Below are 61,172 nucleotides of genomic sequence, written 5' to 3' on the forward strand. Positions count from 1 at the left end.
CCCCCTTGCATGTTGGGGAAGAAGACATAATAAGGATTTTGAAAGTTTCTGATCTTGATCATCTTCTATTTGAGGTTCGTCACATGAGTAGATACACTGAGGAAGAGTTCTTGTTCAAGGTTGGACTGTCGTTCCATACTAGAAGGTCTGATGCGAGGATGTTGAAGCCGAAATCCAGGGTTCCTGAGCCTCCTGCCCTTACTTCAAAAGCGGCTCCCAAACGTTCGGCAAGAGGTGAAGATCCTCAGGTTTCAAAAAAGAAAAGGGTGGAAGGACTGCAACAAATACTGACAAAACTCTATCTGACTCTTCCCCAGTCAAGTTGCGTATCCCTGAGGATGTTTTGAGCCACCAGTGTATTGGACACAATAAAACTAGCAATTTGGTGAGTAGCATGTCGCAATGCTTTTATCTCCTTTTTTTTGGATGACTTCTAATAAACTTTTCTTTTTTATTTCAGCTGTCACGCCTTGGGATCGAGATTAATGATTGGAACAGTGAATTTGTTAAGATCAAGTATCTTCAGGGAGAGTTCAAGAGAAAGTATGATCAGAAGGTCAAGGAGATAAAGGTGCTTGAAGAAGAGTTGAGTGAGTGTAGGATTGAGTTGGCCAATACAATGCACTCCGTATCTCTCCAAAATTGGCAGGCAGATCAGCATCAAATAGATCTGGAGGAGGCTCAAGCGATAATAACCAGGCTTTTAAAGGATCAGAAGGCTTCTGAAGAGAAGATAGCATCACTTGAGGTAAAGGATAAGAAGTCCCAGGTTCTTATAGCTGAGAAGGAGGCCGCTTTTTCTAGCTTAGAACCTTCAAGAGTTATTGAAGATTTCAAGAAGTCCATAGCATTCAAGACTATCATTCAGGATCACATTGAGGAGGCTCGAGATCATATCTATGATATAGAAGTGAAGGGTTTGGAGCAACAGTGTACTGAAGATGGATTCATTCGAGGCTTCTTTAAGGGGGTTCGCCTGATGCAGCGAAAGACCGGAGTTCCAGTCGAAGGGGTGACCCCTAGCCAGGCTTCAGATGACTTTCTTTCAGGTTATGATGGTGATGAGGTAGAGTGTGATCTTCGGAAAGTCCTGGATCTCGATGTGGATGATGAGATTGTAGATGTTGAGTAGGATTTCTAGTTTCTGCTGTTTGTATTACTTTTTCTTTTTTAGTGATTGCGATGTACCTGATATTTGTGTTGATGTGTGATGTCTACTTTGATTTAGTAGTGAATTATTGATGTACCTGATTATTGATGTATTTTTATGTGGTTTAAACATTTTAGTGCATTTATTCAGCTTGAGTGAATTTCGTTTATGTTTGCTTAAGGTACTCGCATTCCAATTTGTATGGAGGAGTTTAGGAGGATCCACCAAGGATGAGTGACCTCCTCGAGGTTGCATGCTAGAGCCCTGCTCGATGATGCCAACCTGTGTGAAAGAGGTTAGAAGAATCCACTAAGGATGTAGGACCTATCCGAGGTTGTATGTCAGAGCCATGCTCGATGACATTAACCTATATAGAAGAGGTCGAGAGAATCCACCAAGGATGTAGGACCTATCTGAGGTTGTATGTCAGAGCCATACTTGATGACGTTAACCTGTGTGGAAGAGGTCGAGAGAATCCACCAAGGATGTAAGACCTATCCTAGGTTGTGTGTCAGAGCCCTGCTCGATGACGTTAACCTGTGTGGAAGATGTCGAGAGAATCCACCAAGGATGTAAGACCTATCCGAGGTTGTGTGCTAGAGCCCTGCTCGATGACGTTAACTTATGTGGAAGAGGTCGAGAGAATCCACCAATGATGTAAGACCTATCCGATGTAAGACCTTAGGGCATCTCATAGGATACATTCTTCACCATAAATACCAATTGACCTATCCTGGTGAACCTGATATGTCCCTATTTTCTATATAGCTGCCTCTTTCTGTATCTTATTTCATTAGGGGGGAAAGAGCATGCTAAGCCAAATTTGTTTGAAGCTCGATGACGTTAACCTGTGTGGGAGAGGTCGGACCGAATCCCCCAGGGATTGATCATCTAATGACTGAGCTATAATAATAATTATGTGCTGCTCGAATCAAAGATATTGAAGTTCATAACTTAAAACAATTTTTCTCGAGGAAGACAAAGAAATAAAGTCTTTACTGCTTTTAAACAAAGAACATAGCTCCCAAAGATAGCTTAAGGGAGGGAGAAACTACAAACATCACAAACAACGTTCAAAATTAGAGACACACACAGTATTGAAAGTACATAATACTAAAGGCATACAACACTAAGCGACACCATTACACTCTACTGATAGTATCTGCGGAGATTTTCAATATTCCAAGTCCGAGGAAGCATCTTCCCTTTAGCATCCTTTAATTTGAAAGTCGCAGGCTTTACCATAGCTGCTACTAGGTATGGACCTTCCCAGAGGGGGGAAAGTTTATTTTGTTGAGGGCCTTTGCCTGCCGCCTCAACGCTGCGTAGGACCAGATCTCCTACCGATATATATCGCAGCTTCATCCTTCTGTTATAGTGACGGGAAACTCTCTGGTGGTAGGCAGCAACCTTAAGCATCCTCTCGTCTCTTACTTATAAAAAAGAGGTCTATGTTGTACCTGAGTTTTTCGTCGTTGGTATTAGAGTCAAAAGTTTGTACTCTATGACTTGGGACTCAAATGTTGACGGGAATGATAGCCTCTGTGCCAAAGCAGAGGTTATACGGCGTCTCTCCTGTTGGAGTCCTTGCTGTAGTACGATAGGTCCACAGGACATTTGGGAGCTCGTTAGCCCATTGCCCCCCAGCCTTATCCAGCAGTGTCTTCAATCCTCTAAGAATGGTTCGATTAGTGACCTCTGTCTGTCCATTAGTATGAGGATGGGCCATAGCCGTGTGTACTAGTTGAATGTGGAGATCTTTACAAAATGTGGTGATCTTGGCCAGAGGTTCTGCTTCTACCCACTTTGTGAAATAGTCCACAGCCAAGATGATGAACTTCTGCTATCCCGTGGCTATAGGAAAGGGTCCTATTATGTCGATCCCCCATTGGGCGAAAGGCCAGGGACTCTGTAATGTTGAGATCTCTATAGCAGGTAGATGAGTGAGGTTGGCATGTAACTGGCAACTGTTACATTTTTGTACGAGCTCTAATGAATCCTATTTTATGGTTGGCCAGTAAAATCCCTGTCTCAGGACCTTTTGGGCTAGCGCCCTTCCGCCTAGATGTTCCCCACAAATGTCTGAATGTACTTCTCGGAGTGCATAGTTTGCCCATGAAGGAGGAAGACATTTGAGGTATGGCCCTATGAAAGATTGTTTGTATAATTCTCCATTGATAATGGTAAAGTTTGTTGCCTACTTCCGGAGTCGTACCGCCACTGTTGGGTCTTCAGGGAGAATGCCCTCTTGTAGGAAAGTGAGAATGGGGTCGATCCAAGAAGCTTCTTTTGATTTATCTATTGATTGAATCACCCATGGGCCTTGCACACTCGGGAAATGGATCTACTCAATGTGTTTTCTTTTGAAAATGTCTCCTGTCGTAGAAGTGGCCAGTTTAGAGAGAGAGTCTGCCCTTGCGTTATGTTCTCGAAGGATGGATGATCTAATGCTTCGTTATTTGGACCAATAAGAATTTAACTATCTGGAAATACTGGGTCAACAATGGATGGTTAGCATCAAACTCCCCTTCTACCTGAAAGGCGACTAGTTGGGAATCAGTGTAAATCACTAAGTCCTGTACTTCGCAACTGATTGCCAATCTCAATCAGGCGATTAGAGCTTCATATTCAGTGATGTTGTTTGTTGCTGAGAACTTCAATCTAAGCCCGTATTCGAGTGTGGCTTTCTGTGGGGAGATCAATAAGATTCCAGCGCCAGCACCAGAACTCCCAGAAGCCCCGTCGACATATAATATCCAGGTGGAAGAGGAAGGAGACACATCAAGTGATTCAATAGAGGTGTGGCTAGTGCATTCGATCACAAAATCAGCAAGCACTTGTGACTTGATGTCGGGTCTAGGTAGGAACTGTATATCGAACTCCCCGAGCTCCACTGACCATTTGATCAATCTTCCAGATGCCTCGGGTTTTTGGAGAATGCTTTTCAACGGTAGGTTTGTATAAACCTTGATCGCGTGTGTTTGAAAATAAGGTCGTAACTTTCTTGCTGAGAAGACTAATGCTAAGACTGTTTTATCTGCCAATGGATAACATGTCTCATTCTCTGAAAGTACCTTGCTAATGTAATAGACTGGGCGTTGAATTATCCTCCACCCAAACCAAGACCGAACTTATAGCCTGGGACGAGACGGCCATATACATATATAAAATTTCTCCTGAAACCAGCTTCGAGAGTAGCGATGGTGAGGCTAGATAAGTTTGGAGTTGCTCGAAAGCCTCTTGGCATTTATCGATCCACTGAAATCCTGAGCTATGAGCACCTCTGAGAATCTTGAAGAAAGGCAAGTATTTGTCTCATAAACGAGCCAGGAATCGAGAGAGTGTTGCAATCCTTCCGTTCAATCTCTGGACTTCTTTGATATTTCTTGGGGGTAGCATGTCCCTTAGGGCCTTGATATTTTCCGGGTTGACCTCAATCCCTCGATGGGTAACCATGAACCCCAAAAATTTTCTTAAGGCAACTCCAAATGCACATTTGGAGGGGTTGAGGCGCATGTTGTAAGATCGAAGGAGGCATAAACATTCTTCCAAATCTGAGATATGTTGGGATTTCTCGAGACTCTTTACTAGCATGTCGTCTACATAGACTTCCATGGTACGTCCGATAAGGTTATTAAAAACTTTATTCATCAGTCGTTGGTATGTTGCCCCTGCATTTTTTAGCCCGAACGGCATTACTAGGTAGCAATACAATCCTTTATCTATTTGAAAAGCTATTGCCTCCTCACCAGCAGGATCCATTTGTATTTGATTGTATCCAGAATAAGCATCTATGAAGCTTAGTATCTGATGTTCGGAGGTGGCATCAACTAGCTGGTCAATAAGGGGAAGCGGGAAATTGTCCTTGGGGCAGGCCTTATTGAGATCAATGTAGTCTACACACATTCTCCAAGTTCCACTTGCCTTTCGAACCATCATGACGTTGGGCAACCAAGCGGGATAGTGTACTTCCCTTATAAATCTTGCATTTAAAAGCTTATCAACCTCCTGCTCGATTTCCATCTGACGTTCTAGCGCAAAGTTTCGTTTCTTTTGGATCACTAGTTTACATGCTGGGTTGATCTTGAGGGAGTGCATGATTACTTCAGGATTGATGCCGGGCATATCAGCCGAACTCCATGCAAATACATCTTGGTTTGTACGTAGAAAGTTTACGTACTCTTTTTTCTCTGCATCTGAGAGGAGCGATCCGATCTGTACTGTTCTCGATGGATGCTCTTCTGATAGAGAGACACAAGTAAGATCTTCAACAGGGGAGGCCCTTTGAGGGGTATCTTCATTCCGAAGATCGAAGTCCTCGATGCTTAGAGTAACTGATGAGTGTGGTTGAGCTTGCCTAAGATAGCATGATTGTGCTACTTGTTGATCTCCTCGTACGGTTCTGATTCCCGATGGGGTAGGAAACTTGAGCTTTAAGTGGGGAATTGAAGCAATAGCCCCAAAGATTGTTTGGAGTGGCCTTCCAAAGATCGCATTGTAGGCTGATTCGAATTTCACTACAATGAACAGAATGGGGTGCTCAACTTGGCGGGGGAATTCTCCAAGTATGATCGGGAGATTAATGGTTCCTTCAACTCTTACAGGTCGGTTGTCAAATCTGTATAGTGGACCGACAGCAGGCTGGAGTTTCTCTCTGGATAGGCCCATGCTAAGAAAAGTGGAATAGAACATCTACTGAGCTTCCATTGTCAACCAAGATCCTTTTAACATTGTATCATGGGTCGCTGATTCCTGCGCTAATCACCAGTGGATCTTGATGAGGGGTCTTTACGCCTTCTAGATCGGACTCCTCGAAGGTGATGGAGTGATCGACATGAAGCTTTTTTGTTGGTGGCTCCTTGTTCTCTGCGATTAGAACTTGACAAGGCGTTGATGGGCTTCCATCGATGATTTTGATCTCCCCCACTATTTGGTGATTGTTTATCGACTGCCTTTGTTGTTGACTCTGCCCCCCAGTCGGGCTAACCTCATCTCGGGCTTGTGGATTCTTGACGAACTGTCGGAGATATCCTTGTCGGATCAGTCTCTCAATTTCCTCCTTGAGCTGCCTGCATGCTTCAGTAGTGTGTCCACGACTGCGGTGGAAATGACAATATTGCTCTTGGTTCCATACATTCAGCTTTAAAGGGTACGGTCACTTCACACTCTCTTGATCTCGGATGACCATCAATACATTCGCTCGGGATGCATTGAGTGGTGTGTACTCCTTTTATTGTCGAGGCTCTCGTCGTGGATGTAATGGTCGAGGAGGAAGATTGTAGTTTCATTGCTTCTTCCTTTGTGAGGATGTATTTTTTAGCCCTGGGGGATTTTTGCGCTTCCCGGTTGTCTGCTCAAATTGTTTCCTATGAGCATTAATGGCTTTGTCGGTGGAGATTTGAGCCTCTACTCGATGGATTAGATCCGCATATAAACGGAACGTTTCACGCATGAGTGCCGAGGAGAAAGGACCCAGGCGAAGCCCTCTGAGAAATACACCTCTAAGCAACTCGAGATCTACCCCTGGAAGAGAAGGTTTATTATCTGTTCAACTTGTCGTTTTGTTTTACATTGTTTACTACATATCCCCAAATCTTATCTAATACCCCATTTGGTTGCTTGAAGGTAGAAAACTCAATTTGATAAACAGTGTGCTTAAAAATGAGTAAATGATCAAAATAATCCCTACGCTTTTTAGATGTTTGTTTTAATCTCAGAAGTTAGGACTATAGAGGGAGTTGAAGGTAAACTTGAATTATGGAGGTCAACTGTAGAGTCTAAAGGTTTTCACTTGAGTAGATAGATCTAGAATTGAATATATGGAGTGTAATTTTAAAATTAATAGACCTAGTGAAGGGATTGTGACTTTGGGCGATCAAGTCATTAATAAGAATACACGGTTTAGATATCTTGGATTTATTGTTCAGAGTAACGGTGAAATAGATGGGGATATTATCAGTAGAATTTAAGTTGGATGGTTGAAGTGGAGGAATGCATCATGCTTGTTGTGTGATAGAAAAGTTCCCTTCAAACTTAATGGAAAATTCTATAAAATGGTGGTGAGACCTACAATGCTTTATGGTGCCGAATGTTGGCCATTAAAAGAGAAGCATATTACTAAGTTAAGTGTTGTAGAGATGAGGATGCTCAGGCGGATGAGTGGCTTTACCATTTTTTATGACCAATTTGAGAGAAGGGGCCAACTTTTTATTCATGAACAACAAGCACCAGCTCCATTGATGAACGTTCCACATAAAACCACCTTAAGCTCACCTTCAGCATAATCAAAACAAGCAAAATCAAAAACTAATATGTGCTTATTTTCTCGGATTTTCCTTGTAATAACACGTATGCTTCCATTGCTCTCATGCAGGTTTCTTCTCCTCTCCACCATTCCAATCCTCATTTGTTCACTCCTTGTACTGATCATAGCAAATTTAGTCGAGCTCGGAACGGTGGCTCATGCCGTGCTCTCCACGGTCAGTGTCATCGCCTATTTCTGCTGCTTCGTCATGGGATTTGGCCCAATCCCCAATATTCTCTGCGCAGAGATCTTCCCCACCAGGGTTCGCGGCATCTGCATAGCCATTTGCGCCCTCGTCTTTTGGATCGGCGACATCATAGTCACATACTCCCTCCCTGTCATGCTCAACAGCATTGGCCTTGCTGGTGTCTTTGGGATTTATGCCATTGTCTGTGTCATTGCATTTTTCTTCGTCTTCCTCAAGGTACCTGAGACCAAGGGAATGCCTCTTGAGGTCATTACAGAATTCTTCGCAGTTGGTGCAAAGCAAAAGCAGCAGGCAAAACAGAATTGATGCGAGGTGTGGAAAGTTAGAATGTTTGATGAAGGAGGAGAAGAAGATTATGAAATACATAAGAAGAGAAGAAAGAGAAGCTGCAAGAGGTAATAATATACTAATGTTGATGACATTTTAAGGGTGATGAAGGTTGCTTGAATGCTTAGCTTTTTTCTATTCATTTTACATTGTGAGATTAGTTCTGTAGCCTTTTGTTACTATGCTGATGAATTTTATTCCTTAATTTTGTTTTATCTTTTGATGCTTTGATGTGGAGATGCTATTGCTTTTAAGGTACAGCCAGCTTTGTTGTAATAAAGAGTCCACTGAAAATTTCCTTGGTCGTGTGGGTTTCTTGTTCACTTTGCAAGCAGTAAAATTTATTTTTTTGAGTGAATATTGCTCATCAAAATTATTTGTAAAATTATTAGGTAAATGTGATGTATGAATAATATTCAATATTTATTTATATGATTTAAATCAAATTAAATAATTAAAAAAATAATTTTAATTAAATATTTTGTACATTATTAATGGGTGCAGGATTAGATGTCCTATTTGAATGCATTTGTTGGGTGAAATAGCTCTAGAATGTTAAGTTGTTAGCATGGGGGGTGTGGCTTGTTGACAAGAAACTGGAAGGATTTGAATCAAGAAGACATCTTTGGTGTGCTAAGTTTTCATTAAGGCAGGCGTCGAGCTGAATGCGAGGCACGTTTAATTTGAGATTGAGCTTGATTAATTACTCGAGTTAGTGCTCGAGCTTGAGTTTTAATCTATAAGTCTGAGCTGACTTATGAGTCAGCTCGGATGTAAGATGGATAAAAATATGATTTAAGCAACTATTATAATAAAATGATAAAAAAAAGAAAGTTTTAAGAAAAGTAATAAAGATTTACTTGATATTTTTAAATATTTTAAACATTTTTGCACTTAAAATTTTAGATCCTAATATATTTTATAAATGAGTTCATTTGTAAGCTAACGAGTTGAGTCGAGCTGACTCAAGTTTAACTCATTAGCTCATCGAGTTAGGCTTATATATGAGCTAGCTTGATTTGACTTACGAGCCGGCTTGACTCACACCCTTGGCGAGTATTATCTACTGGTCAATGTGAGAAGGAAGAGAGCCTTGAGGTGAAAAAGGATTCATTGACTTGTTGAGGGTAGAAGATTAAGTTGATATTATTAGAGCATTCACAAGGAAATTCAACATTTGTTGAGAGGGAACTAGACACTCGAGCACAAAGAAAATTAATCTAAGTTGAGAAGGAAGATGATGGCATGGAAATATATTGTTATCGTACTAGGTGTGTTGTTGTTGCCCTCTATTGACTTAAATAGTGGTGAGAATTTGTCACATCATTTTAAGATTTTAGCGAGTAATTGTCCTGCGATTTCGATTGATATTTCTACATTGGTGGGGCTCTTATCACTATTTGATGTCTTCTAACATTAGAGGCTATATCATTATTAGCATCCATTAACATTTAACACATTAGATAGTGCAATGGGGTGCCACTTTGCCATAGAGGTTAGGACTAGCTAGCATGATAGGCAAAGAGGCAATTTAGCCTTAGATGATGCATTCATGTTAAGTCTGTGTTGGTTATGGTCATTAGATCATAGGCTTCATGATGCATCAACTCTCCTAATATGAACCCTATGGCTAATTGTTTTTAAGTAATTAAGCATTACTAAGGCTATCAAAAAGGTCAAGGGCTAAGTTTTTATGTGTGGAATCTCCTTGTGTTGATCAATCAGGTTGTTCTGTTGCCTTGGACCTCAAGTTTCTCATGCTCGTTGGGGGTTGCGGGGGGTTTACAAATTTTTTTTTTTTTTTTGTACAATGCCCTGGTGCTGCATATCCAAGTGCCCCAGCATTGAACGACAAAGAGTGGAGCATCGTAGCAATCTAGATACGATGCCGCAACATATCAAGATAGAGTTTCAAACTTTGGAGTGCTCATAATTGGCGCCACATCGAACGATTTTCTTTTTAATTTTTCTGAGGGGTTGCGTCCTTTGAAGTTATTTTACTTGACTTTCTCTTATATTTTGAGTAACACATGGAGAGAATAATGCATTTTAGAAGAGAAGCAAGGGGAGAGTGATAAAGAAGAGAGATATGCACTTATTTCTCCCAATTTTTATAGTGGATTTCTTGATATGGTGTGGCTCCATAGTGTTTTGCTTGTTTCGTCATTGTAGTGTTTACTCTTCCTCATCCCCAACATAAGTTAATTAATCAAATACAAGTATGTGAATTTTTATGAGATAAATATTATGCAAAAAGAAAAAAAAAGATGTGGGAAATACTATTGAACCTTGGATTAAAGGAAGCCCTCTAAATTAGAGTTGGCATTTCTTTAGCTTGAATTTTTGCATATTTATAATATTTTCCTCTTTTACTATCCCTTAGTTGATTCATTTTCAACTTAATAGATTTAGGCTTCTTTTGTGATAGTTTTCTTTTTGCTTTCAAAAGCAACTTTTAAGTATAAAAAATTTTCAAACTAATTTTTTTTTTACTAAAAAACTGCTTTATAAAGAAGTACGAAACATGTCCGAAACAAAACCTTAATTTAAGCTTTATGATAACACCCTGGAGTTAACATGCATTGATTTAAAATGTTCTTCCTAATTATTAACATACAACTATATTCAATTAGAAATGGTCACGATAATGGTAGGTTTGACTTAGTTTGTTATCCTACGATAGGTCTACATTAGTACCCTAACGAGTGATAAAAAATAAAAGTTTCATTGGCAATTGTCATGAGTGATTTTTGTTATGCTTGGCTGGGAAGGATGGGAAGTAAAGGAAAGAGGAGAGGAAGAGAAGGGAGAGAGGAGAGGAGAGAGAGAAGAGAGAGGAAGCTCGATCTCTAGGAATTTTTTGCCTGATGTTTCTGTTATTTATTTTATTCTATTTGAAATAAGTGACTATACTCTTACTCTTGTTTTCAATGTTTTTTATTTCTACTATTTTAATCTTCTGAAAATTGATAAAATATATTTTCTCCTTAATTATCAAGCTTTCATCATGTAATTTTTTGCATATGATAGATATAATCTTCACGAGCATTTTGACTATAATATATTAAATTTCGTATAGTAAATTGGAAGGTATGATTTTCAGAAGTAAATGCATATATATATTATACAGATTTTGTAAATTTCATTGCACTTTATGGACTATTATATTTCATAGTTGATATGACTACATTGCATAGAAAAATGACATAACTAATATGAGATAAAAATGACATTTGCATATAAGAAAGAAAGGATAGCTGCTAACACTATAATTAATATGAGTTTGATATGAAAAAGTAATATCATATACAAGAGGGTGGGTTGACTGACTTTTATCAAAATAAAAGGATGGTGGTGTACTCCTGGCTATAGCCTATAATCAATTGATTGATTATGCCGACAGATAAAGAGTGACGACTCTTCATTAATTATTAAAAGTTACTTATGAATTGATTTAAGATAATGAATAATGATGGTAAGATAAAGATCAATGACCAACTAGTCGAAGGTAGATATTAAATTAAAAAGTGATGGCCAACTGGATGATGGTTGGGTTGGAAGGATGAAAATATTACATTAAAGTTAGATCTATTACCTTGCTCATAATAATTGTATTCAAGATTGTATATACATAATAATATATTGAACTAACTAATGGATGGAACTAAAGTCATATTAATAGAACTTGCATAGATACTAATATAATATTACACGACATACTGACATGACTCATTGATTGATAGTCATTTTTCTTATGATTTAATAAATCTCTTTTGGTTTTACTAAGCATATTGGTTTTACTATTGATTGATACAAAATTTATAGATTATTTATTACTTATATTGATAGACTATTGATTATTGATTAATATGGATCGTGCTGGAACAGTCATATTGATTCTTTTGTATTATATTGAGTGCACTTATGAGTTTTGATTTCTTGATGGACTTTTATGCTCGTTACATGATTTTTATATGATTTTAAGTAAAGGTAAAGATTATTCAGCTTAGGGCTAGACATTGATGATGATTTAGTTTTATTTTCAATTCTCTGGTTTTATGTATTCTTTTATAGCATGTCGTGGCTAGTGTACATATTATTTTGAGACTTTGAACCTTATAGTGGAATGCCAATATTGGATGTAGTAATATATTTTTATGCTTCATTGTATATATTTGTTTATATTTTATTAAATATAATTAGTCAGCTCTGGTTGTGAATGATCTGATTGTAAATGAACATTGGTTGTTAATTGAATTGTAAGAATAACGATAAACGAATAAAGAGAAAAGAGATGAAATTCTTTCACTTTAGATCTCAGGGCATGACATGTCATTGGCCAACGCCCCATCAACCTACCTTGTGTTTGCTGCCAAGTGCCAACCAGCCCTAAACACATTGCTGACGCTTCTATATTTGGCCCACCATCATCACATTAGTAATGACAACACCACCCTTTTTTAAACTACAAATAAATTGAGTTATGTGGTAATAAAAAAGCAATTTTGAGTTATCAAGTATATTTTAATTTTTAAGATTCATTAGTTCCCTAATATATAAGTAGAATAATTCTATCATGATTAATTTATTATTTATTTATTTTATTTTATTGAAATGGGCTTGTTTTTTGATTAAACTCAAACTAGGTAGCATGAACTTGATACTTGTAACGGGCTAAATGATTCGCGGTGGTAGAGTGAGTAAGCTTTTCGTCTTAGTGATGAACAAATTTCTAGCATACAAACGGAAAGAGAGAAGTAAAACATCTAATCTCTTTTATGTGGAAAGTCTGAGGAGGGAAAAATCACGAGACCTCACTTAGGTGAAAAGATTTCACTAAATTTGAGTGAATTATAAGAGTTGACCTGTTCCTCGACTTAGATGCGGTCAAATTATAGTGGTTTGGAGAGTTAGACAAAGTTTTGGTGACGGTAGGGTAGAAGTACAACGGCGTCAGTGCAGAAGTTCGGCTGGCGGGGAATGATTTGACAAATGTTGGGCAGAAGTCCGGCGGAGGTCGGCGCCGGACTGAAGTCAAACGGTCTGGTGGAAGTCAGACGACGGTTAGCGGCTGGGTGGAAGTCTAGCGGCGGTCAAGGGCCAAGCGATGGTCTAACGATGGTCGAGTTGAAGTCCAGCGGCGGTCTGTAGCCAGGTGGAAGTCCAACAGAAGTTAGCGGCCGGATGGAAGTCAGGCAGTGGCTGGGTGGTCCGATAAAGGTCGGGATGAAGTCTGGCGACAACCGGGTGGAAGTCTGGCGGCAGTTAGTGGCCAGGCAGTGGCCCGAACAAATGTCGAGCTGAATTTTGGCGACACTCTGTGACCATGTGGAAGTTTGACAGCGGTCAGCAGCAGGGCGAAAGTCAGGCGTCCGGGTGGAAGTTTGATGGCAGTCAACGCCTGAGTGGTTCGACAAAGGTTGGGTAGAAGTCTGTTGACTGTATGTGGCCGGGTGGAAGTTCGGCGGCATTCGGCGGCCGGGCGGTTGTCCGACGAACGTCAAGCTGAAGCCCAGCAGCGATTTGCGGCCAGGGGGAAGTCCGACAGCGTTCGACGGCTGGGTGGAAGTCAGGTGGTGGTCGGGTGGAAGTCAGGCAGTTGTCAGGTGGAAGCCTGGCGGTGTTTAGAGGCCAGGTGGTCCGACGAATGTATGGCTGAAGTCTGGCGACGGTCGGCGGTCGAGTGGAAGTCCAACGGTGGCTGGCGACCGGGCGGTGGTTCGACGAAGGTTGAGCTGAAGTCCGACGACAGTCTGGGGCCAGGTGGAAGTTTAATGGTGGTATGCGGCGGGGCTGAAGTCCAGCAGGTGTGTGGAAGTCAAGCGGCGGCCAAGTGGAAGTCTGGCGGCGGTCGGCGGCCGGGTGGTCCGACGAAGCTTCAGAGTTCTATCCAATCTCTAGCCAAAGGACCTCCTCATGTAGAGAGTTGGAGTCTATTTATATATTTTAATGAGTGGCACACATCCCGTAAATATATAGAAGATTCGAGGCAGGTTCAAAGTGTTTCATTGGATGGCTTGTATTGATTCCCCGATCATAAAAAGTTTTTAAGTGCCTTAACGATGTCGGAATTCGACGATCTTGGGCTTGTTGGATTTGTCTCGCCGAGCCGCTCAATTTGACTATAAGCATGACATATTTGGATATCATTTTGTCATCCAAATAATGCTTTGATCCTTCAAAATAAGGTTTGGGCCCCCAATTTGGACCCATTTAATTTGGACTCGGGTTGGACCGAATTTGGTGTCATTAGGTTCTTCTCTTTGAGACGTTCAGTTGACTGTAAGTTTGCTAAATTTTGAATTCAGATGATCCCGAATTTAATTTTGAAAGTTTTCAACTTGAATATGCCTCGAGATTCGTTCTCGATCAAAGAAATTTTAGATGACGTATCATAACTCACGAACAATTTTATATGCAAGCCAATTTTTAACAAATAAATAATTAAACAAGCTAACTTTAATACAGAATAAACTCGCTTAAGCTCAATGTGTTTTTCGAAGAAAAATTGATAAAAAAATATTTAATTTACATTCATAACATTCAAGAAAATCTAAGTAATTCTTTAGATAAATTTTTACATATTACTTTGAATTAAAAAAAAATCATTTATTATATTAACTTCTTTCATTTCATTTTATTCTGTGGAATATATTATTTTATAAAATCAGAGCATTTTATTCTATTTTCTTGAAATTAAAAACAAACAAAAATTTAATTTATCATTAATTTAGATTATATAAATGCATTGCAAGTCAAATCTTGAACAAATTTATAATTCCTCTTTAAAAAGAATTTAATGAATTGCCTTATAAAATCAACTTCATTAATGATATATTTTTTAAATTTATAAAAATTAAAGAAAATATCATTCAAATACAATTCATTCAAGAAGTTTAATTCTATTTAATGTTTTTTGTTTTGTAAAAAATCTTCCATGTTGATTAATTTATGTAATTGTATTTTTATCATAATTCAAAAAGTTTCATAAATTAAATAAAATTTAACTTTTAAAAAAAGCCTATTCAATACATTGAGTTAATGTCATGTGTACTCAAGAAAACCACCCTTGAAAGGCAATGTGGATGAAACCCTTCAAAATGACTCATAATTAGCAAACTCTATATCTTGTGTATTTAGGAACCCTAGGTCCATGTGATATATATTATTGTGGTGTGATATATTATGATGATTGGTTCCTTTTTGTGTGTTGAGATCATATTATTTTGTGATGTGATGAATTATGTCATGATTGAAGTTGTTTTGCTATGTTGAAAGATGTGTGAGACCCCCTTGAAGTTAAGAAGGCATGAGGCCCTTAGGGGAGTTTTTATTGCGAATTCTGTTGGACACTTGATAACTTTTGATATTTTTTTTGTTTCAAATTAATGTGATTTTTCAAGAACTTTTCGATAAGCAAAGACCCTATCTATCATCTATCATCTTGAGGAATTTTTATTGCCTCAAGTTACCTGACGTAAAGATACATCAGGTAGCCTATAATATATCGCCACGTGCTCTTACTCATTACCGCGCGGCCCGACGACCCAACCCGGAACGAATCCGGGATTACTATGTTCACGTATTGCTCAGTATTTGCTAGGTACTACTTGTTATTTGCTCAGTATTGCTCAGTATTTGCTCGGTACTTGCTCGGTACTTGCTCGGTAATGCTCGGTATTTGCTCGGTACTTGCTCGGTAATGCTCGGTATTTGCTCAGTATTTGCTCGCCTAGACGCTCGGTATTGCTCGGTACTTGCTCGATAATGCTCCGTATTTGCTCGGTACTTGCTTGGTAATGCTCGGTATTTGCCCGCCTGGACGCTCGGTAGGAGGAGGTTCGTCCCGACACAGAGAGTGAGAGAGAGAGAGCAACGGAGAGGAAGTGGTTCCGTGCGGTCTTTCCAGCCGAAGGAGAGAGCGGAGTTCTTCCTGCTTGCATGTGCTCGTCCGAACGAGAGTAAGGGAGAGCAGAGCCGGTCGGAGCGAGGGAAAGAAACCGGGACCTTTCTCACGTGAAACCAGGGAAAGAAAGAGCCGCAGCTGCGGCTCTACCGCTGTCGCGCGACCCAGGTGGAGCGAGGGACCCCTCCAGCGCCCTCTTGCTTGCGTTTCTAACGTCCGTCCGACCATACCAGAGGGAGGAAGAAGCTCTCCTGTGTGCAACCGAACTCAACCAGCACACAGGGATCTTTTCTCGTGCAGCTCTCCCTACCTTCATCTTTGTTTCTCTCTGAAATTTAAGGGGGCAGCCATTTCTTCCTTTTCCGAGCAAGTACCGAGCAAATACCGAGTAGTACCTAGCAATACCGAGCAAATACCGCGCATATTCGTTTCGGGTTGGGTCGTTGGGCTGCGCGGTAAAGAGTAAGAGCACGTGGCGATATATTATAGGCTACCTGATGTATCTCTACGTTAGGTAACCTGAGGCAATAAAAATTATGCTTATGTTTTAATGTCCAACATTCTGCGCCATAAGTATTGCAAGTCTCATCACAATCTTATAGATTTATCCCTTAAGTTTGAAGGGTAATTTTCTATGATGCAACAAGTAGGATGCATTCCTCCACTTCAACCACCAATTTGAATTCTACTAATAATATCATCATCTATTTATTTCGCTATCATTCTGAATAATAGATCTAAAATATCTAACACATGTACTCTTATTAATAACTTGATTGTCCAAAGTTACAATCCCCCCATTAGAACTATTACTACTAAAATTATATTCTATGAATTCAATTTTAAATCTACTCAAACAAAAACTTTTAGATTCTAAAGTTGATCTCCATAATTCAAGTTGGATCAAATTCTTAAGTATGACGAGCTATAAAACTCCCGGATTTGCTTACATAAATTATTTTACACTTATCTCAAACAAATTTAAGGCTATAAAGCCCCATCTAAACATTTTTTTACGAGTATATCCTTACACAATTTTTTTTTTCAATAATTCTATTTACACATTTTTCTTAGGCTTCACTTTCTCAAAAAAAAAAAAAAAAAAAAAAAAAAAAAAAATCTCTAGAAGATAAACAACTCGCCTGACCTAATCAATGTTATTTGATCGACATCAACCATATACTATTTTTTAGGTTGAATGTAACAAAATATTCCTTATTTTTGTAATTAGATGTGTGCGTTAAGTTAACCTAACTTAAAAAATATGAAAAATTTTACACATAACAGTTAAAATTCAAATATTTACAAAACTAACAACTATGCCATTTTTTTGTGAATTAGTCAATTAATGTATTTACATGTGTCATTATTAAATTGTCAGAAATTTGACTAAAGAAAAATATGTAAGTAAACACTTTGTTGTGAATTTTAATATTGGGGAAAAAAATGAAAGATAGTGTTAGTTTTGTAAATGATAGGTTTTTGTGTGTGTAATTAAAAAAAGTTTAACCCATCCGGGCCCAATTTTCGGGCCAGGGTCAATTTGGGCAGGCAAGGGGCTTCTTCTACACAATCAACCAGTTCGTTGATCTCTTACGAACAGAAATACATAAGAGGAGGAGGAGAGATCGGGATCAGGGTTAAAGTCTCTAGCTTTTGTATCCGTGTCGATGGGGAGGGAGATGGACGCAGAGGAAGAAGGTACTATGAGCTCTCACCAGAGCAAGCCGGGCGTCCTCATCGTTGGCTGCCCTAACATCGGCAAGAGAACACTCCTCTCTAGTAAATCTTTAACTTTCTCCCATTTTCTCAGTCTCAGCAAGCTTAGATTTGGATCTTTATTATTCTGATAATTTTGACATTTGGCTACATAAGCAGATAGCAACCGATCAAAATAAACTTTTTGTACCTTTTCATTTTTATCAATATTCTGTGTCATATTTTCTTTACGGGTCTTTGTTCAGTAAAGGAGCTGCATATAGGCAATGAAAACTAGAACTTAATCCAAAATTGTCGGAGAAACAACGAATATGCCGAGGCAGTAAGATGAGTCAGGAAGGATAAGTGTTAGGATCATTTAGTTACAGCTAGTTGGTCTTTGATGAGCATGATGGAGGAGCCGAGCATGATGAAGAAGCTAGAAGGGCGTTTTAACTGTGAGTAATCCAGCACAGCAGCGAAGAGAATATGAAGGGCAGAGGAGTTCAAGGGTAAGGAGCAATAGACAAAGGAAGGGATGTCAATATCCGAACACCTCTCCCGTAGGATTTATGAAATCCCATGAAACCCAAATTGGGGAAGCAAAAAAATGAGATTTAACCAAGAAGTAGGATTTTCATACCCTAGAAACTGTTTGGTAAGATTTACCCTAAGGTGTTTTTTGGCGACAAATAGGATTTGATTCAAGTAAGATTTAATAAATTTTATAAATCTAGATTTAGTAAACCCTAGATGAGTTAAATAATGAATTATGCATGGTATGATAGATGTTAAATATGGACAAGTCATAGTAATTTATTGATAAATACTTATAAGATGTGGGAATTAAATTTAGGGAAGAAGCATAATGAGGAGAATTGGTGTAAATATTTGAAATCCTACTTCCCTCCAATATTTACTAAATCCTAGATTTAGCGTAAAGTTGGATTAAAATGGGATTTAAGTAGTCATAGCATTTAGATTTGCTACATGGTATTTATGGCCTTTGAATTGATAGATGGTAATTGATTACACAATGATTATATAAAGATCAACTATTGATTTTTGCAAGAATTATATGCAAAAGGAAAATAATCTAAGAATATTAAGGAAGATTATAAATCATTTAATGTTGGAAAGATTAATAATAGAAATGTGATTCATTAATAGTGAATAGAAAATTGATCTAGGGTTCAATTCAAGAGGTTAATTGATGGGATCATTCATGATTTTGATATGGACATTACATCATTAAGAGGTAACATATCATGAGCATTAAAATTTTAACGATTCAATCTCTTGATGGAGATTGCTAGGATTGTTAATTTTTAGATCATACCATTGAGATTGATGATCTATTCATTAAGATTTCATAGACGCATATGGATTGCTGCTCACATGCATGGCGATGAAGATTGAGAGGCCAAAAAATTGGACCATTGGAGAGTGATCCACTGGACAATATGATTTGAGTGAATTTTAAACATGTTTTAATAAATTTGTATTTTTAATTTAAATTTAAACATTCTTATTTTATTGATTAGTTTACGAAATGATAATATTTCTCTTGAATTGTGTAGTTATTTAGTTAGGATAATTTTTTCGGCCAACCTCACGTAGTGGGATAAAAGCTTATTGTTGTTGTTGTATTGAGTTAGTAAGAGGGATAACCTTGAATTTAATTAAATTCTTGTTATAATTTCTCATAAACATGCTTGATTCCTGTAATAGAAATCAAATCCGTTCTCTTTAATCCTCTTTATTGTTCTCCTCTTATCTCCTTGTAGTTGCTGGCCCACCTTAGCTATCAAAGTCATTGGCTATATTTCAATTCTCTGTTAGCACAACTTTGTCGCCTTCCTTCAGAAACTAGGAAACTATTGTAGATCCTCTCCGCCATCTCCTGTAGATCTTCCAGCCATTGGCCACCCACTGTTGCCTTTTACAATTGCTAGAATCCCTAGCTGCTACTATTGGAATTATAGAAACAGCAAGAAACAATTTTGAATTGCAATTCCAACAGTCTGGAATCAGAGATCAACACAATGATCTTGCTGTCTAGATGTAAATTCTTAATTATGATGGGACAATCGATTTATATACATTGGATGTATGGATTGACCAATAAGAGACTTGTTTTACATTATTCAGGCACGACACTCATGATATGGTCTCCTTTTGACCAATCGAACTTAGCTAACCTGCTTTGGCATGGTGGATTGCTCACCTGAAAGGGTATGATCATCAGGAAATAACCTAGGGATAATTTATATGATTGATTAAGGTATGTTAAGAGCAAGTGTAGCAAAATTATATGATGGAATTTAGATGTAAAGTAGTTAGTTTGGGTTTAAATTTTTGGGATGTACAAATGTTAATGAACACTATGTCGTTACTCTTACTTTTAAATGAACTCTCCTTATTCACAACCATAGATCTTAGTTAGGTCAATATGATGGTGATGGATATAGAATGAAAGAACCATTGTAGTAGGAAGAAGACACAAAAGCTTGCCAGAGGGGTCTTACAAAAATCAAAGAACAAAACTTGTCATCCATAGCAAGTAGAAGCCAAAATTAGATGGAAAAATTTTCTACAGCTAGAAAACAAAACTTGAAATTTTACTAGAGTCTAGAAATAGACTATACATGTATAAGGACATTTGGTGGAATAAGGATGCAATTAAAAAAAATAAATGTTCTTTTGCAGAGTAGCAAATTACAAATGCTACCATGGTTTATAATAATTATAAAAAAGCTTTTTCTTTTTTTTGTAAAGAGAGTAGTGATTAAATTTACATAATAGGAAGGAGAAATTGAAATAGATAAAATGGCCAAGGAAATATAAGATATCTATAGACTTAAAATATACTTAGATTAATCCAAAATAATGAAGTAGAGTTAGCTTTGAAGAAAATTTAGATAGGTAAAATATTAGATGCATATTTATTACTTGATTGAGATTTAGAGAATTATGGGGAATGTTATAATAGCTTGGTTAATAATTCATTTATATAGAATTTTGCTGACTTAGAAGATGTTAAATGATTGGAGAAGAAATTTTTTATTATCAATATTTAAGAACAAAAGAGTTATTCAAAATTATGTTAATTCTAAAAAAAAAAATAAACTTTTGATTCATATAATGAAGTTATGATATAAAGTAATAAAACATGGACTGATAAATTATTTTTGTTATGAGGAATAAATTTAATGTCATGCTTGAAAGGTTTACAGAAGTGATTTTTCCCCTAAGATAATTATTTAACAAGCATATAAAGCATAGAAATAATCTTCATATGATTTTTATTGATATCAAGAAGACATGATCATGTGCCAGATGAATTGAATTTGTATGCATCAATGAAGAAAAGTGCGCCTAAAGTATGTTGGAAGTTATTAAAGATATTTATGGTAAAACATTGTTTTGTATTAAAAGTAATCATGGAGTGATTAATGAGTTCCTAATATTGTAGAATTAAATCAAGGATTAACATTGACTCTATATTTTTTTCATTAGATGTGGAGAAAAAGGTATGCCAAGTGATATTCTTTGGTTTGTGCTTTTCATAGATGGTTTTAATTGTCAAGACATCCCTTGAAATAATTTAAAAGTTATAATCATGAAAAATCTTATAGAGGATAGAGAGCTTATAATAGAATAATTGAGCTTGTGATATGCACTTTTAGTAAACGTAATATTAATGCTTATCAATCAATATTATTTGAAGATAAAGGAATACCTAAGTGATAAGTTTAGGTATCTTAGATATATTATATAAAAGAATGATGATATTCAGAAGAATATAATTTCCTGAGTTCAGGTTGAATGGTTAAAAGGGAAAGTACCTTAGGATTATATTATATGATAAGGGAATAATTATGTAGACTTAAAGATAATTTTTATAAAACTGTAAGTTTATAATTATATTCCTTATGACAAGTGAATAAATCTAGTTTTGAAGGATTGAGAAGGAAAAAAGTAGACAAGCTAACATGAACATAAGTTAAAAAAGATTTGCAAAAAATAAATTTAGCACTCATGCAAATTTTAGGAGTAAATGAAAATGAAAATTCATAACCCAAAATAGTAGGGTTAAAGCTAATGATTAGATTTATTTAATCTTCATCATGAAGGGTAGTTAGAATAAAATTTCATACATTCTGTGAAGATTTAGTCTTTCATAAGCTTATAAACTTATCAATTCAATGCACACTCCATGTAGTGATTTAAAAATTTGATGCTTTTTGTGATATACATGTGCTCAAATCATTAAGAAATTTATGATCTTATATCGCACATTGTTTAAAACTAATTTAGCAATTAGTTTTAAATTGGATAAATTTTTAGTAGCAATGAAAAACATTACACGCTGTATTTCTTATTATGTTTGAACAATGTTCATACCATTATCAAAGGTGATTTGTTTGATCTCTTACTTGTTCATATCTTATAAATCAATATCCTAAATCTTTTTTTTTTTTTTTTTCTGAATATTTCACCATCCAGAATCAAACTTGTGGGGAATTTGGCTTTTGCAGTCAATAGGATGGTTATTCATATATTCTGAATTTTTTTTATTTGGCAAAGGGCCATACATGAAAACTATCTCTGGTATTCAGGCATCGGTACACGCACTATATGTGCATGGTGTATTTTGATAGGCCAAGTATTGTGTCGTTAATTTTCGTGCTTTAATTGTTATTTATGAGACAAGAAATCTCACCTTTGATGCTTCTTTTAATATCATAACTGTAATTTTCAGATGCGGTGTTTGAATGGCCGCATTGGAGACTGGTGCTTGTTCTGATCCTTGAAGCTTACCATAAATATTATTCTGTTTGCAGGGTTGCTTTCAATAGATATTCCAGAGATACCTAATTTATCTTCTGGAATACTTTGCCAGGGGTGAGCAATTTTGGGTGATAGAAGTGCTAGTCTTATATTCCTAATTGGCAACATTTGATGCCTACCCATGAGTTATCCTTTGGTATTTTATGATTTGTCTAATCAGGTGGAATCTTGAGACTATTTATTTTGATAGATTTCTGGAACTTTAATATTTTTAATAAATATTAGACATTATTATAAGTTGAATGCAAGTGAGTTTGACTGTTTTGGATTTTTCTTTAATTAGTTATGAATTTTAGATATTTTAGGTACTTAATGAATTTTTTTGAAATTGTTTAATTAAAGGCCTTTTATGGTTTTCCTCCAAATAAGTTCCCAATCTCTTGAAAATAGCTCCAAAGGTCTGGAATGACCCAACCAAGTGTTTGGAAAAATTTTGGAATTTTTAATTATTATTAATTAATATTGTAATTAAATATTATATTTGAATTAAAATTAAATTAAGCTTTAATTATCTGTCAAATTAAATTGGTTTTAATTTTCATTGATTAAAGATTTAATTTTGGTCTGTTAGAGTGGTTATACATAATTTTTGGGTTTAAATTTGATTTATTACAATTTCCGAAACATTTAAGGGTTTAATTAAGGTTTGAACTTATGAAAATTAATTAAGGGTCTTAATGATCTCTAAAACCAATGAAAATTTTTCCTAAGGTTGAGAGTGTCACTAAGTTTAAGTGGTTCAAATTTCAAGTCAGAAGGAGATGTACCATAATTATTAGAATTTTTCTAAGTTCCCTACACATATCCTTAATTTTTGTCCTTAACGATGTTACTAGATTAATTAGGTTCGAATCAAGGTTCCAACTAACCCTCAAACTTTAACATATAAATAAACACATACAATCAAACAAGTCCTTAGATCTAAGAGAACCTAGACTAAGTGGTGTGTGCTCCCTAAACATGCAAGGACTAAATTAACTTAAATAATTAATAACTTGATTAGTGAATAATTAGGATAATTATCCACTAATCATCCCCATCAAAACACTTCAAAATGTCAATCTCTGTTTAGAATTTCAAATTAGAATCAATTGCATGCAATAGGGTTTGAAAATGGCATTCAAAGTATATATATATACACTTTTTATTAAAGTATTGATTTAAGATTTTATAAATTCAAAATAGTGTCAAAATAAAATTCAAATAATTTTGAAAAAATTTCTGGATGTTGGAAACATCTCAAAAATAATTACACTCAAAGTTTGGAAATGTTTGAATTTATATCTAACAAAATATTAATTAAAATCAAAATATTCAATACTTGAAATTATTTAAAATATATCAAATATTTTAATTTAAAATATTTTTTGAATTAAAGTACTTAAAATTCTGAAGAGATTGATACAAAATACTTAAATTTTTGATAAAAAAATGAAATTTCTATGATTTTTCAAAAATCCTGATGATTAAATGGTTTTAAGATTAATTAAACCCATTTTTTCATCTCTAGCGGCGAAAAGGCCACATGGCGCCCTCTAATTCGGCCAGCCAGAAATGGCGGCCAATCATTGGCATTAAATACGCGGCGGCAGCTGGGGTCCATGCACTTTCCACTTGAATGAGTCAGCATTCCTCAGCAACCGTTCGATCCTCCGCTGTTTGGCATGGATGGCTATGATCCCGTCAAATCGAGATCCGAATGACAGCTTAGATCGCGCAGACATGGAAATCCGTGGAATGGATCGATCCGATCCGTCGATCAAAAGATCAACGGACCAGATAGCGCTCAGTTTTAGCAGCAGCAAACCGAGCCCCAAAATCCATTTTTGAGCTCGTTCTCGAGATCGGTTCAACCATTAGACTTGGAATTTTAAACAAAGAATCAATTTATGAAGAGTATCAACGGGGTTATACTATTATGGTTCGAAAAGCGCTTATTAAAAAGCTAATTTGAGCTAAGTGAATCTACAAAGGGTTTAAGTTTTTTACCATGATAATGGACGGTTTTACCCATTTAAAGGCATGTTGCATTTTTAGACTGTCCACGCTCCATTTTGTAGAAGATCTCTTGAGCTTTTAACATTTGGATTGATAGGAAATCAACTTGGATGGGATTCGTCTTCGGTTCGCAGGGAAACTCGTAGCCGGTGACTTTTTATTGGTGAAGTTTGAGTGGGGAAGAGTATATGAGGTTCAAGAAAGCTCAAACGAAATAAGAGTTCGGCTGTAGGAGCTTTAGATAGGTGAGAGAGTGTTAGGTTAAGAATGACAGCTCCCTTGAGGGTTTTACCCTATTCAAACATCCCTGGAATGAATGGACGACTAGGATCGAGTTGTGGGAGCTCCTAGATGATTGCCACATGTCCCTTGAACAGTTGGAAAGCTGCCCCAAAGGCTGGACATGCCTTGCTCCCATTGGGTGGACTTGGGATTGCCACTTAAGGCTAAACCAAGGGCTGAGCTTGGTTAGGGAGACTATTAGAGAGCTTTAGCTCTCATTTAGGACTAACCTATCTGCCTAGATTAGTGGGAAGGAGGCTTACATGTGAGTTTAACCATGGGGCTCCTCCACAATCCCTTTGTTAACCAAATTGACCAGTCAAAAGGTCAAGGGGGGGGGGGGGGCTGAGGTGGCAGTGGGAGGTCATGGATGCAGGTTGGATTTAACTTGGAGAGTTTTGATTACTAGGATTTAAGGTTTGAAAACAAGCAAGGGAGCTTGAGCTAGTTTGACCAAGTTTACAAATGTTGACTTGGTCAAAATGACCATGACTTGGTTCATGATGTATTTGGCAAGAGTCAAGGAATTAAAAGAAATGATTTGAAAGCTTGATAGGGATTTGATCAAATGCTAGTGGTGGTTTTGATCTAAACACACAAGTTTGACCAAAATCAAAATTTTGACTTAGCCAAATTGATTTGGGTTTGATTTACCAATGGTTAAGAGGTGATCAAGCCATAAATAGGAGTTGATTTGAAGGTTTAAAGGGGTCAAATGGGTTAAAATGACACATTTAAAGTCTTAAGGGGGACTTGGGTCAACCTATGTTGACTGGGTAAACCAGGTTGACTCAAGGGGTGAGTCTAGGCTGGAGAGGTTTGATTTGATATTTGGAGACCATTGGAGGTGGTCGCCAAGTCTGGGGAGGTCAATTCAGTCAAAATGCTTGTTTTGACCCATAAGGGTCTGTTTAGTCAACCTAGGTTGACTTGGTCAACCAGGTTGACCCAGGGTCTGGGTTTGGGTCCAATAGGTTTGATTTGATATTTGAAACTTACTGGAAGTGGTTCCAAGTAATTTGGAGTCCATTTGGGTTGAAATGGGTATTTGAGCCCCATAGGGGTATTTTGGTCATTTTGACCCCCCTAGTCAACTAGGGGTCAAAATGGGTCTAGCAAAATGAAGTTTACTGCTCAATGGGTCAGGATCAAAGGTTTGAAAGTTATTGGAGGCTTTTTAGAAAGCTTCAAGGTCAAAATCCACTGGGCAAAAGGTCCAGTGGTATAGACTGTAAATATTTGAAGGTTTTACAGCCTTTGGATTTTAATCAAGTTTCCGGGGTTAGAGACCTCAAAATGGACTCAAATTTGGAGGGTTGCCTCTAGAGACATGTCTTATCAGTGTGCAACTAATAGACCCTGAATCAGAGGTCTTTTCACTAGGTTTTAAAGTGTTTGAAAAATCCTCGGAAAAGGCTTTTATGACAAAGCCTTAGACCTTAGATTTATGGGTTTGAATTGGGTTTTGAGCTTGAATGGATAGGTTTGAGTTATCCAAATCATTTATGATCATTCAGATGATCATAATTGCTTGGATAAAGTTAAAGTTTGATCAAAAATAGGATCAAGGTTTGAACTTAAAATTAAGATCTGGATGGGTTTAAAGTCTTGATAGATTTGAAATCTAGATTTGATTTGAACATTGAATTGATTGAAGTCTAGATTGATTTATGATTTGAATTGATCAGAGGTCTGGAATGATTTGAATCTAGAATGTTCCTGGAGTCTGGAGGGATTCTATGATTTAGAATCTAGAAAGGGATCTGGATAGATCTTAGGTTTGGAATCTGGAAGGATCTTAGGGTCTAGGGTCTGGAAGAATCCTAGGATCTAGAGTAGATCCTAAGGTCTTGAGTCTAAAAGGATTCTAAGTACTAGAATAGATTCTAAGGTCTGGATCTAGGAGAATCCTAGAGTTTAGGTTGATTTGTAAGAATCCTATGGTCTAGATTAGATCCTAGGGTCTAGATTAATTTGGAGTCTATAAGGGTCTTAGTGACATCATACAAAAATGAGGTCAATATGCTATATCACTATCCTCGGGGTCCTCACTTGATTAAAGCCAGTATGTCAACCATCTATGAATACATCTGAAAGAGCAATGAAAAAAGAAGACTAGTGTGACATCCAAGTAAATTTTTGGAGATCCACTAAATGAAACCTCTATATGACATCTAGAGATCTATAGAGTCAATCAACATACAACAAATATGGTTTACTCTAGACGTGTACCATATTTGTTAGAGGACATTTGTTGACCGTTTTCCCCAAAAAAAATATCATGTACCTGCTCTAGCATCCCACGTCGCACGTCATCAACACCCCTCGCACGTTGCTCGCACATCGATGCCGCTTCTCCCCATGACTCGCTCGCATCATTAAAAGGGCAAAGAGATGAGGCCTTCATCCTCTTCTCGCGCCCACTCTTCCATCGCCCACTCTCTTGCTCTCTCTTGTTTCTTCTCCAAATCTTTTATTGCTATTCGACTCACCTCTGACGACAATATTCCCTCTAGGTTGGATTGGAAGCTATGATATCCTAATCAGAATCAATAATCGGAACTCCACTCGCTATGAAGGTGTAGAGAATGCAAGTGTTGCTACTTCAGCTCCTTTGTTGGCATTCTACTTCGGCTCCCTCGATTACTTCCCTTTTGACCTGATCGGAAGTTGCAACATTTTGATCGAACAGAACGATAGGAGCTTGCTTCTCCGCCTCCCCTCATGGCCGGACGACCTCACTCCCCCGACACCGTTCCTTTATGTCAGCAAAAAGTTATGACATTTTGATCGTAAGCAACAGCGGGAGCTCTGCTCGCTGTGAACAAAACTTCCTCCCAATCGCGAGCTTCTTCTATCCCGTCGTTACTGTTCGACTTTGTTTCCGCATATTCAATTAAAGTTATTTATAATTAATTATTTATAATTAATTAAAATGACTTATAATAAATAAATTAGTAAGAAAAAAAAATTCTCTCGTACCTCGATGTTTGTGTCGGGCCGGCAAACCGCCCATACACGCTTTTCTCTAGCATGGTGGGAAGGGAACCCGGTGCAACACCTACGACGAGGTACTTGAACAAATTAGAACTAAACTTCTTAGTGTTCCAAAATTTATTCTTGGCCATATCCTTAAGAAGGGAACAACTTTGATGTTCACAAACACTAGAAGTAACAAATCTACTACACTAATGATCCTAAAAAGAGTTCATTTCAAAGCAGTGGTTACAAAATCTAAAGAAGAGCCTCCTAGTGAATGAGAAAAGGGAGTGTCCATCAGACATAAGGCAGAAGATTCGTTATTGCCTTACAATCTACCTGCATAAATCATGTAAGTAGTGCACGACAGTCTACCTATACAAAGCAGTGAATAACTCTATTCAGAAGCTGCAACGCCATTCCACTAGATCTGCAACATCCATGCAAGCGAACAGAAGGCATCTACAATCTATAATGACCGCCACCGGATCCACAACACTTGTACTAGCAGACAGAAGGGGTGTATAAGCTCTTAAATGAAATGTTGTGTGTACTCAAATGGAAATTACCTGCACAACTACAATTATTTCAAAATACCCCTACACGTGTACTATAATTTGTATACAAATAGGTACACTAAAGGGAAAAATATAATCCCAACCCATATGGGCCCCGACGAGTGTGTTGTTGGTATACACGTGACGTCTAGGGAGGCTGTACAGGTCGATAAGTGAATTCAAATTTGAACCCGATCCTTCTATACGGATCAATAGGAATCGACAATGTTTGAACCAACAATAAGTATATGATCACGACAACCAGTATATTTGTTTTATTGTATTCATATTAGGATGTCAAGGCATATAATCAAGAGAATTCACTAACAAAGGTACAAAGCTTATGAAACTCGATCCTCCTGAGCAGGTAAATATGAGTAAACAGGGTTCGAATTATTGAATAAATATGGTCATGAAGTTGACCAAAATATTTATTTTATACATCATATCAGGCCTTCAAGGCCTCTAATAAAAAAAAAATTCACAAACAAGGGCACAAAGCCTATGAAACCTGATCCCTTATCAACAAGTTGATAAGGTCAACAATGTTCAATCAAATGGAAATGACCTCCTTCACCCCGATGATGGCCGTGTTGAACAAAGATCCCAACCGGAGGGGTTCACAAATATTTTTTCAAATGCTAAAGTTTCCCCGATGATGGCCGTGTTCAATTTCTATATCAACCGGAGGGGAATATACACCTTTAAATGCTTCTAAATATTTTGAAATGCAAATATTTCTTAATGTTTATAATAAATCCCCAATGATGGTCGTGTGAATATTTATATCAACCGAAGCAGATCAACTATTTCAAATGCCCTCAAATTTCTACAAAATATAAATCCCCGATGATGGCCGTGTTGAATGTTTATATCAACCGGAGGGGATTCTACACCTTCAAATATTTCCAAATGCTTATGAAATACATATATTTGTAAATGCCAAAGTTGCCTCTATGATGGCCGTGTTGAACATTTATGTCAACTGGAATGGATCAAATATTCAAAATTCCCTCAAAATTCTATAAAATATAAAAATTTATAAATGACTTCAAATTCACCCCGATGATGACCGTGTTGAAAGCTAATCTCAACCGGAGGGGACCTCAAACATATAAAATACTTCTAAATTTCAAAATTAAATCATATTTGGAATAAAATCTCAATGAATTTTATAATATTTAAATAAAATTTTATAATGATTATATGCCTTGACATCCTAATAGAATTTTATAATATTTAAATGAGGGCGAAATCTTTGGGTAGTGTCTTATCTACAAACCCATCTACCTTCCAAAATTTGACTCGGAACATCGTTAAATCTCTCCTATGCAGGGGAGGTCGGGGCATGAATTTTCATTGCCCACATATATATGTTTTTTTATTTATAAAATAAGCAATAAAATTTGGGATAGACAATACAGTACCCATTAAGGATACAAATGAGGTTAAGCAATCCTCTAAATTTTATATTACATAATTATGAACTTTTTCATATACAGTTGAATGAAAATATTTCTAAATAATAATAAAATTGCTTCTGATATTATTTATTTTGAGTCTAGAAAGTGGTCATAGCAAATGGGAGTGTCGAACTCTCAAGAGCCTAAACAAAAGAACAAGGATGAGGAGAAGGGAGAAAGAAAAAAAAAACAAACAGAAAAAGCATAGTGTGCCTTATAGATTAGTTTCATTTCAGACTCCTTAGAGATTGAACTAAAGAAGGACAGACAGAAAAAGCAAAGTGTGCCTTATAGATTTGTTTCGTTTCAGACTCCTTAGAGATTGAACTGAAGAAAGAAATAATAAATTTATGCTTAAGGACTAATGAAGCATCAGGTGATTCAAAAAGTGAGCAGGTATATGATTTTTTTTATATTAATTATTTTCATTTTTTGAAAAGTTGTATGCTAGCTATAGAAGTTAAAAAAATTGTAAATTGAGTGTGACCTTTAGGGTTTATCATAGAATGTGAGGTTAAACATACATGCATACACTACACTAAAATGTCGCAACCTTTAGGTCAAGATTAGAGTTACAAAAAAGTGTAAATGAAGACATAAGAAAGGAAATTATAGAACTAAGAAAGCTGCACCTAGCTCTACACATAGGTATGTATCACTTAGAGTGGTTCAGCATACATAATCTTCTTCAAGAGAAAAAAAAAGCTTAGATCAAACTCCTTGAAGTTGCTTATTATTCATATAGCATGATAAGACATATTGCATGAATGTGCACTCATATATTCCACTTTAACTCTTTTTGATAAAAGGAAACTAATAGCCCATTAGGATCTATCATAATATGCATACATCACATATATAACTTTGGGGAACCAAGCTAATTTGGGTTATTAAAGTCAAATCTTAAATGCGATTGTGTAAGTGTGATTTCTCAATAGGATTAGTGAAGGCATTTGATACCTGGAAAGCTAGTTTAACATTACATGATGGGATAAAAGAGTAAATTTATTGCACTAAGTTTAAGAATAGTGGAAAGATGATCCTTGGTGAAAATATCACATAAAAGATAAGAAGATCATGTACTATCATTAAGACATATTATTTTATCCATAAAATGGACCTATTAAAAGTGGCATGATCTGACTCGATAAGGCTAAATTTCTAAAATAATTTTTTTCTATATCGTCCAAAAATACATGTACAATATGAGGCTTATCTACAACTGCGCTTGGTAATAACAAGAATAATAAAATAAAGCCAAGCCTGCAAAAAATAAAATTAGTCAATTGTTGTAGATACAGTAATTAATTTATTTTAAATTCAAAATATGAATTTAAAATGTTAAAGTGTTTAAAATTAAAAGATTACATATAAAAAATAAAAGCCTCTTAAAACTCAAACAAAATAAAAAATAATTTAATAAACAAGAAAAATCTAAGAATTAATTAAATTAAATACTTTAAAATATAAATAAAATGACAAATAAATTTTAAACACTTGAAATCATCCCGAAGAGTCATTTTTTACATTTTGGAAATATTTGAAAAGGTTTGGAGCTAATTTGGTACAAATATAAGAAAATCACCCTAATTAAATAATTAAATAAATCCATTAAATCACTAAACTTCAAAAATGCATAACTTGTTACAGAAAACTCAAAATTCAGCAAACTCAAAGGCATTAGACTTACCTCTATGTTAAGTATTTATGAAAAATATAAAAACTCCAAAATTTAGCATAAATTAAAAAAGTAAATATTTGGTTCAAACTTAATAGAAAAAATATATTAAATCACCAAACTTGTAAAATCCTTGACTAATTTTAAAAAATCCAAATCTAGCAAACTCAATAGCACTTTACTCATCTATGGGTCTAGTATTTATGACAAATATAAAAACTCCAAAATTCACTATAAATATAAAATTTAATTATTTGGTCAAATTTAATTCACATAAATAAACATTAAACTTATTAAATCTATAACTAATTACAAAACATTTAAATCAAGTAAACTCAAACACATTGAACTCATAATTAAATCTAGTATATATGAAAAATTTAGAAAATATAACAAATTAAAAAATCAAGAAATGGACCCCATATTAAATGCATTTAAATATTTATTAAAATATGAAAAAATCAATAAATCATCAAATTTCAATAAATCATCAACCAAATGAATTGGATCAAAAATAGTAGTAAAATAAATAACAAACACTCTATCAATGAAGTTTTTATGCTTTACTACCTTGGACTGCGGGCTACATGTTCTGAAGAGGCCTTGATCCTCTTGCCCATTATGACAATGCCATGAATGAATTGAATAGAATGTAAATATTAAAATTATAAATTTAATAAATCAGTAATCAATGAAACTAAATTTAATTAAAATTCAATAATAAAATACTTGAACCTTATAGCTTTTATACCCTTGTGCTTGATTCCTTTCAGGAGGGTAAAAGAGTAATTGATTGTAAGCTTTATGGACTAAAACACTTAATTAAAGTAAAGGACTCTATAATTTTAATATACCCTAAATTTGGAAGACTAGTAGATAGAAATATGAGCTTAGAACTTGCAAATCAATATCTTCTAAACAAATAAAATTTAGAACCTATCCAAGTCACGCAGCCTTTGTACAAACACTTACATGATTTGTATGGACAACTAACTCTAGCCTAAGTTAGGCCGGTGATTTGATTTGGTTTACTTTGAGTGCCTTGCCTAGAGAGTACTCATGTTTGCGTATTTACTTTCTTTAATGTGGATGTCATATTTAGATTTTTGTTGGTTCACTAGAGATCATAGTAAAAATTTAAAGTTGTGTAATTTTCTTTTAATTTATATATCTATATATAACTGCTCGCACTTCACTATTTCATACATATGTGCATTTTTATATAACTGCTCCTTATATTCCTGCAAAAATAAAATGTACTTAGGAATAATATATAGACAAATGTAAAAGCAATGATGTAAATATTTTTTAACTTTGTCTATCTAGATTGAGTTGTACAATGTCAAGAGTTAGAAAATTTTGAAAATAATGATTTATATACATATATAGGTTCTAGAAGAAATTGATTCTTCTTCTTTTGAAGATCATTATCTTTTGGAATAATATAAAAGATCCATCATTTAGAAGATTGAAGGTAAAAAATAAAAAATCATATTCTATTCTATATTTATAAAATTAAAAAAATTTAAAATCTAAATCTAAATTCCAAGTACAATTATAGAATTTATAATATGAAGTATATGCACTGAAATTTTATTAGCCTAACCATTTCCTTAAATTTATATGCATTATAAAACTTTAGTATTCACTTTAATTGAGAGTATTCTCTTAGGAGATGTAATTAACTGTAGGGGCTTATTCTTATAGGGAGTTTAAAGCCTAGAATTAAAATAAACCATACCTTAGTTTCTTTTTTAAGATAGGGGAAAATTTTATGGACGCAGACCTAAGCTTTAAACCTTAGTTTAGTTTCATAATAAAAATATAAGTGAATATTCTTTTTATCCTTAATATTAAGTTAAATATTCATTATATATTTGATTATGAAAATAAATATATGAATTTATTTTCATGATTAAATGTTAATTGAAGATTCCTTTTATCCTTATGGATAAATTTAATATTCATTATATATTTTGATTATGAAAATAAATTCATTAATATACTTTCATAATTTTGATGATAAGTAAATATTCCTTTCTATCCTTAGGGATGAACTAAATATTTCTTATGTAGTTTTGATTATAAAAATATATTCATTGATTTAGTTTCATGATTAAAATGATAGGTGAATATTCCTTATATCCTCCAGAATGAATTGAATATTCCTTATGTTGTGTTTAATCATGATAATAAATTGAAGGTTTCTTTTCTCAAATTTATAATGAGACATTAGTAACTCCTTCGGGATGGTATAATGTCAATTTATACATATTTGACTAAAGAAACTTAAAACTAAAATTTCATAGCAAATCTTGTACGTTAGAAGGAAAATTTGTCCACAATTGGAACTTTTGAGGTTATTGAGAGGACCAGTGATTCTGTCTACATGTTTTTATTACATGATCATATGTAACTCCCTAAGATCTAACAAAGGAATATGAACCAACCTTCCTATACTTATAAATTTATCACCCTCGATAAATTCATATACACTAAACATTAAGAATCTACAAAATAAATATTCAGGGTATACAAACCACATATTCACTTCCCAAAATAATCATTTAGAAATTTCTAGATTCCAATACTTCCAATAAAAATATAAAAACATTCTCAGTTACACAGTCATAAAAAATTGTTAAACCCGACCTTCGTCTTTGTAACAAAATTAACCTACTCAACAGAACATTTACCTTTGCTTGAAATGATATAACAATTTAGTGAGTATATAACTCATTAGGTCAATTCCATTTACCATAAAAGAATTCGATGCATAATATTGAAAGCATTTAAAATAAAATCATAAGAATATTGTTTAACTTAAAGTTTTATGTATACAAATGCAGAATGCATGTGTTGATTATCATAACATGATAATACATAATTCTTACCATTTTTTATTATGGCAAAAAACAAACCCCATGAACTAGTTGGAGAAGTACTGGAATAAAATTTTTAATTTATATAGTATGCATAGCCATTATTGAATACAATATAAAGTGAAACACTATATAATCTCAAAATGTTTTAATATTATCATCCAAACAATTTTGTATAGTCTGAGGTATTTGTAATAGTTCTTGACAACATACAATAAAACCAAATTAAAGTAAAGCCTACAAAAATGAGACAGAGTAAAAGGGCATACCTATTTCACATATTCGAGCCTGATATCTAAAGCTACTCTACTCGCTCTTTATTTTCGTTCTAGCCAAAAAAATAGAAATAAAATTAGGACTGAGCTAACATGGCTCAGTATTGTAGCCTAAAATAGGATTAATAACCCAAACCAAAAAATTAGGAATGTTAAAATAATAACTGAAGTGTTGTATGGTAAGTTGAAGCTAAAACAAAAGCAAACGTTGAAATCAAACTTCATATAAGCATTTAAAAGAATTTAAATTATTAGAAAATATTTCATTGTGAATATAAGAATGGCTTTCAAGCCCAAATTTTATATATCTTCATATACATAATCCCATCTCTGTAGTCCACTAGCTTCGGCATGATAGAATCTCACCTTAGTCATTGATTGGCACTGACATAATAGAACCCACCTTGATCGCCCACTATCACTGATATAATAGAATCCCACTTCGGTTGCCCACTAACATCGACATAACCCCACATGACATCATCTCACATTTCTTTCACTATTATATACATTTTTCATCACATTTCATTAATTAAAGCATTATTGAACAAAATTTAAAAAATTCTTAAAGGACCTAATGGTAGGCAACAGTGCAAGATATAATAAAATTATTATAGATTATTTAAAACATCATTTTACAGCATTACTCATATTACGATACTATTTTTTAGAGTCCAAATTGTTTTTATTCAATAAAAGTTACATTCCAAAATAATTGGTGGAAAATTTATAGAAATTATTCAAAATATTTATAATCTCAAACATATAGAAAGTTACATAGTGAAAGTTATATCAATACAAAACTATTCTCATTTTTTTATAATGAAAATATAATTTTTTTTAATAATATCAAAAACATTTAATTATTGAACATTGAAATAGGCAAAACGTAACATTCCTCGAGACGAACAACTTTTTCCACTAGGCTGATGGCTAAAAATAGCCCGAAGAGGCTTAAAATCCCTATTCCTCCTCTCAAAATTGTTCTATCTCTTTCTCTCTCCTCTCGACCACGTGCATGCAATTGAATGAATGTAATAATGATTTAGTTTTAAATTTAAAGTGCAATTAGTAGCTTAGCACTACGACACTTGTTTAAAAATCCAAATTTTAGAGCTTAGAGTGTTGTAATGTCACTATTTAGCATCTGACACTTTAACAACATGACAACGCTCAAATATTATGGAACTCTAATTGTAAAAAATTAAAATTTTGTTTAAATACATGCCAAGCCTATGGGATTCATTTTAGAATACATGCAACCTTTTTATACACCAAAATACTTTGAAACTCATGTAATTGGGTTCAAAATGCAAAATTTTAAATATATAACTTTTTCAAATCAGGTCAACTAGTCCAAATTATACTCAGATCCTAGAGGTGTCACACAAAAGCTTACTGGACATCCAAAATCTATCACCTCCCACCTATTCAAGATATGTTCAGAGCAAAGCAAAGCAAAAAAGGAATAGAATTCTAATCTAAAGAAAACTTAGAGCCAAAGTAGAGTATTCCAATATAAATCATTTCCACCTTGGGCCCAAGCAGAGATTTTTTAGAGTATTTTACTTTCCATTTCATAAACTCCATATAAAACAAAATACAAGATAAAGCAAATATAGAGTGCAATTGAACTTCCTAAGCAAATATCATTATATGTCAACTTATATAAAAACTTCCATATTTTAGTTTCAAATACGAAGTGCTTAGAACTTTACCAATTTCATGGAGGATATGTATAATACTAAAATAAAATACTTTATAACTGTACTGCAGTTCAAAAATGCTTTCATCTTCCTAAATAATAAAATATTCATATGGAATAAATCGATCAATGAAATTTTATAGTCTTAAAATAAAATTATCTTGAACAAATAATATTATAATATACTAAATGTTACATGATAAAATCATTTTAAAATTTAAGAAAAACACTTTTAAAAGCATATCTTTTGTTATACACAACAGAATTGAAAATAGAAATGGGGTATGAGTTGCCTACCTTGAGCCCAATAATTCACTTAATTGATTAGACAAACAAAAAATAAATTTTGGACCTTGTTCTTTTTCCTTCTCTTTCCTTCCTCTCCTCTCATTTCTTCCTTGACCAACTGTTATGCATTTGGGTTGGCCTTAGTGATTATATATATTTGTATTTAAAAAAAGCATTAATTCAGCCTAATGTCGTTGTGCTAAAATGTAAAACACCGCGACGTTACCAATTAAACTCCCAAACTCTCCCAGATTCTCACAAAATTTTCTAGGTTCCACTCTTAGTACCATAATGAAACTACCCTGTAATAACACTCCCTCAAAACCTCATTTTCTCAATTTTCTCAAAAGCACAACACGGAGCGCCAAATACGATGCCATAGTGCTCGGAGGAAAAAAAAATCAAACTTTTGAATTTCACTTTCTTAACTCAAATCTTTAAGCATTCTAAACTCCAAACAATAAAACAACACTTACAATTATTAAATTAATTAAACATTAAACTTTTAAGCACATATATTACATTCTCTCCTCCTTCAAAAAAATATCACCCTCGACATTCCAATCAAAATAGTTCTAGATATAAATGCCTCATCTAAACTTCTTTCTCCCACATTGCTTCCTTTTTTGGTCTGGTTCTTTTATAAAACTTTAACCATTGGGATTTCGTTACTCCTTAGCTGCTTAATATCAAATACTAACATATGCTCAGGTTCTTCTTTATAAGTCAAATTGGGTTGCACTTCCATTCCAAGTCAGGAACTTTTTATTCTATATTAGATACCCATTTTCTCAGTACTTACATGAAATATATTATGAATATCAAACATTTAATCTGATATAAATAGTATATAAGAAGAATTGATAATTTCTTCAATTACTTCAAATGATCTAATGTACTAAGGGATTACCTTACTATATTTCCCAAATATGTTTATTTCTTTCATAGGGCTGACCTTCAGATAAACAAAATCCCAAATTTGAAATTCAACAGACTTATGCTTAGGGTCAAAATACTTCCTATACCTATCTTAAGATGCTTCCAATCTTTTCTTAATTAGTCTAATATTTTCAATGACACTGTCTACTAGGTCAAAACTTATTAAAGTCCTTTCTCCAAGCTCCTCTCAAGATAACGGTGTCCTGCACCATTTTCTATGTAGGGCTTCATGTGGAGTCATGCTAATGCATGCTTGGAAACTATTATTATAGGCTAATTCAATCAAATGAATGTGATCTTCCTAGTTTCCACAAAAATCTAAATCACAAAATCTTAATGTAATTATTAGAATTTAAATTGCTCTTTTAAATTGCCCATCTATCTAGGGATGAAAGGCAATACTAAATTTTAACTAAGTTCCCAAACCTTCATGAATACTCTTTCATAACCATAACATGAACCTAGCGCAATAGTTAGACATAATAACATTAGATATTACATGCAACCTCATAATCTCATTGACATAAAGTTGAGCCAACTTATCTGTATAATTACTCAGCCTCATTGGCATGAAAGGAGCAGACTTCATCAATCTATCCATAACCACCCACATTAAATCATGACCTTGCTTAGATCTCAAAAAATCCATTGCAAAATCCATGGTAATTTTCTCTATTTTTAACTCAGCGATATATAATGACTACAATAAATCATAGGGCATCTAATGCTTAGCTTTTGCCCTCTAAAAAGTCTTATAGTTAGAGACAAATTTGGTACCTTTAACTTCAATCATGGAAACCTAACATGTACATCAAATCATGGTACATTCTTTACTACCTCCTTAAATTACCACCATGAGGAACCCATAATCTCTTCTTAAAGAAAATGACACCTTGCTCATTTTTCCTCAACTCAGGCTGCTTCTCAGATTGAATATGATCTACTAGTTTTAATCATCCTTCATTTGCTTTCTTGGCTTCCTTAATTCATTGTTATAATAAAGGCTAGACAAATATCTAGGAAATAAACCCCTTAGACAAATCTATAGGAAACACCACTTCAAGTTCTACCTTTTTTTATTTCCCAAAGCAAATCCTACTAAGAAGTTAGTAAGCTAACTACAGCCCCTACTAACTTCCTAAACAGTGCATCTACAACAACATTTGATTTCCTAAGTTGATAGATAATATCTAGATCTTGTTAATTCTTGTTAAATCTTAATTAGGTTGTAAAACCTTATGTCCCAAGGCTAATCAAGAGGGGGGTGAATTTATTATTTTAAGAAAATTCTCTTGCATTTTTTATTTAAAACTATTTTTATTAAAAAGGCAAGTTAATTAAAGTTCCAAATATAAAACTTTTCAACCATGGAATTAAAATAACTTGCAGTAAGTAAGTAAGCAGCAAAAATAAAAATGACATAAAGATTTATAGTGATTCGTGTCAAATATGACCTATATTCACTCCTTGAAGCCTCCCACTTCAGGTATTGCACTATTTACCAATGTGAATCTCATTTTTCCTCCACAGTAAGGTAGAGAAGCCTTTACAAAACTCTCTTCCACCAATCCCCAGTTAGGTAGAGAAATGTCGTCCTTTCACACCCTCCAAGTGTAGGCAGAGTACCTTCATCCTTTCACACCCTTCAAGTGTAGGTAAAGTACCTTATGCTGTTCACACTCTCTAAGTGTAGGTAGAGTATCTTTGGTTGTTCACACTCTCCAAGTGTCGGCAGAGAACCGTCATCCTTTCACACCCTTCAAGTGTAAGTAGAGTACCTTCATGCTTTCACACCCTCCAAGTGTAGGCAGAGAACCTTCAGCTCTTCACACTCTCCAAGTGTCACAGAGAATCGGATTTTCTTCAAAGTTTTTCACACGAGCAATCTAGAAAGATAAGAGGATGAGTGAAAAACTCAAATCACACACATAGATCCTTACCTATGAGCAATCTTGTGAACCTTTCACACTCCACTAGCAAGAAATCTCTTTCAAACACTCTCTCACACTCTCTCCTTCAATTTCCCTTGAAAAATCATAAAGATGACTCTTTAAAAAAAAGATACACATAAATTCTTAATGGATATTTGATACAAAAGACACGAAAAACCATCCAGAAAACTAAAATTTTCAAACTTGAGCATACACGATTGTACAGTACGATAGTATGTTTGTACATACAAATAATTCAAATATTATTGCATATGAACCTATTATGAATCGGTGCAAGATTATTTCATACGCGATCATCATTCGGTATGAACTAAGTTCGTCCGGGATGAACAGTTAAAAATTTCAAATTTCATATGTACAAAATGTCAAGACAAAATGAGCGAGAATAGACCCAAGGCGTTCATCCTGGTATGAAATGGGGATCGTCCTGTACGATTCGTTAGTAGAAAAAAAAAATTCATGCGAGAAAAAATTAAGGCATTTGTCCCTATATGAAAATTAGATTGTCCCATACGATCTTCGTGTGAGAACAAAGCAGAGGCATTCATCCCTGTACGAAAAATTGGATAGTCCCATATGATCTTCATGTGAGAAAAAAATATAGGTGTTCGTCCTTGTATGAAAATTGGATCGTCCCATACGATCTTCATGTGAGAACAAAACAGAGGCGTTCGTCCCTGTACAAAGACTGAGATTGTCCTGTATGAACCATACTTAGAAAAAATATTTTCATTCCTATTCGTTTGATTGCTTGTTAGAGAAAATAACTGACCAAATCATCCTGTACAAAGTGATATCATATAGTACGATTAGTTTAAAAAAATGAATTTGAAATTCTCCCTCTGTGTGTGTGCTCAGTTACTCAATTACAATCACACTCTCTCAGACTCAATAAAATGAAAAATATATACTTCAATTATAATAAATTCTAAATTGATCTTGATTTTAAGTCTTCAACAATCCAGAGTATGATTTTTCTGAAATGTTAATACACTACAAGAGCAAAATAATTCTTCTAAAATATATGAGGAGAAATAATAATAATAAAATCAATAATATTTGGAATCATAAAAAATAAATAAGTTGCAAGAATATCAAACATGCAAAACTAAGTAGCAACTATTTCAACATATCATACTCCTTGATTTGCTCCAACCACATTCTTTGCCTCAAATTTAACTCTTTTTGAGTAAATATATACTTTAAACTCTAATGATTAGTTTAAATCTCGCATCAAATATGGTATAGGTAATGTCTCCAAATATTAAATGAAAAAATAATGGCTCCTAATTCCAAATCATGATTCAAGTAATTCTTCTAATATGGCTTCAACTAACTAGAAGTATAAGCCACTACCTTCTCATTTTGTTAAAACACACACCACAATCCTCCCAAGGATGCATCATTGTATACCTACAATCCTTCTGTAGTCGATAAAATAATCAGTACAAGAGTTGACAACAAACATTCTTTCAACTTCAAGAAGCTCTCTTCACAAACATTCTTTCAACAAACATTCTTTCAACACTGAAAGTCAATTTTAAAATGGGATATTACCCATCCTATTTAAATCCTAAAGAGAAGGGCAAGGGAGAGTTTCTTTCATTTGGAGAATCAAATTAGGATGATTTGAAAATTAAAAGAGGGAAGAAACACCCCTTGGGGGAGGAGTTCTTTCCATTTGCATAATTGGACCTCACAAACCTAAGAAAGTTGTAGAAGGGAAGATGATGAAGAAATAAAGATCTTAGAAGAAGAATATACCATTTTAAAATTACTTATGTCATTTTTAGGATTAAAATATGAGTTGTTATTAGTGGTACCCGACCACTTTTAATTTATGTATTCCCCTCAATAGTAATTAAGTGGCATTCGCCATACAAATTTTACGTTTACCTAATTTATTTTGATTATATAATTTGTTTGTTGTGTTTACTTCTATGCAGTAGTAGTTTTATAATCTTTCAAGGTTTGTTACTCTACATATTATTTTTGTTTTAGTTTTGATTTGTTTAGGCTCTTTAAGAACTAAATTTTTTTCACTCATAATTAAATAAAATATTTAGGCTAACATAGAAAGATAAAAGATTTTAAGATGTAAGCTCGGACACTCCAAAGGTCTCATCATATTAATCTTCTCTTCCTTATTAGGCATCTTCTCGCCTATGGGTTATGGCATACCACCTGACCAATTAGGGTGCAGCTCTGTCTAGGGAATATTATGCAATCTCTAGGAAAAAATGTACTTTCTAATCTAAATTTCTAAATTGCATTATATCATTTATGCATACAAGGTCAATCAACATGTATTGCATTAGAAATAGATTAAAGAATTAACATTTTAATTGATTCAAGCATAATCACCCTAAATAACTAAATGGGTTAATTAGGATATTCGCTGGACGTCGAAACCAATTCCTTAAAAATTAAACAATAGCCCACCCATTTTTCATAAAGAACGGATATATGGATTGAAAGCACATAAGTGGTTAGATGGATCCTAATCTAGGTTAGGATAAGCCCAGATTTGCATGTTATTAATTATGTTCTGGCCACTATATTTTAGTGCCCAAAATAGACTTTGGATTTGGGGCGGACCTAAAATCCTAAGTCTCCAATTTTTGGAATATAATCCCAATATGCTAATAAAATATCCAATTTTGGGCATTTTTGAATTATTTTGGAATCCCAAAATATCCTCCTGTTCCTTCTCTATTGGCCTCCAAAATAACTTCTCAAACTTTCTGCAATCCTTGTTGAAAATACAATCTCACTCCTTCGATATCACTCCTTAAAAAATTCAAATTAAAATTTCTACCATTATCTTAATTATGAGTATTTATAGAAAACTGAAGTTTCCTACAATGTAACTAATTATGAAGGCTTACCTTTGTAGGAGATTTAAGACTCTAGATCAATTAAAAAAATCAAGTAATTCTATTTATGAAAATCAAGAAAATTAGTGAAAATCATTATCATCATATTTGAATAATTAATAAGGAATGATATTTTCTTCCCTCTGGAAGATATAAATTTCTTGTTTCCATGATCTCGAACATGAAATTAACAATAACACATCAAGATTATTATAGCTAAATATTTGATCAAACATCATTTTGACCCTCCAGGGTGATATGTAGTTCTTCCTAAATTTAGCTACAATATTCAAGATGAAATTTATAATTCTAAATCTGAACCCATTAGAAAATCTTATTTCTACCTCTCGAGATGGTATATTATTTATGATGGTATGTTTGATTTTATAATCAAAATTCAAAAGCCCAATTTTAAATTTTCTCAAAGAAATTAAAATTTCAATTGCTTTGTATTCCTTCCAAAGCAAAGCATTAAAAATAAGTGAAACGTATCTTTTAATGTATAAGTATTGTATGATTTAACATTATTCCTAATTTCATGCTAATGTAGTTTATATATGTAAAGAGGGAGTCATAGGTATTCATGTAGTCAGTCACAAGCATAGTTCCTTTTTTAAGGGTCAAAAATTGAATAAATAGATTTTTATCATTAATCTTAGGATAGTGTTTGACCTAAGAGATATTTCATCAAAATCAAAGTCCATTAGCTTATATCATTCCTATATTCTTTGGCTAAGATGTTGGTTCAATATATTTTAACATATCTTATAAGTTTTATCTTGGCAATATTTGTTTAATGATAATCTTCATATTATACTACTAAATAAATCCTCCATTTAGGTCAACTAGCCTAAGTATTTGTTGTGATCATTGATTTCATTAAAAGTTTGGGCTTTAATTTTTATTTTGGAGCAAGAGTTATTGAGAACCTTCAAGTTTCGTCAAGATTGATTTCATTGTGCTAGAAGTCTTCTAGTTTAGGTTTACGCTTAGGGGGATGTGGAATCCAACAATCAAGTTTTGTAAACAATCTTGTCGAGTTTGAGTAAATTTTGAATCACATTAAAATTTACATTAACGGCATCTTTTTTTTTTTTTTTGTGGTTTTATGGAAGTTATTCACATTATCTTAAAATGTTTTAAATAGATCTTAGGTGGCACCTTTAGGAGGCATGTTGATAGGTATGGTACTTTTCTTAATTATAATTGAGAGAAAGATTTTTTATGAGAAAGAGAATATTTATGTGTAATCAAAGTAACATTAAGGCTAAGAACTTCATGGAGAGGAATGGGATACACGACCACTTATGCCCCAAAATTTTCCTAAATAGATAACATCTTTTTAACGAAATTTTATTTAGCCTTACAAAATAAACTTTAGCATAATATATTATAATACAAGTAAAGAACATTATCTTTTATGAATTTTGCAAAGCAAGCAATTTTTCAAATACTAATAAATGCACAAAGTGAATAAAGTTTAAGCACTGATCACTGAAATAAAATTTCCAACTATATTTTCTTAATTTAAATTTAAGATAAGGCTTTCATTTGTAGAACACACCCTTACTATTTAAGAAATCTCAGAAAAAATTAATACTTTGGTAGGCTTATACAAACGTTATGTTAGATTTTTTTTTTTGTTGTGTTAATAACTTGGAGATAAAAAAAAATTAATATAAAATTGCCATAAACATTCAATTCTTTTGATGTTTTATTTTTGAAAAACTACCAAATAAAAAAAAAGTTAAAACTTTGGAATAAAAATAATAACCTTTATTAAAGAAGAAACAAATCTTAGTTTCAAGGTATCTTAAATTCTTTAAATCTTGAAAAATTAGATCCTGCCATAAAATTTTTTTTATTTCTACCATAGGGGACAAGTGCCTTCAAACTCATTAACCTTAACTTCTTTAGAGCACTTGGTTGTAGTACCAATATAAAGTTGGGTCTATAAGATTTTTATGGTGAAGGTAGCAACTTGATTAGTGTCCTTTTAAAGTCATGGTTGAAGGATCTGTTGGTGAAATGGGTAATCAGGGGTTAAATATATCTCATGTTAAAATTTTTTGATTATGAAACTACAATTCTACCATAGATAAAAATTTGAACAAACTCTAGATAAAAGTCTTGGGATGTTAGAGTACCATTGATAATATTTATATGAATCTTAGATTAGTATTTCAAGTGTTATGATTTTTTTTTTATTTTTATTTTGTTCACAATAGGAATTTTTCTTTATATATTAGGATTTTGGCTATATTATCTTAAGATTATTAGTAAGTTGAGGCCTTAGAAGGTTAGGAGAGATGTAGTTGAATATTTGGGAGAGTATTCAATAGGTTGTATGTGTTTTTTGATTGAAGGAAGCTTGGTTTGAAGCTAAGCGGAAGAGATAAAAAATTATGCAAGAAAAAAGATAGAATATGAGTGCGAAAAAAATAACTAAGGACTCACTAAAACCCTAGGCGATTAATAACTAAGCTTCACCATTGAGTAGAGTAGTGATGGGTGGTGGGACACATGGCACAAATGAGCTTGGTGGGTATGATGTATCTTCCTATTGTTACACTAGTGAATAATGTACATATGAATATGCTTAGGTTTTCTTAGATATTAAAATTTCCCACTAGATATGCAAGTGATAGAGTGATAAAATTTCCCACTAGATATTAAAATCTAATAGTGGATAATTGATTAAGGTAACTGCTTATCATTATTAAAATTAAAATTGTATAACTTTGATCATTCCAAATTAAATTAAAATTATGAATTATTTTATTATATTTTGGTAATTTCAAATAATCAATTTTTATTTGGGTTAGTAAGCTAATCAATAGGTGATTACACCATTACTTGAGGACAAGCAAATAGTTTAAATTAGGGAAAATTTATTAAATAAATTTTTTGTAATATTATATTACCATAATTAATAAAAAAAATTTCAATTATTGTTGTATAGGAATATCTCAGAAAAATGATAAAAATTCATAAGTGTTAAATGAGCGTCAAAGCTCTCCAACTACCAATGCCACAGCATCCAAAACACCCTAACACTAGATCAAAAAATCACAACATCATAGCCTAAAACAAATGCTCTAGTTTAACTAATAGATTCATAAGATAAGTTTACCATCGCAGTGGAGTGAGCCCAACAGCATCGATGGAGTAGTTTATTCTATAATGATGCAGCGCTAATCTGTCAAGTGTCGTTGCTTGAGTCTTTTTTTTTTACTAGTATAAATAGTTTTTCAGTTCATTTTAAGTGCTCTATCATTTTATAGGGTTTCAATCATTTTAGTGAGTCTTGAGAGCTTAAATATAGTACCCCCTTGGAGTCAAGTTTAGGGGAGGCTAAGGTATAGAATGATACATCATTTGGAGATTGTTGGCTTATCTTATTATGATCAAGCATACTTTTAGAGTAAGCAAGGAGCGTGGAGAGTGAATTTGTACTATTCATGTGATATTTATTTTCAGTTTGACTTCTATACTTTGTCTTTTATGCAATCAATGAATTTTGTGTTATTTATTTCTATTCCATAGCTAGCTAGTTCTCTATTTTGGGAAAATTGTGTGAATCCTTTGTTAGTACTAATGTAGACTCTTATGGTTAATGAATAAATGTATGTCTTTAATATCTCCCATTCTTAATTTAATCTATATAATGGCCAGGTGTAGATTTAAAAGATAGTGTGATATATTACCTCGGTAGAGGAATATAAAAAAAATTAGGAGTATGAGAATGAAACTCTTGCATACCTAGACATACGATGCTTAGTGTTCTAGAGTCTATAGAGAAATAATAATTAGAGGGTCATACACCTTCCTTCCCTTACAAGCTCGATGGAGATCTAAGGATGTATATGCTTTGATTCACAACCAACTTTTAAGAGTCTACTTAGGAAAGCTTCGGAACATCATGTTCGTTTGTCCAAAGTATTTTATCAACTACCATCTTATCTTTCCTCTTGCAATTTTAAATAGAGACAAAATCTGAAGCCTAATTTTCAATTGGTAGGATAAACATTGTAGCTAGAGTAGATATTAACATAATATTAGAATTGTAGGAGAACACTTCCTCGTGAGATTGACAATCGCTCATATCATTTTTATTACTTGATCTATATGTACACTTACAATATTTAGTAGGTTTTTATATCAAAGAAATCCTAAACATATTTCATGCATACTGCTTTAACTTTCTCATATGAATTTACACTAATCATACTAACTACTATTTTTATAGTTATATGTTTATATTATTTTGGATTGAATGATTACAAGTATACTGCTTTAACTTTCTCGTATTGATTGTAATGGCATGTTCTAGTAATCTATTGAGTTGTTATCTCACTATGTGTTCATATATATTTTTAGGAAGGGGCCAGGACCTAATGAAGTGAGCTAGATTGGGGTTCAAGTTTCATTTTGCTTTATATACTTTCGATTTTATTCTTTTATAATCATGAGAGCGGGTAGAGATAAACTGATATAATGATTAGATCTCCTGACTATTATAAATAGAATTTTAATGAATGAATATATAAATATTTTGATGTATATGTTTTTAGCTACCCACTAATTTTTATTAAATAAATGAGATTAGAAATTCTGGTCGGTTAATTAAGAGGTGAAATAGACAATGCTCCAAAATAAAACTAAGTACATTACATTTTAGGTCATCCATATGCTTGCATGGCGAATGACCCAATTTTTTATACAGATACATGATTTTTGACATAATCATTGGTCTTTGTCTTAGTGCCAAATCACTCAACTTTCACTTAATTTCCATCAATAATCAAGATTCCCCCACTAGCAACCATCAAGTTTTTTCATACACCTTAGTTAGCCAAAACATAAAAAATTTTAATATAATGCAAGCTCTACTAACTATATTATTTAAGTGCTCTTTCTCTTATATGATTTTCCTTCATATTTTTAAGAATATATATATATATATATATAGATGCCAACTCATTCGTCTTTTTTTGTTTTTTTGTTTTTTAACTTGCAATAAGCATTGAAAAGAAAGCTATTACACTCTACCAGAAAAGAACAACTATCACACTTCTTTAACAACTAAATTAAAGAAGAAGGAATGTTGTTATAAAAAAGATTATCCCAACAAAAATTACTACTTAAGGCAAAAGTAGCACACAAATCAACCAACTTATTACACTCCAGTATAATGAAAAACCACATTCATGAAATCATTATAAAAAATCATTATTTACCAAACCCCTTGGCTGCTATTTCATATTCCTTATAGATTCTTGAAGCATCTTAATAATGTTGATATTATACCCTTAAATAATAACACCATGCATTTCAACCATCCAATTTTGAATATTATCTTTGATTACTGAAACATCTTCCAACTCTAACTGAGAAATATCCCAGTGAATTATTTGCTTTCCAAAAGCAAGAAGAAACCTTCCTTTGAAGTCTCTTATCACACCTCCAAGTCTAGTAAGATTAGAATTTAGAATGAATGCATCAACATTAATTTTAATCTATCCTAGTGGTGGAGGATGCCAAAAGTTATAAGACTACAAAAGGAGGTTAGCATCCCTGCTAACTGGGTTTAAATTTGGCTGAACGTTGTAAATAAAATATTGAAAACAACAAAAGAAGGAGAAGCTGTAGACATACCATTCTTAACTTCATTCTGAGCTTTCCAAGAGAAAAAAAAAAAACAGTGCAATATGCTTTGACTGAATTCAGACTTAATTTAGCAGTCCTCCTCAACTCTCTAATGCACTCATCAAAGTGAGTGAAAAAGTGGAATATGAAATCCACACTCTTTGATTTTGGTAATAATCTCAATCAAAAAGTCACACTTGATAGAAATATGTTAATTATTCTTAATATCTTGACAACCTCTAGCAAAAAGATTGTTTTGATAAAGTTTTTATACCAAGGCATGTTAGAATAATTAAATATAATAATTATGCGAGATGTTGCAATAATTATTTAAGAATATATATTTAATTATATAAATCGTTAAGTGGCTCATATATTTGAATTATTGAAATTTTTAAATCCTATTGGTCAAGAAGAAATAGTTTGATCAATTGTTTATGGACCGTTTAATTAAATAACTTCTATGAGCGGTTGTTATAACTAATTTGTAGGAAATAACTACTAGTCCTCTCTCTCTCATTATAGGGGTTAATTTGCTTTATAGATAATTAACTCATATAGAAGAAAGTGAAAAAAGAATAGAGTGATAAATCGTAGTTCGGAATTCAATGAATTCAACATGAATAAATGTATGTTTTCTTCTGATTAAAATATTGTGAAAATTATCTTGTTTAAGATCTTGTGGATTTAAGATTTATGTAAATTCATGTTTTTTTTTTTTTCGATTTCTTTCACATAATTTATAATGCAAGTTCTTGCAAGAGTTAGAGAGCTCATAGTTCATGTTGTGAGTTCTTGTAAGTGTAAGAGAAATTGTATCTTACAAGGTACTCATTAGCAGGAATAAAATTATTACTTAATCTCCAACAGTTATACTCTCTGTTTCAGTTTCTTTTTTCCGAGCCACTTCATAAATCCACATACACCTGAATTATAATCAATGGAAGCTTCATAGGCTAAAGCAGAAATAGATCTCTCCAAGAACTGGAATTTTATCTTCATCTTTAGGATAAATAGGAATTTCTTGAATGAAAGAACAAAGATTGACATGAAAATACTTTTCAAGCTTAGCCAAATTCCAAACACCATCTTAATAAACTTCTGATCGAGCACATATTGTAAACCAAGGTAATCAACACACGCTGGCCATCTATACAACCTTCTATCTAGTATTGAAACATCCTTCAAAATATTAAATTGATCTCCTTTAGACAATTTCGATCTCACAAAGTGGATGAAAAAATTTAGCACCCTCCACAAAAATGTCCTAGGTGAAGTTCCCCTCTTCAAATCAATATTCAAATTATTATGCCCACATTTTGAAATCAGATTTGGATTAAGTAATGATGAAGGATCTTGAAGAAATGGCCAAGCCAATCTAGCCCTTACATGGTCAACTTTCTTCAAAGCAGATGCAAACCAGCTCCTCCAAATCTAGAAGGATGGCAAAGCTCATCCCATGCCACATAATGTATCCCTTATCTTCCTTCATCTTTATGCTAAATGAAATTTCTACACAAGGAATGACAGGGTGAGTGCGTTAGTGGTGACATTGAATGGGTACAGAAAAAAAATCAAACTAGGCCGGCAAGCGCTTAGCGTGACGCGGTAGACGCTAAACAGGGAATGGGAGGCCAGAAGCGGACGGGTTGGCCGGAGCACTGCCTGGTGGGCATTGAAGATTTGAAAGTGCAGGTTCATGAGAGATCACCATCGAACAGACCCAGGAGCCTCTCACCTGCTCTGCCTTCCGTGACCTAAACCCGCTCCTGAACTTCGGCCTGCTCCCAGCAAGGATCATCCGGTTCTCTAAAGCGACAGAAGTAGGCGGTGGAGAGCAAAAGCTCTTATCTATTTGGCTAAGGTAAAAATGCTCCCTCCCAACTTCCTGCCCTGTCGAGCGTAGAATTTGGCATCTGCCTCCGTCGACACCTTGATTCGCTTGATCTTGGCACTTCCATTCGTACGAATCAAAGCCGCGAGCGGTCCCCTTTTTTTTGGGATGGTTGTTGGGCCTTTCGCCTGCATCTGCCACTGTACTTGGGTAACATTTCTTTCCTAATCTTCACCGGTTTTTTCTTCTGTTTCCCTTCCTATGGCTAGAAATCAGTTAATGGATCATGATTTCTTGGATGGTAAAGTTAAATGTAGATCTTTTTAGAGATATTTTATTCGGTGAGTCAGCTTCACCAAATTTTCCCCCGCTTAATGTTTCCTTTCACCATGGTTTGCCGGCTTTATTTATCTCTGATGAGGAAATGTCATCTCTTGCTTTGCCTTTCAAGTTTGCTTTAGTTAAAAAAAAAAATTCGGTCATTGCCCGCTACTTGACTTAATTCGAAAAATTTTCTTTAACCTAAAACTTATTGGAGATTTTTCGATTACTTTACTAAATCCTAAAAATGTATTGATTAAGCTTGTCAATGACTTAGATTATTGTAGGATTTTCTCTCATCGCTCCTATTTCATGTGCAACTGCTTCATGAAGCTTTTCAAATGGACCCCACATTTCTACATTAATATGGAATCTCCCATTGTCCCTATTTGGATTTCTTTTCCCTAAATGCATCCTCATCTTTTCTCTCATGTATTCTGCATGGTTTGGGGTCGCTATTTGGTAGATCTTAGTGAATGGATAGTGTGATTGTTAATGACTCGAGACCCTCTATGACACACATATTAGTGGAATTAGATATTACGAAACGTTGTGCTTCTCAAGTTTGGCTTGGGTCGAAGACTTGTGGTTATGCTCAATCTGTTTAAATGGATGAATTTTCTTTGTATTGCTTTTCTTGTAAATCATTGGATCATTCTAAAGATTGTTGCCCATCCATATATCCGAATGGGTGGTACTCCTTATGTTAAAGAGGCAATCGCTACTGAAGTTGTTAATCCTCCTTTAGCTATTATTCATGTGCCTAATGTGGTTGGTTTTGATTTGGATGGGGGTGATAAAATTGTTGCAATTGCGGTCCCTATTGCTTCTGGTGAGAACCCCATAGTTCATGTTGTTTTCCCTGAGAAGGCTTTATCCCTGCAGTCAGGAGAGGTTGTTCCTTATGTTACTCATGTTGATACTGGCATTGAATCCTCTTTAGTTGGAAATGAATCATTGGTAACCAACATGATCGGGGCAGTGGCTGTTGAGTCTTCTTTTCATGAATGTAATGTGTCTCATGGTGTTGTGGCTATTGACCCTTCTTTGAATGAATTTAATGTAGCTCAAGGTGTTTTTGGTAATATGTTGATGAATGTGGGTGATAATAAACTTTGTGTTGTCAATATGGGGGTGGTGAACATTGATTCTAGTGAGTTGAATCCTTATGTTGCTTCTCCTATGATGCTTGCTGATCTGGTTGTGTCGGTCTCCTTTGTGGGATTGTGAGTGAATGAACAGCTTGTTGATGTTCCAATTGTTTTACTTTCTGCTAATGCCTTGTATGCCCATGTGGGAGTCAGATCAAAGGAAACTATTAAGGAGAAAATTGATTGGATTGAAGGCTCTTCATTTCTCCTTCTAAAGATGATGAAGATGAAGTGTTTGAACATGATGCTGGTATGCATGGTACTATCGTTCGGGTGGGTAAATGAAGAAAGATGAAATCCAAAAAATAGCTTTTTGTGTTTGGTTTGGTGGCTGCTGCTTTGGAAGAATTCTTTTATATGGTTGGTGGGGTTTTCATTTGTCCTTTTGTTGTAGTTTCTTTCCTTTTGTTTTGTGCGAGTGATCTTCGAATTTGGATGGCACTTTTACTCTGGATGTGATGGTGGACTGTTGGGCTAATGGTGTTTTCTTCTGTCTCCTATTGTTGGTTTTTGTTTGAGCTAGGCTTCCTTTTGCTTTTTCTTGGTTTTGTATTTAGATGGATCCCGAGGCTCTTAGGTTTTATTTCAATTATTGTATTTTAGTGAGCTATGGAGTCTTTAAAGACCTGTATTTTTTATCTATTTTAATGCGTAGGCCCCTTCCATGGGATTTTTTTTAAAAAAAAATGAAATTTCTACACATTTATCAAGATCATTCAATAATCCTTCAAGAACCAATAAATGAGTTGAAAAGAAAATTGGAAGAGATAAGAATGACGATTTCATAAGAAAAATTTTGCCATCCAATGAAAGAAATTTATTCCCCCAAGAATTCAACCTCTCAAACTAATGATCCAATATTTTTTGAAAATTTGAGACAACCATTCTTCTTAAAACAATTATAACTCCATGATAATGCATCTCTTTCACCACCTTGAAACTAATATATAATGATCCAATATACATATTCATCGACTGAAGGCTTTTGTTGATTTAAGATGAGCCATCCTTTTGTGAAAGGTATAGATTGTCAAATTGTTATTTGTATGTTCAAATAAATACAATATGATTAATTTTAAATTGCCAATAAATTAGGATTACTGATTTAAGTCCTCAAAGAATCTATGATAAATCATAATTTGATGTCATTCACATCAAATAAATAAAAAATAAAAAATTCAAATAAATTTAGTTATAAATAATCAAAATGTAAGCAAACATTAAGCATAAATGGCCTAATGTAGTTGGGTTATGTAATATACCCCAAGAATGAAATATCTAAATGTACAGTCTAGCTCTGATTAATTCTATACAAATATATAGTTAGGCTCCATGGAAATTACAGCATTAATAATTTATTACTTTATATAGACTGACATCATTTATTAATACAGTTTAATGATGGTGATTATAATTGATAATAGCAAGCGATGCTCAAATAAAATAATCAAAGAACTTTGCCAAAACATGGAATTCATCTCAACATCATCTCAGAGTCAAACATGCTAGCAAACTAATTATTAATCTCCCCTATAAGAAAGTAGAATGTGCCCAAGGAAAATGGACCAAAAAATTAGCATTAGTGCTCCGGACTCTTTGAACCAAGTCATCTACCATTACTCGACAAACACCAATTATTTGATCTCGTAAAAACCCTACTTTCGATCAAGCACAATCTTCATAGTAAAGAATCATTGCACCATCAAGCTTTAAAAAGTAGAATTCAATGATTAAAGGAATTTGAATGAATGACTTCTTAAAAGACTTAAGGATTCAAGAATTGCACTGAGAATATAAAGCCAAAATGTGAGTTGTGAAATGTTATAACTCCAATATTTGGAAAAAAAATTTATCATGGAATTCCCAATCTCCAGAAAGTTGATGCAACAAAAAGTAGCTATTCTAGACAAACTTGTTATACATGGGAATGTTCATATATGATAAAGTAGTTTGGTGATGTAGCTCATCTTGGTCTGTTAGTTGGGAGCTTTGGCTACCAACTAAGAAGTTTTTTATTTGAATCTTGCATATGTGATGTATGTGTTAGTCTGCCTTAATTGGCTTGAATGTCCCAAAAAAACTAGCTTGGTGATCTTAATTCCTATCAACTATAAACCCGTGCAAAAAACCAAGGACTAAGAATATGAAGTTAAGATGTCTTACTAAAACTTCGATTATTTATAGAAATCTTGGTTTGCTCATCTCATAAAGCACTCATGGAACTTCTCACTCCATGTGTGTTTTATCTTATCAATGAACTAAAGTGACTGGTCTCTCATTCAATAATGATTGAATAAGTATTTAAATATTTAGATGCCTACTGATTTGAAGATGAAAGCACTATTATAATAGGAGACCCATCCAATGTGACAACTTATCCAATAAAAAAATATCAAGGGTAACATTGCAAGTAATAATTGAAATTAGTATTTAAATATTTAGATAAAAAATATTACTCAAAAGGAATTTGTAAAAGCTATTACTCACACAATTTTATTTAAAGATTGCTCATATCTCTTACTCAAATTATTAATTTCATAATTTTATTAAAATTAGTACTCTCGTCATCATGTTTAAGTAATTATTTGCTTATTTTATCTATATAAGCACGTGAAGAAATGAAGATATTTAGATGCATGATATATTGACATTTAAATGATATTCAAACAACATGAATCTGCTTATAAATTTAATTTTTTTTTAATATAGTTTGCTTACAGCAAAGGTAAATATAGGAGAAGACAAAAAAAAAAAGTTAAATCATCAACATTTTTATTAGGTGATGCTACTTTGACCATCTTCATCTTCATTACATATGTCAATATAATTAGAATTTTTGTCTCTATCAAAAGGTTATAAGAGTTACAAGCATAATTCTCTTTAGGCCTTATGATGCCAAACTTCTCCAAGACTTATAAGAAATACCTAATATGCCTTCATTATGTTTGGATGAAAGCCGCATAGCATAAGTTTTACGATTTGAATTTATAATATCACCTCGTGTTGTCACTTCTAAGCTTTTAGATTTGTCTAATCCTCAACTTAATAACTAACTTTTCATGGCTTCATTTTATTCATAAGCCATTTCTACCTTGAGTTGGGTAGTTTCTAATTCTCGTTGATTCTACTCTTGTTGTGGAGTAGCCATCACAAGAGAGGCATCCTCCCCAAACAAACTTTAATTCAAAATATGCTTAGCCTTACTCCTTTTTACTCTCAACACACATAATTTCTCAAATTTATTCTTCAAATATTTTATTTTCTATATTTTATGAAATATATAATACAAAAAATGTTGATTGCTAATTTGCTACGTGAGGCACATCATATCCATATCAAGTTAATCACTATTTAAAATGGATAGCTATTTGTGAAGTGAATAATAGAAAAATCATGAGATTGAGATCTTTTGGAGCTAATGACAGTACTAATCTTGGTCATTACATGATCAATGTTTAAGCTAATTTATGTGTTAGCATCAAAAAACTAAAACCTCAAATGCTTGTGGACATCATTTTTTGACAAAATTGACTATACACTTTTTTTAGTTTAGCCTTAGCACTTTGGTTTCCCTTTTTATCGTAGGGCCTTTCCCATAGGGCCTCTCTTAAGAAATTTTTTGAAGTATATTGCTTTATCCAACCCTAAAAATGGAAAACCCTAACATATTTATCCTTACAAGACCTTGGGAGCCCTTAGACTAGGGTAACCCCACTTTGCCTTAGGAGTTGCCTCAAAACCAAAGTCAACCCATGGCCGAAAATTTAATAAAAAAAGCTAATCATGGTCATCTGCCTTGGGAATTGAGTCTAGATATTCTTAGCCCATTTTTAAGAATGTTTTGACTCAAGGTTGACCAATGATCATACCCTTTAGACCATATTCAACCCATTTTTTACTCAAATCCTAGAAGAAATCTAATGTAGTTCAAATAACCAAACCTAGCAATTTGTCTTTTACTTTAAGTCCATATAATTATAATCTATATGAGGATCCTTTAGGTTCATGGTTTACCTATGGCCAAGTCTTTGATTATAGTCAACCCACAGTTCACCCAAAAAACCCTAAAGCCCTAAATTTTAATCTAAGCATTCAAATTTAATCCTTTGGAAAAAATCTTTTAAATGGCATTATGACAATTTAGAGACACATAGAATCATGCTTTACCCATGGTATAGCCTATTTAACCATGGATGCCAAAATTAGAAAAATTCCCTTAAAGCTTATATTAGGCCAAACCAAACGTATTGACCTTGGCTTTGAGTCCAAGTGACCTTAACTAATTCAAGGGTCACTTGGGTTCATGTTTAACCTATGGCTAAACTCTCTTGACCTTGGTTTGAAAAAAAAAATTTAAAATACCCCTATATTACCATTATGGGTTCCTCAAGTTAAACCTTAAACCATAGCCTTGTCATTAAGTTTATGTGATCTTAATTCATCATAGGATTACTTAATATTACACTTAACCAATTGTGAGGCTTATTTGACCATGGGTGGCTACATTTCCCAAAATGTCCTTAAGGGTATACACTCTTACTCCTCTTTAGAAAAACCCAAGTAAATTAGGTTCAAATCTAAACTAAACTTGGTTGGACACTTAAAAAGACATTTAACTTTTTGTCTAAGTTTACCAAGCTAGTTTGGGCTAGCTAAAGGGGTGAACTAAGCCAACCAACACATGAAAATGAACAAATCCAAATTTAGGCTATGTTGATGACACCCTTTGCAAGGCTAGCTGTCCATTGCTTCTCTATGGTGGTCTCGACAATTCCTTGTTGCATTGCTCTTGAGGGTGCATGGCTATTATTTGTCCAAGCAAGAAGCCATAAATTCTCAAGGTGGAAGATTGGGTTCAGCTATAATAAACTAGTAACAATCCCCTTACCCTAGAATGGCCATAGCCACTTTAAAACCTCCTATTATATCTTCTCTAATAGCCTGAGATAGTAATTTACACTATCTACCATAGGTGAAGATGGAAAAGATAAAAAAAATCATAAATACCTAGCTCCTTAAAAGAAATTGGTGGTTCATTTTACAAGCTCTTCATTTGCTAAAGCTTTAGTGATTCCACCCAAGACTTCCTAAACTTTAATTCCCTCTTTAATCATAAGATCAACCAAGCTCCAGTAGCCCCTATATATTCTAAACCCATTTGGTGATCCATCCATCCTTTTTTTTTTTTGAGAGAAGCATTCAGCTGCATTAATAACTAAAAAAAACAATACTAACTACCAACTAGTAGCATCAGATTCCTCTAACATTCTAAAAAAAAGGAGGAACCTTATTCAAACTAATGTCTTCCCAAATAAAATAGCTAAAGATAGCAAAGTTAGCACATAAATTCGCTAACTTATTACACTCCCTAACTATACAATTAAAAAAGACATAATTGAAATTCTTGATAAAAGAAAAGTCTCCCAACTCCTAATCGTCCCTCCTAACAACATCTTGAAGAAACCTGATGTTGTTTTTGTTGTCACCTTAAATGATAAGACCTGTATAACTTAATATCCATTCTTTTATAACATCTTGATACTTGAATAGTTAGAAGCTCTAATTAGGAGACATCCCAATAAACACAAGCGTGTCCAAATGCCAATAGAAATATGCCCTTATGGTCTCAGAAAACATCATCAATCCCTACTTTATAAGAAGGTAATAACGATGCATCCACATTAACTTTGATCCAAATGATGGAGGAGGATACCAACGATTAACCAACAACTTAGCCTTTATTAGCATCTAGTGGCCAAAGTTACAATAATTACAAGAAGCTAAAACTGCAGCATAGCTTATAGAATTAACTACAATCACCAATGAACTTCCCTCAATGCCTCTATGAACCAGTTCATTCCTTACTTTCCAAGAGAAGAAAATAGTATTACAAAACAAGTTAACTAACCAAGAATTCTGAGAATCCAGCAACCTATAGCAGTCTTCAAATGAACTGAATGTCGGAATTTGAAATCCCCATCTATTTAAATGCTGAATAACCTCCTTCAACTTCTTGCATTTTGTTACCACATGTTTAACATCTTCAATTTCATCACAGCTCCTTGGACAGCTATTATTCCCTTGCAATCTCCTGTATGACAAGAATTGGTTGGTAGGAATAGCATTGTGGAAAATCCTCCACCAAAAAGTCTCCACCTGAGGGATAATCCTAGCCTTTTTCATCCAATTCCAGTTTTGAAAACCAGGATGATATTGCTCCAATGCTTTAGCAGCCATATCAGCAATCGACTTTCCAGATAACTATTGAATAAGCTACATCCTATCTTCAGAAAGATCCGACAAAATCTGTATTTTGCTAATGAGATCCACAAGCTCCTTCCCAAAGAATTTGTTCAATTCGCTTACATCCCAGATTCCATCAGAGATGAACCTATTCACTGTCAAACCATTGTTACATTGGGTCAGCACAAATGTCGGCCATCTGTTTATACTCTTATCCATAATCCAAGTGTATTTGAAGACATTAATAGATTCACCATTAGCAATGCTCCATCTAACAATTGGTTTAAGGAATCTCCCTCCATCATAAATCAATTTTTAAGTAATTGAGCCTACCTTCTTTGTACCATCAACTTCACACAAGGATCCATATTTTAGATATAGAACCTTGTGCAACAAAGATTCTTTGTTTTGAACATAATTCCAATCAAGCTTATCCCTTAGTGGTCCAACTTTGCTTGAATAAGAGTGTAATCCATGTCCTCTACAATTCAATGGCTTACATATCAAATCCCACTTAACGTAATGGAGTCCAGCTTCTCCACCTCTTTTGTTCCAAATGAAGCTTATATAAAGCTTATCCATTTCATCTAATACACCTTTTGGTACTAATGATATAGTAGAATGAAAAGTAGGGTAAGAGAGCAAAATTGATTTAACTAGAGTGATCCTTCCAGTTAAAGAGATGAATTTATCACCCCAAATGTTCAACATCCTCAAGACTTTATCAATGATGAATTGAAAATATGCTCTTACTAGCCTTCTCAAATCAATTTTAACTCCTAAATAATAGAATTCCTTGACCTATTTAAAGCCCATGATACAAGAAATGCTCTCCTTCTCCTTATTCTTATTGCTTTACCAAAAAAAATGATTTATTATTATTTATCTTTTGACCTGTCCAACCACAAAAGTCCATTAACATGCCTTTGATCTCCTTCACCACCTTCAACCTAGCTTCAAAGAAAATAATCAAATCATCTGCATAGAGCAAGTGCGATATCCTTGGACCACTTGGACAAACACAAATTCTAATAGAGTCACTCCTTTGTAAAAAAAGCATTCGATAAGAGTTAAGAACAAAGAATAAACAAAAATGTAGAAAGAGTACATCCTTGTCAAAAACCACTACTAGTCTTGATCCAATTTGTAAGATTGTTGTTAATCAACAAAGAGAAAGTAGGATCTTGAACACATTCCATAATAAAGTTGGAAAAATTTATTGGAAATATGAAATAATCTAAGGCTTTACCCAAAGTAGGCCAGCCCATAGAGTAATAAGCTTGCTCCATATCAATTTTGAAAGAGACTAGACCCTTAGCCGATTTATAGTACCTAAACTTATGAAAAACTTCTTGTGCTATAAGAACATGATCAAACAGTGACCTTCCTTTTAGAAAGGCCACTTGCTCTTCTGAAACCAACTTAAGAATAATAGCCAATAATCTATTCAAAGCACCTTGGCTTCCACTTTATAAATAATTTTGCACAGATTAATGGGCCTAAAATTTGAAGGAGACATAGAATTACTCACCTTGGGGATCAGCACAATAAGAGTCTCTTTCCAATCCTTACACATTTCTTGTGAGCCAAAGAAATGATTAATAGCATTCCAGAAGTCTTCTTTAATGATGGCCCAATAAGATTTGATAAAAGAGTAAGAAATACCATCATTCCCCAGAGCAATGTTCCCACCAACCTGCTTGATCATGGTCTCCACTTCCTCTAAGGAAAAATCTTTGTTCAACATACTAATATCATCTTCATCCAAGCATTTCCACGGTATGGCCAATCATTCAATGAGCAGCTTCTATCTCTCCACTTCTCCATAAAGAACTGAAACAATACATCTTTGACTTGGTGGTGATCCTCCACAAAAAGCCCTTCTTCATTTTTAATTTTGAAGATGAAATTAAAACTTCTCCTTGCACTTGCAAAAGCTTGAAATAAAAAATAGAATTCCTATCACCCTCGACCAACTATTTGACTTTTCTACATTGTCTCCACCATGTATTCAAGCGAGCCAAAGTAGAATTCAGCTCACATACTTTGGCTTTTAGGGACCAGCTGTCCTCAGGTGAAAGGTGCCCAAATATTGCTTCCTAATCTTGTAGCTCCAAGATCTCCCTTTTATGGCTTTTCTTTGAAAGGCTTAAGTTTTTCAGATTGGCTCTACTCCAATAAAATAAAGCCTTTAAGGCTCTTCTCATCTTATAGTTAAGAGTTTGAGAAGGACTCCCAAAGTATTATTACTCCATGCCTCCCTCACCACTGAAGTAGAAGACGGGATAGAAGCCCAAACGTCTTCAAATTTGATAATTCTATTGGACAAAGTGCTGAACTCCTACAGATTTAAGAGAATCGGGTAGTGGTCGGATGATACTCTAGCCAAGTGCCTAACCACCATACAATGGGAAGAGCTAATAGCAGTTGAGTTTACAAAACATCTGTCTAGCCTTTCAGAAGGAATTTGAAAGTAGTCCAACTGAGTACCAATCAACGAATATACATCCCTCATATCTATAGATGTCAATTTGGTTTCAATCAATCCGAGAAAAAAAACCCTATGATCCTTCACAACCTCCTTAAGATATATAGAAACTTTGTTCTTCATAGCTCCTCTATAATTCCAAAAAGCTATATAAGACATCATTGAACAAGAGGGAAGAGGTCCCCACCTTATCCTTTTGATCACCATCTACTTTCCTACTTATAGGAGCCAATTTGATCGGCCCCAATCCCTAATATATTTTGAACCTTTCTTCTTGACATTATAAGATCCACCATCTTTAAGTCTCAATTCAACTTCCATTTCATCATGCCTTTTTTTCATAAAATCAAGCTCAACTTCTTTACTGATAACAAAACCATCAGGATACATCACCTCATCCTTCTCTATGCAAACAATCTCCCCTTCCTTAACCACTTGACTTAAAACATCAAATTTATTAACATCATTATAATTGTTACAGGAGTCCGAGAGAATACCTCCTCCAATTTTCAAATAAGGAATACTCAATGAGCTGTTTTAGACTTTAGAAAAATCTGATTTTGCCTCAGCAACCATCACTTTAGACAGAGAACATGGCTCAACACAATCTTTATCCATTTTAGCAATGTCTTTAGCCATTTCAGCAGTAATATGATCCCTTTGATAAGCAGGCATTTTCATAGATCCATTCACCTTAGTAGCACCCTCCTTCAAAGGCCTTGAACAAGTCTTCTTGAAGCTTGAATTCCTAAACCTCCTCTTCCCATAGTTGACGTTAACCCAAGGTTCATATCCTTCTTTGCTAGCATTAGTCCCACCTTCCGCCATCTTTTCAGAAACTCTAGGATTTTCCTTCTCATATGGATTCACATTATTAACCAGATTCTCCATTTTCTTAGAAGCAGGATTAGCCTCTAAATAAATTTTTATACAATTCTTTCTCAATTGTCCTATCTTGCCACATTTAAAGCAAAAGTTGGAAATCATTTCTTACTCAATTTTTTGGAAGAATTTACCTGAACCTCACCACCCAGACTCCCAACGACAACTTGTCATCTAGCTTGATCTGGACACATTCTTGTAAATTCTCTTCTTCCCCACTAGAACATGTTTCCATAGATTAGATATGGAGTACCTGTTGAGTCTAGTAATTAGGTTGTTAATC

At 34.1% G+C, this 61,172-nt stretch overlaps 1 protein-coding gene and 1 long non-coding RNA gene across 2 annotated transcripts; both read left to right on the forward strand.

The window, feature by feature from the left end:
• The first annotated feature begins 7,500 nt into the window (after positions 1-7,500).
• On the forward strand, positions 7,501-8,293 carry LOC110110692 (monosaccharide-sensing protein 2-like). The gene has a single exon (XM_020842291.2). It carries the CDS (start codon positions 7,501-7,503, stop codon positions 7,966-7,968), a length of 468 nt encoding a protein of 155 aa, XP_020697950.1. The 3' UTR covers positions 7,969-8,293.
• A 9,176-nt stretch (positions 8,294-17,469) lies between these two features.
• On the forward strand, positions 17,470-22,630 carry LOC110110695. The gene is made up of 3 exons (XR_002304740.2): positions 17,470-17,677; positions 22,441-22,501; positions 22,608-22,630. It is a non-coding gene; the product is annotated as an uncharacterized LOC110110695 (long non-coding RNA).
• Positions 22,631-61,172: the final 38,542 nt, after the last annotated feature.

The sequence above is a fragment of the Dendrobium catenatum genome, unplaced genomic scaffold (assembly GCF_001605985.2).
Source record: "Dendrobium catenatum unplaced genomic scaffold, ASM160598v2 fragScaff_scaffold_348, whole genome shotgun sequence".
Taxonomy (NCBI): Eukaryota; Viridiplantae; Streptophyta; class Magnoliopsida; order Asparagales; family Orchidaceae; genus Dendrobium; species Dendrobium catenatum.

What these genes read in the sequence shown, in the direction of transcription:
- LOC110110692 (XM_020842291.2), top strand. Translation starts at nt 7,501, where the DNA reads ATGCTTCCATTGCTCTCATGCAGGTTTCTTCTCCTCTCCACCATTCCA.